Source organism: Phascolarctos cinereus, unplaced genomic scaffold (assembly GCF_003287225.1).
Source record: "Phascolarctos cinereus isolate Bilbo 61053 unplaced genomic scaffold, phaCin_HiC Scaffold_726;HRSCAF=1367, whole genome shotgun sequence".
NCBI lineage: Eukaryota > Metazoa > Chordata > Mammalia > Diprotodontia > Phascolarctidae > Phascolarctos > Phascolarctos cinereus.
The window spans coordinates 352,296,656-352,365,778 of record NW_027556098.1 but is presented as its reverse complement, the minus strand read 5'-3'; the positions used below and the strand labels follow the sequence as shown (position 1 = coordinate 352,365,778).

The 69,123-nt window shown below is 39.4% G+C and overlaps 4 protein-coding genes and 5 pseudogenes across 4 annotated transcripts; 4 read left to right on the top strand and 5 right to left on the bottom strand.

Annotated features, from left to right (window-relative positions):
• Nucleotides 1-13,793: 13,793 nt before the first annotated feature.
• Nucleotides 13,794-14,741, bottom strand: LOC110200566 (olfactory receptor 52H1-like). The gene has a single exon (XM_020975928.1). The coding sequence runs from the start codon at nucleotides 14,739-14,741 to the stop codon at nucleotides 13,794-13,796; it is 948 nt and encodes a 315-aa protein (XP_020831587.1).
• A 5,345-nt stretch (nucleotides 14,742-20,086) lies between these two features.
• On the top strand, nucleotides 20,087-22,012 carry LOC110200554 (UTP--glucose-1-phosphate uridylyltransferase pseudogene; annotated as a pseudogene).
• A 281-nt stretch (nucleotides 22,013-22,293) lies between these two features.
• LOC110200555 (olfactory receptor 52B6-like) lies at nucleotides 22,294-23,241 on the bottom strand. Its single transcript, XM_020975922.1, has one exon. The coding sequence runs from the start codon at nucleotides 23,239-23,241 to the stop codon at nucleotides 22,294-22,296; it is 948 nt and encodes a 315-aa protein (XP_020831581.1).
• A 541-nt stretch (nucleotides 23,242-23,782) lies between these two features.
• On the top strand, nucleotides 23,783-35,874 carry LOC110200556 (tetraspanin-15-like; annotated as a pseudogene).
• Nucleotides 35,875-39,443: 3,569 nt separating this feature from the next.
• LOC110200571 (olfactory receptor 52H1-like) lies at nucleotides 39,444-40,389 on the bottom strand. The gene is given in 2 exon segments (XM_020975932.1): nucleotides 39,444-39,711; nucleotides 39,713-40,389. Coding segments are annotated over 2 exon segments (945 nt in total).
• Nucleotides 40,390-45,730: 5,341 nt separating this feature from the next.
• LOC110200557 (UTP--glucose-1-phosphate uridylyltransferase pseudogene) lies at nucleotides 45,731-47,656 on the top strand (annotated as a pseudogene).
• A 279-nt stretch (nucleotides 47,657-47,935) lies between these two features.
• Nucleotides 47,936-48,882, bottom strand: LOC110200558 (olfactory receptor 52B6-like; annotated as a pseudogene).
• Nucleotides 48,883-51,360: 2,478 nt separating this feature from the next.
• Nucleotides 51,361-61,502, top strand: LOC110200559 (tetraspanin-15-like; annotated as a pseudogene).
• Nucleotides 61,503-65,046: 3,544 nt separating this feature from the next.
• LOC110200514 (olfactory receptor 52H1-like) lies at nucleotides 65,047-66,140 on the bottom strand. The gene has a single exon (XM_020975893.2). It carries the CDS (start codon nucleotides 65,992-65,994, stop codon nucleotides 65,047-65,049), a length of 948 nt encoding a protein of 315 aa, XP_020831552.1. The 5' UTR covers nucleotides 65,995-66,140.
• Nucleotides 66,141-69,123: the final 2,983 nt, after the last annotated feature.

The following is a 69,123-nucleotide window of genomic DNA, read 5'->3' as shown; positions in this document are numbered from 1 at the left end:
GAAGAGTATGCTAAATAAAGTAAGGAGAGTTATTTCTACACACATGAAATATATATATGTATACATACACATTTGTATCTGTAATATATATATATAAATGATATTTAGACATAATTATTTGTACATATGTGTATTGATGTATATAAAATGCCATTCACACAATATATACCTAAATCAGTATACTATAAGCATGTATGTATACAAATAAACTTCATATAAAAAGTGCTATTCACATTCAAATATATACACATAGATATACGTGTATATATTGTGCTATTCGTACACTTTATAGTTTAGAAACTTTAGAAACTTTTCTTAAAGCAACTCTTGAGGTAGATAATACAAAGTGTTATAATCCCACTTTATAGACAAGGGTCTTGGATTCAGAAATATTAAGTAATTGACCTGTAGTGACAAAACTAATTAATTTGAGAACCCAGATCTTGTGACCTGGCCAGCACTCTTTGCATGAAATGGCAGACAATCAGACACTTAAATCCTTAGCAATACTGCCTTGGTGATCCTTGACCTTAGAAGAAGCTGTACATTTTTCAAATGTGTCCTGATCTGTAGAGTACTGAATATTATAGCAAATGGCCTATTGTATAAGAATGGTGTGATTCATTTGAGGATAGACATATCATTGGTATTGGGAGCTACTAATTAGGGACTTCCTCTATCAATGAAGATTAACATCTTCTCTGATATCTGTAGCATTAGAGTTGATTGGGGATGCTTAATGGTTAAGAGACTTTCTCAGGGGCACACAGTATATTTCAGACGTTGACTTGAACCCAAGTCTTTCTGATTTTTAAGTTAGCTCTCTATCCACTATACTATGTTGCCTCTGATTTCTATTCAAGGGGAAATGATAATTGATCAATATAATAGTCATGTCATCAACATGCTGGAAGGGATCCATGTTTCACTGAGGAATCTAGGACATTCCATATCTGAACGGGAGTCCTGTCTAATTCAACCCTAAAAAGTGGTCATGTCATGTCCACTTACAACAACAGGATTGTAGATTTCGAGCTAGAAGAGACCTTAGAAATCATGTAATCCAACCTCCATAGTTTACACATGAGAAAACTACTTCCCAGAGAGGTTGACTTGTTGAAGGTCACACAGGTTGTGGGAGAGCCTTCTGCTGCCAAGCCTGGCCTTCTTCCTAGTATACTGCAAGCAGTGCCTCATTACTTCTAAATGGCAGCCCAAGTTATGTCTGAATAATTCTGTTAGAAAGTTTCCCTTATGTAGAACCAAAATATGCCCCCTTGTAACTTTCTCCCATTGGTGAGAGTTCCTATCTGTGGGGCCAAGTTGAATAATGTGCATGCATCCCTATTGTACTTGCCAACTTTCTGGAGCTTTGAAGACAGTGACCAAATCACTCCTAAATTTTATTTCATCTGGACTACATATCTTTCCTTTCTTGGAGCAGTTTTCATCTAGCCTAGTCTCCATTTCCCACACCATCTAGGTTATCATTTTATGGAGATAATTTGAAAATATGACAACCTTAATGAAGCCAAAAACTAGCACAGAGTACAGTGAGGTGATCACCCTTCTTGCTCCAGACAGTCATATCTATGTATGTAGCCTAAGAAAGCATAAAGCTTTTTAATTTTTGAGTCACATTATTGAATTATCTTGAGTTTATGCCCATTATAAGGCCAAATTCATTTGTGTTTGTTAAATATTATATGACTTGCTATCTAGGCATGAACCACCCCATCTCTCAACCCCTATGCTGTACCTATATAATTAATATTTTTGAAGCCCAGTTTAAAACTTAACACTGATGCATATAAAATTTTTGGCCAATAATTTCAATCTAAAATAAAAAGTAGGGGGAGAATATAAACCATAGGTAAAGATACCGACTGGCCACATATTGACTAAGAAAACCACAAGTTAACCTTACTAATGTTTTATAATATTTTTATTTGTTTTCCTGAATATTTATAAATTAAACACTTGGGACTGTAGTGAGCCACACACAGTCCAGTTTTCTCATTTTTTTGATTAGGAAACTGAGAGGCAGGGAAATCAAATGACTGTTCTAGGTTGCATAAATAGTTTATATGGGTTGGTCCTGGGGTAATTTGTTTCTTTTTTTTAAAAAGTCATTCAAACAAGTGACCTGGAAGATAGATCTAGGAGAGAGAATTTAAAAATCATTAAACTACCTGAAAGCCATGATTAAAAAAAGCCTAAAAAATTATACAGAATGAATATAGTTAATTGAGGATTACAGTTAATTTCTGTTTAACTGGATTGGTTCCTTTCTTCCACAATGCAGTCTTTCCTTAAATAGCTAGAGAGGAAGAAAAAAAAAAAGAAACCACCAAAGTTGATTGGATTTATTTATTGAGAGATTATATTTCTTGAAACTTCAAACTGACTTCACTGTATGAACGTTCTAACCCTCTACAACCTGGAGCTAACTTTTGATCTTATCTCATAGTCCCATATAGCAATAAGAAGGTCCCCTTCTCACCATATATTATATACACTAGCTGAGGTGGACTGCTTACTCTCTTTCCCCCAGATACTCAAAGGATCATAAATCTAGAGCTAGTAGGGACCTCAGAGGCCATTTAGTCCAACTCTCCTCACTTTACAGATGGAGAAACTGAGGCCCCAGGAATTAACTGATTTGGCCAAAGTCAATTAGGTAATAAGCATTGGAGACAGGATTTGAACCCAGGTTTTCTGACTCCAGATCCCACTGGTTAACAATGCCATTCTCATAGCTCTGTAACTTTGCTTTTGATTTTAACTCTGAGTGGAACATTTTCTATCCCTGCCCCTCTTTATCTGTTAAATTGAGACTCATCCTTTAAAATCCAAGCTAAATGATGTCTTCTCCAGGGATCTGTCTCTGGTCCTGGGGTGACATGAGGCTTAATTGAGATAATGGATATAAAACACACTGTAAACTATAAAGCACTATACAAGGGCCAGTTATTATGATTATATCATAGGCATTATTAGCCTTCATTCTCTTAGTCTTCTACTGTATACTACTGCTGAGCTCAAGCAATATTACACAGAGCAATACAGGGGTGCACTGGCAAATGTTGATTACCTGGACTCTTTGGGGAAAAATGTGCACACACTCCCACTTTTCAGTTTAATCTGCATCATTAACATTAATGAACCAATAAATTTACCTCTGCTTTGTACCAACTTCTGAAATGTCAATGTTCACACTGAAAATTTAAGAGGTGACAATTGAAAGGTGATTAGAGCTGGCTCCAGCTCACTTCAGCTCTGATTTTCCCTTTCTGGTTTGAAAAATTATTGAGACTTATTTAAATGGATAAGTATGCCTTCACACTACCCCCCAAAATATGTTTGAGTACTTTGATGACTTAAATACTAGAACCAATTGCATAAATGAATGCTTCTCTGGATAGAAAGCTAATGATACCTTACATCAAATGTTGAATCTAGTTTTATTTAAAAATTTTCTAAGTGATTAGGAGAGAGCATAGTGAAAACTCCAAATTTGTAAATGACATTAATGACTTCCAAGAAACGTACTGGGATAATTTTGAGACTTTGAAATCACTATATAGTATGCTCTAAAGACATTGGGCCAATAGTTTACTGTAGACAGTACATGCAACAAAACCAAGTGGTCTAGGAAGAAAATTGGGAGAAAACACAGAAATTTCAAATTCTGAGGCATCCATACTCCATCCAAAAGAATTTGAGCCTCATTTTATTTCTTTCTGGGAGGTCATATCTTTCACTTATTGTTGAATTATGCAGTAAGAAAAATGAAGGGGCATATTAAAAGCCACAAATGTGCATGTATAAGAAATGATCCAACAAAAGCTTCTGATGCCAGTCGCTAGACCCAGGCCCCATTCCAGTACTTTCTTCAGGACTGAGTCCCTCTTATATACACACAGACACACACTTATGTATATATGTATTTATGTGTGTGTTTATGTATATGTATACATATATCTATATGTGTGTGTGTGTGTGTCTTTGTGTATGTGTATATACATACATACATATACAGATCCTATTCTCCATATCTACTCTCTGATTCTTTCACAACTAGAAGAAGCCCCTATTCATCCAAGGTGGTCTTGTGCACTTCCTTGCCTTCAGGTGGGGTTGTATCATACACCAGTCTGAGACAAGGTAGTTAAATTATATTACTGGACACATAGAACAAAGCCCCCAATTCCACCCCACCCCAATACCCCAGCTGCCAGCACCATCACTATGCTTACCACCTTGGTTTAGCTCACCAAGCTCAGGCTCCAATTTTCTTACTTGTAGGAAGGAAAAATCTGTTTGACAGGGAGCTCAACTGAAGGCTGAATGAATGCCCTTGTAAGATACAAGACAGCACTTTTTATTCTTCCCCTAGGAATCCCAGGAGGGAAAGCTCCAAGCCTGCAAATCCCTGAGTACTCACTTCTGTGGCATCTTCCAGGATATGATGAAAGTCAGCCAGATCAACCCTTTGCCTGCCTGAGAGTAGATATTGTATTCTGTGCAGAGAATGATTATACAGGCTGTGGAGGCCAAGGATTCCTGGGTTCCTGAGGGACTTTGCCTTCACTGGACTCGGCCATAAGAGTGGTCTCAGACTATGAATCCGTGGCTCCTTAGATTAGGAGTATTTCCCTACATCTAGCATGGTGTCTTGAAAGTGGCAAATGTCTGTTGAATGGTATTTCATTTGTGAGTGCCTATACACACACACACACACACACACACACAAACACACACACAGATGGACACATAAGATACATACCACACATTTAATAAGTGTGGTATTGATTTGGAAGAGGAAGGTGGATGAACCAGAACCTTTGAGAAGGCCTGGGAAAATTGGGACTGTGAAACAGTCTTCAGTGGACACCTCTTGTCTCCGTACAAATACCACAAAAGGGGAGTGTCCCCTGAAAGAGAAACAGAACACTAAACATAAATACATTATTCTTGTACTGCTTTCCTCAGCCCACATTCTTCATTTTGCCCACACCCCATTCCAACACCCAGGGTTACCTCCAGTGAAATTCCCTTATCCTATATCTCATGATGTCAGCAAATTATCTGCTCCTTCAATGATGAACACTTTATATGGTGATATTATAATCTCTTCAGATTTGATAATAGACACTGCATAGAGAAGAATCTTAGTACATGCTTTTCCAAGAAAATCCTAGAAAAAGTAGCCTTCCTAAGTTGCCTAACTTGGAGGTGCCACTGAAATGGGCAAAATTTCAGTCTAGGACTTCTGGTAGCCCAGCCAATTTGGGAAATACAGGGGGATGAATAAGGACTTGACCCTGCAATCAAATTATATATGTCACCACCACCCCTTCCCAAAGGTAACCCATGATTGCAGATCAATACTCTGACCACAGTCCAATTGTGCTGAACCAATTTTTGAGTGTTTTGAAATTCCAGTTATCATCCTGTGCTCAAACCTGTACTCAACAGAGATGAGATAAACTCACAAAAACCTTTTTTTTTAGATAAACTTACTGATTTAGTTATTATTCTAAAGTTAAACAGGGAAATTGTGTAGGGTCTATGGTACAATGCTCTATACCCAGCTAAGGTGTAACTCAGTCCCCACCAGTAAAATGTTGATCCTAGCTAACATCTTGGTGGGTGGGTAATTCCATGGAGATAAGCAAGTATGGTAATGGTTCAGGGACAGAGTAAAAATTAGGATAGGGAGGCAATTGCACTAGAATTTTTTCTTCCTCTTGAAATTCTGCCTAAGTGTCCAGTTTATCCCACTCTTGTTCCTTGGGGAAGTCTTAACACTGGATGGACTGTACTACACCCAGGAGAGAGGTAGTAGCTTAGGCAACAGAAGTGGTAAAAATCAAATAGTCCTATGTATGTACACATGCATCTATAAATACACATACATGCATACATACACACATATATAGATAAACACATTTCAGGTGTACATGTATATATACACACAATCAGGTATTCTAACACCAAATTCAGGACAATGCCATACTACCACGCCTTCTTTTCCTGATTACTACTTTCCCCACTATTATTATTATTTTTTAACGGCAGTAAGGTGTTAATCTACTGTGTCTCAGTCAGCTTCTGGGAGACAGGATTTTTATTCCCCAATAGATCAAAAGGCCTATGGATCTGGGAGTGTCTAGGTTCAACAAGAATATTATTAACTGGAAGCAGAGCCAAGATGGTAGACTAAAAGCATTGACTTGCTTGAGTTCTCTCCCAAACCACTCCAAAAACCTGTAAAAGTGACTGTAAACAAATTCTAGAGCAGCAGAACCCACAAAACACAGAGTGAATTAAATTTCCAGCACAAGACAATCTGGATGGTTGATGGGAAAGGTCTGTTGCATAGCTGGGAGAGAAGCACAGTTCAGTGTGGGCTATGCAGGCAAAGATGGGGCCCCAGTTGAACCTGGAACAGGCCTCAGGGGACTGAATCACAGGCAGCTGTGGTGGTTTCCAGGCTTCTCAACCCACAAACAACAAAGACAACTTAGAAGGTCAGTAGGAAAATTCTGTCAGACATGAGTGAGAGAGGAGAATGGCACAGCCCCAGCCCTAGAGCAGCTAGGGTGACAGTGGCTGCTTCAGGAGTTCTCAGCCCAGAGACAGTGGGGGGATCGAGTGGCTGATCAGAGGGGGATTGCAGGGACCTCTTTTCTGGCTCTGAGGGAGGATTCTCTTGGTTTACCCATGCTTGGATCTGGGTTGCAGTTCTGGGTGGCGGTCCTAGGGCAAGGAAGAGTGCTGGCATGGTGGAGCTTGTTGGAGTGGTGGTGCAGAGAGAATCCTCACAGTTCCAAGGCAGAAAAGAGTGCTTGTGATCACTCATACACCACAGCTCATGCCAGAAAAGGAGTAAACAGCTCTCCTTTGAGCACATCAACTTGGAAGAAGTGAAAATTTACAAGTCCCTAGAAGTATCTCTGAAAGCAGCTGCACAAAACCGCTGAAGCTTGGGACAGTACACCCTCCACACTGGAAGCAGAGCCCTACCCTAACAAAGAATTTAAAAGTCAAGTAATTGACTGGCAACATGAATAAGCAGTGGAAAAAACTCAGACTATAGAATCTTACTTTGGTGACAAAGAAGATCAAAACATACAACCAGACGAAGATAACAAAGTCAAAGCTCCTATATCCAAAGCCTCCAAGAAAAATGTAAATTGGTCTCAGACCATGGAAGAGCTCAAAAAGGATTTTGAAAATCGAATAAGAGAAGTAGAGGAAAATTGGGTAGAGAAATGAGAATGATTCAAGAAAATCATGAAAAATGAGTCAATAGCTTGCTAAAGGAGAAACACACACACACACACACACACACACACACACACACACACAAAATACTGAAGAAAATAACACCTTAAAAAATAAACTAACCCAAATGGCAAAAGAGTTCCAAAAGATCAATGAGGAGATGAATGCCTTAAAAAGCAGAACTGGCCAAATGGAATGGGAGGTCCAAAAGCTCATTGAAGAAAATAATTCTTTAAAAATTAAAATGGAGCAAATGGAAGCTAATGACTCTATGAGAAATCAAGAAAGTATAAAACAAAAACAAAAGAATAAAAAAACTAGAAGACAATGTGAAATATCTCTTTGGAAAAACAACTGAAACAATCTGGAAAATACATCCAGGAGATAATTTAAAAATTATTGAACTACCTGAAATCTATGATCAAAAAAAGAGCCTAGACATCATCTTTCAAGAAATTATCAAGGAAAACTTTCCTGATATTCTAGAACCAGAGAGTAAAATAGAAATGGAAAGAATCCACCAATCACCTCCTGAAAGAGATCCCCCAAAGATAAACTCCTAGGAATATTGTAGATAAATTCCAGAGTTCCCAGGTCAAGGAGAAAATATTGCAAGCAGCTAGAAAGAAACAATTCAAGAATTGTGGAAACACAATCAGGATAACACAAGATTTAGCAGCTTCTACATTGAGGGACAAAAGGCTGGGAATATAATATTCCAGAGGACAAAGGAGATAGGATTACAACCAAGAATCACCTACCCAGCAAAACTGAGTATAATCCTTCAGGGGGAAAATAGACATTCAGTGAAATAGAGGACTTTCAAGCATTCTTGATGAAGAGACTAGAGCCGAACAGAAAATTTTACTTTCAAATACAAGACTCAAGAGAAGCATGAAAAGGTAAAAAGGAAATAGAAATCATAAGGAAATCATTAAAGTTGAACTGATTACATTCCTACGTGGAAAGATTGTATTTGTAACTCATGAGACCTTTGTCAGTATTAGGGTAGCTGGAGGGGAAAATTATATGTATGGATAGATAGACATACAGACAGACAGATAGATAGACAGACAGACAGAGGGCACAGGGTAAGTTGAAGATGAAGGGGTGATATCTAAAAAATAAAATTAAGGGGTGAGAGTATTACACTGGGTGAAGGAGAAAGAGAGAGGTAGGATGGGGTAAATATCTCACATAGAACAGGGAAGAAAAAGCTTTTACAGTGGAGGGGATGTGGGGGAAGGTGAGAGGGAATGAGTGAATCTAATTCTTATTGGATTTTGCTTAAGGAGGGAAAAACATACACACTCAACTGCATAAAGAAATCTATCTTATACTACAGGAAAATAGGGAGAAAGGGGATAAGAGAGAGGTGGGATGATAGAGGGGAGGGCAGATTGAAAGAGGGGGTAATCAGAAGCAAACACTTTTGAAGAGTAACAAGGTTAAAAGACAGAATAGAATAAATGGGGGGGTAAGATAGGATGAAGGGGAATATAGTTTTTCACAATATGACTACTATAGAAGTGTTTGCATGACTACACATGTAGAACCTGTATCGAATTGCTTGCCTTCTTAATGAGGGTGTGTGGGGAGGGAGGAAGGGAGAAAATTTGGAACCCAAAGTTTTAAAAACAAATGTTAAAAATTGTTTCCACACACAATTGGGAAATAAGATATACAGGCAATGGGGTATAGAAATCCATCCTGCCCTATAGGAAAATAGAAGGGGAAGCAGATAACAGAAAGGGGGGTGGTGATAGAAGGGAGGGCAGATTAGGGGAAGAGGTATTCAGAATGCATGCCGTCTTGGGGTGGGGGAGGGAAGAGATGGGGAGAAAACTTGTAACTCAAAATCTTGTGGAAGTGAATGTTGAAAACTAAAAATAAATAAATTAAGAACAAAGGATGAGTAACAAAAAAGAAGAAATTTTTAAAAAGGAGTGTCACTGTATCTGTTTTTCAAGAGACAGCTAATATAAAGATAGTGATCACTGTTCATGGATCACCTTTGAAAGTATAGATTGTTGCATGACTCTAAGACATGTCCAAAAGTCTCATGATTAAAAATGCTATCCACATCCAGAGAAAGAACTATGGAATCTGAATGCAGATCGAAGCATACTATTTGCTCTTTTTTCCTTCTGTTTTGTTTTGTTTCTTCTTTCCTGTGGTTCCTCCTATTGGTTCTAATTCTTCTTTACAACACGACTAATATGAAAATATGTTTAATCGGAATGTATATGTAGAACCTATATCAGATTGCATGTTGTCTTGGGGAGGAAAGAGGAGAGGGAGGGAGAGAAAATTTAAAACTTAAAAGCTTATGAAAATGATTGTTGAAAACTAAAATAATATTAATCAAAATCAAAAAATAATTTGGAAATAAACCGAGGTCTTTTTGGAAAAAAAAGAAAGTATAGATTGTTGATAGGTAACTGACTAACAATAAGGCTGATGCTTAAATCAGAAACTGCCCATAATGGAATCTGAAGTGGGATTCATTTTTTTTAAAGATACCTGGTTTTTCAGAATATATTGACTTTAGGATATTGTATAAAAATATGTGAGAGTCCAATAATCAATAGGTCAGAGGAGGCAAGAGAAAGCTACAGCATGAATACTAGATTGTTATGATTACCTCTAGCAAATCTTTATAATATGAGAATAAATTAATGACAGTGATTGATTTCCCTTTTTCCCCAAATGCCAATTTGTCTTTTTGAAAAACTGTAATAGACTATCAAGTGATTAGTACAATGAAAAATATTTTTGGGCCAGGAATTAAGAGAATTAATTATAGTCCTGGCTCTGCTACTAATTTGCTATATTAAAGTCACCAGAATCTAGGGATCTTACCAACTCTAATATGCTGTGATTTCACTATATAGAAACAGACTCTCCCAACCACCTTTCCAGCTTTATTTCAAACCCTCTTTATTTCAAACCCTTTAGGAGTAGGAATGGGGTTAAAGATAGAGATACAAAAGCTGAGAGGAGGGAGTAAGTACGAGAAGGAGGAGGAAGAGAAGAGAGGGACACAGAGACAGAGAGAGAGAGAGAGAGAGAGAGAGAGAGAGAGAGAGAGAGAGAGAGAGAGAAGAAGAAGAAGAAGAAGAAGAAGAAGAAGAAGAAGAAGAAGAAGAAGAAGAAGAAGAGAAGAAGAAGGAGAAGAAGAAGGGGAAGAAGAAGAAGAAGAAGAAGAAGAAGAAGAAGAAGAAGAAGAAGAAAGAAGAAGAAGAAGGAGGAGGAGGAGGAGGAGGAGGAGGAAGAGGAGGAGGAGGAGGAAGAGGAGGAGGAGAAGGAGAAGGAGGAGGAGGAGAAGGAGAAGGAGGAGAAAGAGAAGGAAGAAGAAGAAAAAGAAAAAGGAAGAAGAAGAAAAAGAAAAAGGAGGAGGAAGTGGTATTGGTGGTGGTTACCTGAACCATTCTAAGGACAAGAAGGGAAGGATTGTCTATTTCATCAGCATTTGGAATGAAAGGGTAGACCTCTCAGTAGCTCATTCTTTGGAGGGATAAGAAATGGTTATATGCCTTGGAAGTAATCCATATGGCTTGGGTAGTAGCAACAAAGGTCAGCAGCTAACCAATTCCTGCTCCCTTCTTTCTGTGTTGCCAAGAACCAGAGGATGTTTTTTGCCTGTCTGGATATGTCAGAGCATCTTTGAAATGGTCAGGCCAAACAAAATGAAATTAATTAATTTTTCATTGAAAATGGGATTGTATTTATGATTTCACCAGTGTAGAGTATTCCCTGTAAGGATCTTCCTTATATGAATATGCATAGACCCCTTCTCTACAATTTATAGTCTTACAGAAGCCTGGAGACACTTAGAGGTAAAATGACTTGTCCAGGTTCACACACAGTATGTATCAGAAGTGGGACTTTATATGAGGCTTTAAGGCCAATTCTTTAGCTATGCTGCCTCTAGCTTCTCATGAATACATCTTTAGGCTTGTTTTCCTCCCTTTACACGTCTCTCTCCCCTAGTCCTTGGGAAAGAGGATAAGCTGAGGCTGTAGAAAGAAATATTCAGGATACAATCTCCGAGATGGAAAGGTCTTCAGAGACCATTAAGACCCACTTGTCCCTGCACAGAATGTCTTCCACAACATTTACAAGAGTGGTTATTCAGCCTTCACTTGAAGACCTCCAGTGATAAAGATTCCATCATGTCTGGAGGCAAATGAAGAACTTATTATTGAGTTTCACTTGAGAATGAGGCATATGGTTGGAAGAGTCCAACACAGACACACTCAACCAGCACCACCACCATTTAATTAAGCATTTACTATGTACAAGGTACAGTACAGACAATACAATGAAATAAATGAAATATCCCCTCAAGAAGCTTGCATTCTGCTGGGGGTAGCTGGAGGGTATAACATGTATACACTCAGAAACATATATACATTTAAGTAATAATGCACTGATATTCAAACCTATATATTAAACATATATCTATGTAATAGTAGCGTCCTCTCACATGCAATCACTCATGCATTTACAATAATATGTATAAACACAGACACAGTGTGAGTATTTCCCATTATCAGGAAATGTTTAAGTACAAAATTAATTGCCACCTTCTAGAAACATAGAGAAAATCACTATACTGGGTGGAAGGATAAATTTGATGACCTGTAATAGGTCCTTCTACCTCCCAGAGTCTATGGTTCTATTTTTCATAACGTTAATATTCAAAAAGAAAAACCAGATGACGTGGCCATCTGATAATTCATCTTCTTCCTTGATTCTACAGATCTTCATCAACTCTCCAAGTCAGCCAACCAACAGAATAAGCATTTTCTGGCCTTCATCAGCCTGATGCAACATGCTGTCCTAAGTTGTCTTGAGCTGGAAAACTGTTTCACTCAGTCTTTTGTAGGTTCTGCCACTCTAGGATTTAAAGTCATTATTTAAAGGTATTTGGTGGAGTTTGAAGAAGAGCTCAGACAAGTCCCTGTCCTTACTCTGCCATCTTGGCTTTGCCTCTCAGTCCTGTTTTTCAAAACAATAAGATTGACTGTTTAATTTCTTCTTTGCATGTCTAGTGTGACTAGTTCTACTGGTTGATAGACTTGAACTAGGTACCAAAAGAAAGGAAAAATATGAGAGAGATAAAGAAAAGTCTTAAACTGACATCAGGGACTGTCTTTTGCCATTCTTCATATTCCCATTTAGAATGGTGCCTAGCTCATGGCAGGTGCTTAACATAAGCATGTTTATTGATGATTGGGGGTGGATAGCAGTCCTTGTAGAAACATAACTAGAGGTTTTCATAAAGGAGCAGCCACAAGAGTAGCTGATATTTTTGATTACTTCTTAGGATCAGAGACCTAGAACTGAAAAGAGTCATGGAAGCCTTCTAGCCCAATCGTTGTTTTATAGATACAGATACAGGAAACAGAGGCCCAATTAGTTAAGTGCCTCACTCAGTGTTATACATACAAGTGACAAAGGCAGGATTTGAACCCAAGTCCTTTGACACTAAAACCAAGTTTCACTATTCCACATCCTGGGTATCAGTTCACTGAAAGCTCAACATTAGTCAACAGAATAACATGGCACCTAATACATAACTTATCTTAGTATGTAATAAGTCTGACCCAGGTTTCAGTTAGATACTTAGAAGATTCATAAACCTGTCAAGACATTTAACTTCTCTGGACGTCAGTGTCCTCATCTGTAAAATGAGTGGGCTGGAATCTATGAATCTTGGTCCCTTCCAGCTTTAAACTGTGATCCAGTTATGAACCAAAGATGCCATAGCTCATGAAGGGAAATGCAATTTTCATATACAAATGGGATTAACAAATGCTTCTTTTATTTTGGAGGTACTGCGCTATTTGTGGACCTGAATCTCAACTTTTTGGCATTTGCAGTGACAGAATTAGTAGGGGCCTCAAGTCAGAGACTCTTGGATGAAGTCTGGGTGAAGAAAACTCCAACTGGAAAGTGTCTAGAGTCCTATTTCAGCAACTGGGTTCTTGATCTCTGAAACTAAAGAACAACTGACTATAGCCTCACATTTCATTAAAATAAATTTGAAATCACCAGATAGGTAATATTGTGCCTGGGCTGTCATTGACTTTTTTGCTCTAGCTGCTGATTTATCCCCAAATCACCTGTTTGGAAAACACTTATTTCTAAATGGTACTGAAAAGAGACAGGCTATCCTAATTACTTCTTTTGATTTCAGCAAGGCAGAAGTTCAGAAAACACACTGCTCAAGCACAAATGGGGTCTCTCTCTCTCCAGGTTACAAGTAATCTTGACCTTCTTCTTGAAAATAAATCATCTCTGCTGCTTTCCTGGTTATTTTTTCCTATCTCTTTTCTGTTCATTCCTTCTACCAGGGTTAGAATCTTGAATTTTATTGAAATAGGAAACAACTTGTGTTTCTCTCTTCCTCTTTATATGGAAAATGTCAAAAACTATTTTTTTTTTAAGGATTCCCCTCAGCTCTTCCCAATTCCCCTTGTAATAGTAAGATGTCACTTTGTCTTCTTTGGAGAGAATAGGAGGAGAATCTTATCATGAATTTGCTTGGTCTTCACTCCATAGACAATGGGGTTGAGAGTTGGAGGAATGGAGACATAACAGTTTGCAAACAGGATGAGGAAATGACGTGGAACATTGTGTCCAAAACGATGGACAAGGATGGAGAAGAAGAGTGGAATATAGAACATGAGGATGACACAGATGTGAGAGCCACAGGTTCCAAGAGCCTTCTGGCGGGCACCATGAGAAGGAAGGCGGAACACAGCATTCAGTATAATTGTGTAAGAGACAGTGATAAAGACAAGGTCAGAGAGCACAATCATAACAGGCACAGCAAAACCATACCAGATGTTGATGGAGATGTCAGCACAGGAGAGTCGGGCCACACCTATGTGTTCACAGTATGTGTGGGGGATGGTGTGTGTCCGGCAGAAGGGCAGTCGCTTTAGCAAGAAAACAACTGGAAAGATAACACAGAAGCTCCTGATGATGATTCCCACCATAATCTTAATGATGACCTGCTTGGTCAAGATGGTGGTATATCTCAGTGGGGAGCATATGGCCACATAGCGGTCATATGCCATGGCCAGTAGTATGGCAGAATCCATAGCAGAGCTGAAATGGAGGAAGAACATCTGGGTGAGGCAGCCTGAGAAGGTGATTTTCTTGTCACCAAACCACAAGTTACTGAGCAGTTTGGGCACTGTGGTAGATGACAGAATCAGGTCAGTTTGGGCCAGCATGGAAAGGAAAAGGAACATGGGCTCATGAAGGCTGCGCTCCATGGCAATCAGGTATAGCAGGACACAGTTACTTGCAATGGCCACGAGGTAGATAGCACAGAAAGGAATCGCAATCCAGATGTGGAACTTCTCAAGCCCTGGGATCCCCACTAGAGTAAAGGAGCTGGGGTTGTAGCTGCTTAGGTTGAATGCGGCCATCAGGACTCCTGAACAGGTGATTCTTGGGCCCTGGAGAGAAGCCAAATGCCATAATTAACTGCCAGAGGTAATGGTGACACTGAGGAATGTGCAAGTGTTAAATTTTCTGTATATTTGGAGGGCTCTTCCATAGTGCAAAGAATTCTGCAGGGTGTGGTACACTGAAGAACAGGTCATTGTTAACCTAGGCACTTTGCAGGAGAATAGACAGAGGGCATTTTGTGTCCCAGTAGAGGAAAAGTGTGCTAAATAGAGTAAGGGGAGTCATTTCTACACACATACATATATATATATATACATATATATATATATGTATATATACATATTTATATACAATATGTCTAAAATGATATTCAAAGACATAAACACATGTAAATATATGTGTATATGATGTATATAAAGTACTATTCACTCAATATACATATCTAAATCAGTAGCTTACATGAATGTATGTATACAAGCAAAATGCATATAAAAAGTGCTATTCACAAAGAAGTATATATACACAGAGTTATATGTGTGTATATAATGTGCTATTCATAGTTTACAGTTTAGAAACTTCTTTTCTTAAAGCAACTCTGTGGTATACGTAATATAAAGTGTTATAGTTCCAGTTTATAGATGAGGGCTTTAGATTTGGAGAAATTAAGTAACTGGCTTATAATGACAAAATTAAGAAATTTGAGAACCCAGGTCTTGTGACCTGGCCAGCACTCTTTGCATGAACTGGTAGACAATCACACACTTACATTCTTAGCAGTATTGCCTAGGGTGATTCATCTAATTCATCTAATTCATCTATTAAAAGTGATCACATAATGTACCCTTATAAAGATAGGATTATTTATTTTGAGCTAGAAAGAACCTTAGAAGTCATGTAATCCAACCTCCTCAGGTTACAAATGAGAAAACTGGCTCCCAGAGAGGTTGACTTGTTCAAGGTCACACAGGTTATGGCAGAGCCCTCTGCTGCAAAGCCTGGCCTTCTTTCTTGCATACCGTGAGAGGCTCTTCATTATTTCTAAATGGCAGCCCATTTCATATCTGAATAACTCTGTTAATTTCTCTTATGTAGAACCAAAATATGCCTTCGTGCAACTTTCTCCCATTGGTGTGAGTTCCTATCTGTGGGGCCAAGTTGAATAAACTGCATATATCCCTATACTACTTGCCAGCTTTGTGGAGCTTTGAAGATATGACCAGATCACCCCTAAATTTGATTTCATCTGGACTATATAGCTTTCTTTCCTTGAATCAGTTTTCTTCTAGCCGGATCTCTATTTTCCACATCATCCAGGTTCTCATTTTATCCTACTGCTGAGCTCAAGTGACATTACATGGAACCAATAAACAGTGTGCTGGCAAATGTTGAATAAGTGAACTCTCTGGGAAAAAAATGTACACACACTCTCACTTTCATTTTAATCTGCATTATAAACATTTTCATAAGTGTAATCAGTGAACCAATAAGTTAAACTCTGCTTTGTACCAACTTCTGAAGTGTCAATGTTCATGCTGAAAATATGACAACCTGAACTGAAGCCAAAAACTAGTACAGAGTACAGTGAGGCAATCCCCTCTCTTGTCCCAGATAGTATTGTATCTATGTGGGTAGCCTAAGAAAATTTAAAGCTTTTTAATTTATAAGTCACATAATTGAATCATCTTGAGCTTATGCCCATTAAAAAGCCAAATTCACTTGTGTTTGTTAAATTTTATATCACTTATTATCTGTGCATGAACCAGTTCAACTGCTACTGCCCATTCTGGACTTATAAAGTTAATTTTCCTGAAGCCTACTTCAAATCTTGACCCTGTTGCATATAAAATTTTGCCAGTGATTTCAACTGTAAATAAAAATGGGCAAAGTTTGGAACCATAGGAAAAGATACCTGCTGGCCACATACTGAGTTAGGAAACCACATGTAATGTTATCAATGCTTTATAACATTTTTATTTATTTTGCTAAATATTTCTCAGTTACACACTTTGGAGTGTTTTGGGCCTCATACATTCCAGTTTCCTCATTTTTCTGATTAGCAAACTGAGGGCCAGGGAAACCAAATGGCTCCTCTAGGTTACACAAATAATCTACATGAGTTGGTTTGGGGTGATTTGTTTCTCAAAGAACAATCATTTAAACAAGTGACCAGGAAAATAGATCCAGGAGAGATAATTTAAGAATTATTGGACTAGTGGAAAGCCATGATAAAAAACAGCCTAAAAATGTTATACAGAATGAATATAGTTAATTGAGGATTACACTTAATTTCTGTTTAACTGGATTGAGTGAAGTTTCTTCCTCTCACAATGGAGTTTCTCCTTGAATGCCCAGAGAGAAAGAGAAAAAAAACATCAAAGTCGATTGGATTTATTTCTTTAGAGATTATCTTCTTGAATCTTCAAACTGACTTCACTGTATGAGTATGCCAACCCTCTACAACCTGGAGCTAACTTTTGATCTTCTCTCATATTCCCATATAGCAAGATGAAGGTCCCCTTCTCACCATATGTTATATACACTACCTGAGGTGGACTGCTTACTCCCTTTCTCCTACACACTCAGAGGATCACAAATCTAGAGCTAGTAGGGACCTCAGAGGCCATTTAGTCCAACTCTCCTCACTTTACAGATGGAGAAACTGAGGCCCCAGGAATTAATTGATTTGGCCAAAGTCAATTAGGTAATAAGCATTGGAGACAGGATTTGAACCCAGGTTTTCTGACTCCAGATCCCACTGGTTAACAATGCCATTCTCATAGCTCTGTAACTTTGCTTTTGATTTTAACTCTGAGTGGAACATTTTGTATCCCTGCCTCTTTACCTATTAAATTGAGATTAATCCTTTAAAGTCCAAGCTCAATGATGTCTTCTCCAGGGATCTGTCTCTAATTCTGGTGTCATGCGAGTCTTAAAAGAGATAATGGCTATGAAACACATTGTAACTTTAAAGTGTTATATAAGCGCCAGTTATTATGGTTATGATTATAGGAATTAGTAGCTTCCATTCCCTTAGCCTTCTATTGTATGCTACTGCTGAACTCAAGCGATACTACATGGAGCAACAGAAGGGTGTGCTGGCTAATACGGATTAACTGGACTCTCTGAGGAAAAATGTGCACATACTCCCACTTTTCGGTTTAATTTGCATTATAAACATTTTCCAAAGGGTAATCAATGAACTACCTTCCAAAGGGTCAATGTTCACACTGAAAATTTAAGAGCTGACAATTAAAAGGTGGTTAGAGCTGCCTCCAACTCATTTCTGCTCTGATTTTCCCTATCTAGTTTGAAAAATTTTTGAGACTTATTTAAATGGACAAGTATGCATTCACATTCCCCTTGAAAGTATGCTTGAGTATTATGATGACAAATTTTAGAATCAATTGCATAAATGAATGCTTCTCCATATAGAAAGTTAACAATCCCTTACATCAAGTGCTGAACGTAATTTTATTTACTTTTATTTTCTAAATGTTTAGGAGGGAGTGCAGTGAAAACTCCAAATTCGTAGATGACATTAATGACTTCCAACTAACATACTGGGATAAAGTTTCAGAGACTTTGAAATCACTTCATAATATACTGTACAGACACTGGGCCAATGGCCTGCTATAGCCAGGACATCCAAGAAAAGTATGATTGTTCTAGGAAGAAAATTGGGAGAAAACACAGAATTTTCAAATTTTGAGTAGCAGACACCCCATTGAAAACTTGAGCCTCACTTTATTTCTCTCAAGGACCTCACATATTTCACTTACTTTTGAGTTATGCAGTAAGAAAAATGAAGGGACTTATTAAAAGCCACAAATGTACATGTGTAAGAAATGATCAAAGGCTTCTGATGCCAGTGCATAGACCCAGGCCCCATTCCAGCACTTCCTTCAGCACTGAGTCCCTCTTATATACACACAGAAACATACATAAACACACACATACATCTCTATGTGTGTTTGTGTATACGTGTATATACGTATGTATGCACATATACATACATCACATTCTGCACATCTGCTCTCTGCTTCTTTCATGGCTAGAAGAAGCCCCTATTTATCCAAGGTGGTCTTGTGCCCTTCCTTGCCTCCGGGTGGGGTTGTAGCCTATGCAAGTCTTCAGCAAGGTAGTTTAATAATATTTCTGGACACACAGAAGAAATCCCCCCCACCCCACCCCCCAGGTCCCCAGCCACCACCACCATCACTATGCTTACCACCTTAGGTTAGCTCAACAAGCTCGGGCTCCAATTTTCCTACTTGTAGGAAGGAAAAATCTGTTCGCTGACAGGGAACCCAGGTGGAGGCTGAATGAATGCCCTTGTAAGAAATAAGGCAGAACTTTTCTATTCTTCTCCTTGGAATCCCAGGAGGGACAGCTCCAAGCCTGCAAATCCCTGAGTACTCACTTCTGTGCCATCCTACAGGATATGATGAAATCAGCCAGTTTAACCCTTTGCCTGCCTGAGAACAGATTCTTTATTCTGTGTAGAGAATGATTCTAGATGCTACAGAGGCCAAGGATTTCTGGGCTCCTGAGGGACTCTGCCTTCAGTGGACTGGACCATGAGAGTGGTCTCAGACTATAAATCTGTGGCTCCTGAGATTAGGAGTATCATCTCAGGTCAAAAGCATTCGTGGCTTCTCCTCTTCTACAATATAGAATACATTTGGCATTCATGACCCTCCAGAATCTGTGTTTTCAGGCTTATTTCATATTCTCTCCCTTCACACGCTCCATATTCCAATAATAAATAATTGTCTGATCTTCATGTGACTTCTTTTACCTCTAGGCATTTACCTGGGCCATGTCTAGTTACTATTAAGTATAAGATTCTGGGATTCAGATATGTGTTTTGTCCCCCTCTATTCTGTGTGTTTTTTTTTAAACTACAATACTTACTAAATACATATTAGATTGCTTTGATTTACATCCCCCAAGACAGGGACTGATGAGGAAGGAGATATACTCACAGGAAAGTTTTTTTAGCCAAAATTACTCAGTTATTGTTCTAATCCTTCTGATTTTCCTCCTGGCAAGAATTAAAGTGCACTTGGAAAAGGGACTAGAGCTGTCTACACAAAATGACATATAGGTAATTAAATTCCAGATATCGAATAAATAAAGTATTCATAGATAAAACTGAATATTTGCATCTCACACACTAGAATTTTAAAGGCAAAGTAAAGTATAAAGGCACTGTACCAGAGGTTTTTGTATGGATGGGTAGGCTTAAAAGGGCTAGGTTGAAGAAGCTGTTATATTCCTTTCAATAAGTCCAAGGTGACAGCATTCAGGAACCACTTGAAGAGTACTAGGGAGGAGGTTTGGTAAGCTGGTAGAATGGAAGATGTTATTGATATGTCTGGAAAGCAGACAGTGTGAGGACAGAGGTGATGAAATGGAGTATCTACTGGTAGATACACAGAAACAGGTAAGGTAAGGTGATTAGGTAAAGATGGGGACATAGATATGTTTAGGGATAAATTTTAGTATGAGAATGTAGATAGGAATAGGGATCAGTATTGATTTGGGAATGGGTTAGAGTTGGAGATGATAGTGTGGATGAGAATAGGGATTGTTAAGGTGATGGGTTTTGGATAGAAATGATGAATATTGGTATGAGGTAGGGAGAGGACTGGAGGTGGGGAAAGGAATAAAGATAAGGACAAAGTTAGGAAAGTGATATGATTGGAATAGGGATAAGGATATGGATATGGCTTACTATGGCCTGGATGCTAGGATAGGATTGAGTTGAATGGAGATAAAGCTGGAGATTAGGAAAGCGTTGGAGTTGGGGATAGATATGGAATGTCTTACTTTGTGAAGGAGATAATCACAGGTATAGATATTGGAACAGGGTCAAGAAAAGAGTAGGGATGAAGCAGTCTTGAATTTGGGCACAGGAAGAGGACTGGATAGAGAAGACAATTTGCCTGGATTAGGAGTCAAGATTTGTGGTGTTAAACTCAAATGGAAAAGGATCCCTGAACCCACACATTTACTTAGAAAACCACAAATTACCTTCCAGTGGAAGTCCCAAGGGCTGGCAGGATGGATTTGCTGTTGGCAGATACTAGGGAAGTTTCGAGTACAGGTAGGTCCAGACAATCTTACCAAAGCAATGTTTCAAGGTGGGATTTCCCGGTTCCAAGAGGTCATCTGACTAAAGCTGGAATTACCAGTGAAGAAGAAACTAGAGAAAATATTTTCAATCGGACCATAAAAGGAATCTCAGCATATTAAAAAAGACCTTGACTCATTTCAGAAGTTATTCCATAGATTCTAACATAAAAGGGACTTTCAGTGTATTGGGGGAAAATGCAGAAGGTTCCAAAGGATTCAATTTAACCTCATGAGAAGATAAAAGTCAGAGCCTTACTTGATGATATATCTTCTTTCCTGGATAAGTAGGTATTGGTTAAAATGAATGGTGGCTTGGGAACTAGCAGGAGTTATAAAGGCCAGAAAAGTCTGATTGGTATGCAGAATGAAAACTCCATTTTGGATCTTACAGTTCATCAAACTGAGCACTTGAAGAAAATTTACAATACAGATGTTCCTCTTGTTTTTATGAACTCCTTTAACACTGATGAAGATACCAAAAATACTTCAGAAGTACAGTTTTGCCATGTGAAGATCTACACTTTTAATCAAAGCAGGTAGCAAAAGATGTGTCTCACTCAGGGGAAAATACACAAGCTTGATGTCCTCCAGGTCATGGTGATATTTTCACCAGATTCTACAATTCTGGTTTGCTTGATACTGTTATAGCAGAGGGAAAGGAGTACATTTTCATGTTCAACATAGATAATTTGAGTGCCATAGTGGATGTATTTTCAACCATCTTATGAATCTACCCAATACATAATGTTGCATATTTGTCATGGAAGTCAAAAATAAGACAAGAACAGATGTAAAGGGTGGTACCCTCAAACAATATGAAGACAAACTAAGATTGGCTGAAATCACTCCAATGCCAAAAGCCCAAGTGAATGAATTCAAGTCTGTATCAAACTTCAAAATATTGTGGATCTCACTAGCAGCAGTCAAGAGAGCGTTGAAGAAGAACTCCATTGATGTGGAAATCATTAATCCAAAGACTCTGGATGGAGACCAAAAAGTTATTTGTTTGGAGACTGTGGTGGGAGCTGCTATTAAAAGTTTTGAAAATTCTCTTGGCATTGATATTATTTGAAGGTGTTTGCTCCCTGTTAAAACTACATTCAGTCTTCTACTTGTGATGTCAAAACTCTATAGGCTTAACAACGAATGAAAAGCAAGTTTCCTACTGTGCCCTCGGTTAAATTAGGAAGTTCTTTTATGGAGGCAATATTTTTAAAAATAAATATCACTTTAATTCTCTGAGTGAAACTGCACATTAAAAAAAATGCACAAATTAACATAATTTATGTTGTAGTATTATTTATTTTTTAAATATTTCACAATTATATTTTTATCTAGGCCAGGTCTTATTTGCAGGCACCTTAGTTCCAGAGGTTACAAATTTGATAACGCTGTTGAAGATAACTCTAGGTTTGTGGGCTTCTATCTTGGTCACTTCCCCAAATGTAAAAACATCTGGACAGTCCCTTCCCAAATCTGTTTGGTTCTTACACCATAAATCACAGGGTTCAGCATGGGTGGAATAACAACATAGAGGTTGGCTAGGAGGATATGGACATAATGGGGAATATTTTTCCTACCAAAGCGGTAGGCAAAGACAGAAAAAAGAGCAGGCATATAAAAGAGCAGTATAACAGAAATATGAGAGCCACACGTTCCCAGTGCTTTGCGCTGAGCTTCATGTGATGGAAGATGGAAGACGGTGCGTAGGATGAGTACATAGGAGATGGTGATAAGAATGATATCTAGACCTGTAGAGAGCAAGGCAGCTGCCAAACCATACCAGACATTGACAGAGATATCAGCACAGGACAGCCGGGCAATGCCCATGTGCTCACAGAATGTATGTGAAATTATATTAGTCCGGCAATAAGGTAACCTTTTGAGGAGGAAGACAGATGGGAATATAATGCAGAAGCTGCGTGTAAGTGTGGCCCCAGCTATCTTTCTGATGATGCTGGGAGTAAGGATATTGTTATAGTGTAAAGGTGAGCAGATGGCCACATAGCGGTCAAATGCCATGGCCAGCAGGATAGCTGAGTCAGCCACAAATAGAAAGTGGATACAGAACATTTGGGTGAGACATGCATCAAAGGAGATGGCTTGGGTTCCCAACCAGAAGATGTTCAGAGCTTTGGGCATTGTGGAAGTGGACAGCAAGACATCAGCACTGGCCAGCATGGACAGGAACAGGTACATGGGTTCATGAAGGCTCCTGTGGTAGATGATTACACTGATCAGGATGGTATTCCCTGCCAACGCAGCCACGTACATGATGCAGAAGGGAATAGAAAGCCAAATGTGCAGGTGCTCCAAACCTGGGATTCCAGTGAGAAAGCAACCAGCAAGGCGGGTATCAGAGCTATTCAGAGGAAGCATTGTGACTTTTACAGCTTTGGAGGTGAGACCTTATTATTTTATAGATGTTTCCCTGCACGAGAGAAGAAAACTAGGAAATTAGTTATAGGCTTTGGTAAAAGCTCTAAAATCTCCAGATAGTGCCAAACTCTGATGATAACTATATACAGCTACAACATGTATGAATATCATCTTTGGCCATAAACCAAGGACCAGTCTTTAGGTGCTTTGCACATGATGATGGGATTTGCAAACAGTATTAGTCTCTGCACATGTTATGAGGGGGTGGGGCACAGCAAAAGTGTTGTGATCAGCTTTGCTGAGTACATAGATAGAAGGGCAGGAGTGTCACTGTAGCTGTTTTTGAAGAGATTGTGAATATAAAGCCAGTGATCAATGTTCATTGGAAGACCTTTGAAACTACAGGTTATTGATAGACAACTGCCTGACAATAATTATGGTATTTAAATCAGAAGCTCCCTATAAGGAAATCTTAATAAGTCTCATTTTTTAAGGACACCTGGTTTCTGAAAATGTCTTGACTTTAAGCTTCGGTATAAAGATGCCCAAGAACCCGATAATCCACAGGTCAGATGGGGTAGGAAAAAATAAACTATAGAATGAATACTAGATTGTTATGGTTACCTGTACCAATCTTCATAATATAAGAGCATAAATTAATGACAGTGACTGATTTCCCTTTTTCCCAAATACTTATTTGTCTTTTCAAAGAACTCTACTGGAGTATCAAGTTGTGAGTACAATGGAAACATTCACGAACCAGGAATCAAGAGAATTGAATTTTAGTCCTGGGTCTGCTACTAATTTGCTGTATGAAAGTCACCAGAATCTAAGGATCTTATCAACTCCAAGCTGCCATGATTTCACTATACAGAAACTGATTTCACTCTCCCAGTAATTTTTCCAGCTTAATTTCTCATTATTTCCTTTCATGCACATGACATTTTACTTAAACTAGACTGCTGATTGAGGCAGCTGGAATGGAAAGGAGGGATAGAAATGGGGATAGAGGGATAGAAAAACTGAAGAGGGGAGGGAGAGCAAGGAGGAGAGACAGAAAGAGCAAAAGACAGAGACAGAGACAGAGACAGAAAGAGGAAGAAGGAAGGGAAGAAGGAGGAAGAGGAGTTGGTGGGGGTGATTCCCTAAGCCCTTCTAAGGACAAAGAGGGAAGTATTGTCTGTTGAACCAAGACCTGAACTGAAGGACTGAGCCTCTCAGCACCTCATTCTTAGGAGGGCTAAGAAGTAGCCATATCCCTTGGAAGAAGCCCATATTGCTTGGGTAGTAAGAACAATGGTCAGCAGCTGACCAATTCTCTATTTCCTTATTTCTATGTTGCCAAGAACCAGAGGGTGTTCTTTGCAGAGTGAACAGTTGAGTGAACTTTCAGTGAAAAAAAAGTTCAAGTTCAAAATATTGAAAAAATGACCTCAAGATTGTGCAGAGTGAGCATTTGCGTGAACTTTCAGGAAAGACAAGTGAAGGTTCTATGCTTAACAACACTTAACCTTACTTCTTCCCAAGAGCTTATTTGAGGTTTTAGATGCATACTAAAAAACATTCTGAATACATATGTTGAAAATAGGCACGTAGATGTAGATGATACTCTAGCTTCATTAAATGAGAAAAGACACATACCCAGTGTTCCCTTTCTTTAAATGTGGGGCTCAAATGCTACTCCTCACTTTTTCCAATATAGTTATACCATGATGTCTATTCCCCTGCCCTCCATCTATAATACTATTTATTCCCTATCTATGAATATACCTCAAGGTGAAGTTCTTTGCCTTCTGGATATAAAAGAGTCTCTTTGAAGTGGTCAGGCAAAAGAAAACGAAATAAATTAATTTTTCATTGAAAATGGGTTTGGATTTTTGATTTCACCAGTACAGCGCATTCCCTATAAGGAACTTCCTATGTGAATACATATAGACCCCTTCTCTGCAACTTAGAGTCATAAAGAAGCCTGGAGGCACTTAGAGTTAAATGACTTGTCCAGGTTCACACACAGTATATGTCAGAAATGGGACTTTATCTCAGGATTCAATGCCAGCTCTTTAGCTATGCCACCTCTAGTTTCTCATGAATACATCTTTAGCTTTGTTCTCCTCCCCTTATATTTCTCTCTCCTCCAGCCTCTGGGAAAGAGGATAAGCTGAGGCTGCAGAGAGAAAGATTCAAGATAGAATACAATCAGAGAACCTCCTAGATGGAAAGGTCTTCAGAGATCATTAAGGCCAACTTGTACATGCACAGAATGTCTTCTACAACATTTCTAAGAGTGGTAATTCAGTCTTCACTTAAAGACCTCCAGTGATAATGATCCCATCACATCTGGAGGCAAATGAAGAACTTATTATTGAGTTTTACTTGAGAATGAGGGATATGGCTGGGAGAGTCTAATACAGATACACTCAACCAGCACCACCACCATTTAATTAAGCATTTACTATGTATGAGGCACAGTACAGACGATACAATGAAAGTAATGAAACATTCCCTCAAGAGCTTGCTTTCTGCTGGGAGCACGGAGTGCTAGGGGCATATAACATGTGTATACTCAGAAACATATACACACTTAAGTAATAGTGCACTGATATGCATTACTTATATATTAAACATGCAAGTATATAATACTAGCATCCTCTCACGTGCAACCACTGATTAAATTACAATAATATGCAAAACACAGACATGTATTTCCCATTATTGGAAGTGTTTAATTCAATCTTGATGGCCACCTTACAGAAATATAGAGGAAAAATACTATACAGGTTAGAAGGATAAATTTGATGACCCTTAATGGTCCTTCTACCTCCCAGAGTCTATGGTTCTATTTTTCATAATTTTAACATACAAAATGAAAAACCAGATGACATGGCCATCTGATAAGTCATATTTTTCCTTGATTCTGCAGACTTTCATCAACTTTCCATGTCAGCCAACCATGTCAGCATCCATTTTCGGGACTTCATCACTGTAGTGCAACAGACCTTTCCTACCATTCTTTTAAATTGTCTTGGGCTGGAAAATTGTTTTGCCCAGTCTTTTGTGGGTTTGTTGAGAGTCATTATTTAAAGGTATTTGGTGGGGTTTGGGGCAGCTCAGACAAGTCCCTGTAGTTATTCCATTATCTTGGCACTGCCTCCCATTCCTATTTTTCAAAGCAATAGGATTGACTTTATTTTTTGTCTTTGCATGTCTAGTGCCTGACACATAGTTGACATTTAACACTGTATTAACTATATTGACCTGATGGTTGATCGGGTTCACAGAGGAATGAAAACAGAGGAAATGAAAAGAACTTTCAAGTTCTGAATCCAATAGAGAACAAGAAATATTTACTACAATTTTATGCAACTTTTCTTGGCTACCCTTGAAACCCTACCCAGCCTGGATTACAAGTCAGGTACTTGTAGGCTGTCCCTCCCAACTTCCTTTTTTTAAAACATGCCTATGCTCTCTGATGCCATGAGTCTTTGACTAGGTAAATATAACTATTCCATTGATGTTCTCAGATCAAGGAGCAATGCTGAAGTCACAGAGCTGAGATGAGCTGCTTTGCAGTAAACTCCTCCTGTCTGAATTCAAATAGAACCTCCCTCCTGTTCCCCTGCTTCTCAATTTCTTATGATCCAATAGTATTTTTCAATACTCACTCAGAGTATTGGATGATGGCTCATCCAGACCTCTTCTATTTAGTACTAAAATCTCTGGTTGCCCTTATTCAAGAAATCCAATCCGTGCAAGCTTTCATCATCCTTCTTCTCTGTTTCAGAATGTTTCTAGCTCTAACTCTTCCCCCTTCCCTCCTATCTCAGAGAAGAGTTTCCTTTGCCTATACTGACAAAACAAAATGTCACCACCATCTTCCCCCCACAGACACTGGATTCCCATTCCTACCCAGATTCCTATCCATTAGCATTCCTCCAGATTCTACCAGGACTTTACACCTATACTTAAAGCCACAACCTTCACATACCAGAGGAGACATAATCTCTTTTTCTCCATATTCTTCTTACCTCCTTGGCCCACAAACACACACCAGCCTTGAAAGATCATTTACTTGACCACAATGACATTTATATAACACTTACTTTACATAGATTATTTCATTTTTCCCATAAAAAATTGTAATATTGTTACTGTAATTGTTATCCTCATTGTCCAGACAAGGAAACTGAGATTCAGAGAGATGGAATAATTTGCTTACATTTGAAATCAGATTTGACTTCAGGTAGATTGACTGATTTCTTACTCTTATTCTAGCACTCTATCCATGATGACACATTGCTTCCTCTCTTACTAATACCACTACATACTCCTAGTCACCTCAGCTTGAAATCATAGTCATCTTTTACTCTTTCCTCTCCCTTGCCATAACCAATCATTTATCTTGTACAAATAATCTGTATCTTTCCTTTCCCACAGGAACAACACTTCTATGCCTATTCAAATCCTACCCATTGTCCAAGGTTGAGTTATGTCTTATTCCCTCTAAGAAGCTTTCTTTGCTGATCCCTCCTCCTACTTAATGTGCAGGTGTTCTCTGCTGTGAATTGTAAATACACTTAATTGTTACCCTGTAGTGTTCATTAATTGTGTCATGTCTGTACATCCAGGAAGAAATGTCTTAAGGTCAAAGTGGGGACTAACACTGTAATTGTTTCCTCCACAACATCTGATAGAGTGCTGGGCCTGGAGTCAGGAAGACTCATCCTGAGTTCAAATCTGACCTTAGACACTTACTAGCTGTGTCACCCTGGGTAAGTCACTTTACCCTGTTTGCCTAAGTTCCCTCATATGTAAAATGTGCTGGAGTCATACCACTCCAGTATCTATGCAGAGTAAACCCCAAATGGGCTCATTAAGAGTCAGACACAAGTGAAATGACTGAACGACTCAGTAGCTTTTTATTGAATGAATGAACTGTGCATTCTCTCTTTCTCTTTCTCACATAGCACACACACACACACACACACACACACACACACAGAAACACACCCAGATACACAATAATATAATAATACACTTGCATACATATGTAGATGCACATATTTAAACATATGCTTCCATACATATGTGAAAGTAAGAATTACACAATAACAGAGCGAGGCGAGCCATTATTCTGGGATCTTCCTCATTAATTTCTCATGATTCTTTGGTATGCTCTCCTTTCCTTCTTCTCTCAATGTTACAATCCCATTCCCTTTCATTTCCCCTCAACCTTCCCTTCCCTATTACAGTCAGCTGAATGTCTCATCTCAGTGAAACATCTTATTTTTTACTTATATCACAAGTCCTAGATTGGAATCTTTTCTCTGCCTTTTACAAAATGTGTGACCCTGGCCAAGTTACTGACCTCTCTCGCCCTCAATTTTCTCATCTATTAAAGGAAGGATTTATATTATATGTTCTATAAGGTCCCTTCCAGCTCTAAATCCTAAGATCTTGTATTCACCACGTCATATGCTGTATGTCCTCTTCTTCATAGAAACCACACTGTATCTATGACACGCTCTCTGTCAAACCTTTCCTCCCAAACCACATACCTCTCTTCCTTAATTAAAAGTGATCCAAGTGTTCTTCCTTCAGGTAGTTTTTCTAGATTCTGTTGCTTCTTTCAAGGTCGATCCTAACTGTCCATTAAGCATTTGGTTGTCTGCATCCTAAGTTACTAGGTCAGGTTCCTGGCCTTAAAATATGATATATTGCTACATCTTTTCTTCCCCAGGGACAAGATCCCAGATTCCTCCTCCCTCTGATACTTTCACTTTCCCCACCCCTCAGTGCTCAGCACAGCGTGCTATCTCTAATCCACATGCTACCTGGGCTTTGATAGACTGTGTCAGGCCCAAAGACACATGGACAGATAGTACATTTTCCTCCAAGAGAAGGATGGCCCTCCCTGAAGATCTCACACCTACCATGCCCTTTTCTCCATAATTCATTTTTTTTTTAATGATCCTCAGAGGACTTCAAAACTGTTCTTGAGTACTCAGGATTAACCTTTGCCCCTGCCCTTTCCACTTTTCCCTTTGAGATCCTCTTCCAGGACACTGCTCGGACTATATATTTCTCTTATTCTCCATTCATTCTTCCTCTACTCTCACCTCTCTCATAGTTGTCATCAAACATCCTTCCCTTTCTCTCTGTATTTTTTTACTCTCTCTCCTACTTGTTGATATCCTGGAACTATGTAGCAAAAGAAAGAAGAAGTATGAGAGGGATAGAAAAAAAATCTTACACTGACATCAGGGACTGTGTTTTGCACTTCTTCATATCCCCAGTACTTAGAATGGTGCCTAGCTTATGGTAGGTGCTTAATAAAAGCTTTTTTTGTTGTTGACTGATTTTTCGGGTGGATGGCAGTTCTTGTAATAAAAAAAAAAAAACCAGAAGTTTTCATAAAGGAGCAGCTGTAAGAGTAGCTGATATTTTTGATAAGTTCACAGGATCTCAGACCTAGAGCTGAAAAAGGCCTTGGAAGCCTTCTAGTCCAACCATCATTTCACAGATGAGGAAACTGAGGCCCAATAAGGTTAAGTGCCTCACTCAATGTCATACACATAAGAAGTGACAAAGGCAGGATTTCAACCCAAGTTCTTTTGTTGTTGCAGGCCTTGAGTATCACTTTACTGATCAAAAATAGAATGCTATGTCATTTCCCCTCTCAACTAAATGACTTTTCACTGCCTATCTCCCATGCCTGCAATGCTCTTCTTCATTAACTTCAGCTTCTGGTCTTCTTGATTTTAGGGAGCACTAAGTGAGACATAAGGCTTGGGCTGCCCACATCAAGCATAGCCGAGCACATAATCAGATACTGCTATTTGTTCAATTGTACATTCTTTCTATGTGGTCACAAGACATGACAAAGGAATCTTGTCCTAAATGACTGGTAACTTTCTTAGTCCTCTGTTCTCATGTATATTTTACATTGCATCCTGCTTGAGTATAGAGGAAGCCAATGAGACTGACCACTTCCGTATCTCACCCAAACATCCATCTGTTCTACATTTCATAATTTTCTTAATACATGGACTCATTTCTGATGAAATCAAGGTTTTGGAAATTCTCTTCCTTCTCCTTTGTACCTCCTGTGTTTCTTCAAGTCTTAGCTAAAGCCCACCTTCTACAATGAACCTTTTCCCTATTACCCTTACTTCTACTGCCTTCTCTCTAAGACTATCTCTAAATTATCCTGAATATCTATTGATTATACATATAATTTGCATGTCACCTGCCCCATTATACTGTCAATTCCTTCAGAACAGTGACTGTCTCTTGCCTTTCTTTGTATCCCCAATGCTTAACATAGTGTCTGGCATGTAGTAGGCACTTAATAAATGCTTATCAACTGACTGATAGTGTAAACATATACATAAATATATATGTATATGTGTATATATATTAAGACATATGCACCCCAGAAACACTTACATGTACATTTTTAGACGGGATTATTCAAACATACATGTATGTACATATGTATATGTCTCTATATGTATTGTGTCATCTGCTTTGCTTAATAAATATTTTACCATTCATTCATTCGTTATTTGCTTTTACCATCCACTGATTTTTACCATCCTTTTACCATCCATGATGTTCTTTCATGGATGGTAATACATATTACCATGCATACATACAAATTAATACATCAAAAGATCCATAATTTTACTGGTATGTGTAGTCCTTCCACTGATGCAGACTTCAGGCCCCCTCTGGTGTTGAGCTATAAATTTTTGGGAAGACTGCTCCTCAAACTATCAAAAATGCAATGTCCATTTTGGGGATCATTCTTATAGACTTTTCCACATGGTAGGAATTTCCAGCACTTGTACTCCACTGGAATATACTTAAAGAACCCTGGGGTCACCTATATACCTTCTTGAAGAATAAAATCTACATCCTTAGCTTCATCTTCAAGGCCTTCTATAAACCAAATGGGGCGTTGCTGGATGGCAATGGTGCCTATATAACAGAATCATTGCCATCATGGAATCTTAGAGTTAGAAAGTACCTGAAAAGGCATCATTCAGAAGGAGGACTGATATTCTGTGATTGTTCTGACAAAAACAGAGGAAATGAGTGCTGAAATAGAAATGATAAGGAACCTTGGAAACAAGTGACAATTTCATCCTCTTAGAGTTTGTGCAGCAGGGGCTCTGAGAGTAGTTTTAAAAGAATTAGAGGAAAGGAGGGAGTGAAAGGGAGAAAGGGAGATAAAGCAGTTTTGAAGACAGTAGAGGATAGTTGGATTCAGAGAATCTGGGTTCGAATGTGTACTTTGTTACCCTGTGACTTTGGGCAGACCTACTCAATTCTCTGGATATTTATTTATAAAATGAGGCCATTGGACAAGATATTTAAGTCCTTGTGCAGCTCTCAATAGCATAATCTTGGTAATAACAAGACCTAAAATTCAATAGTGGAAAAATTAGCCTATGGGCATGGGAAGCTCAAATGCCAATTATTTTAATGAAAGGAAATATAAAAGAAGTTGTCTAATGCAACTGCTATGGATGTACAGGGAGCTATCATAAACTTACCTAAATTTTTAAAAGCAATGCAAAGAGGGAAACAAAGACACTTAAGTAAGGGAAATTACAAAAGAGAGGACACAGTGTCGTGAAAGCTAAAGCTCATAATCTAAGACAGCTGATGCATGCTGAGGACAAGAGAAACAGCCCTTAGCAGGAGGCAGGAGATAGATTAAAGGTGGCAGAGAAACACTGCTTGGTTTGAATCAGACTGTGATGATGGACAGGAAGGAGGAAGCAGAACTAATCAACTCTTATTTCTCTTGTTTTCTGTAACAGGAAAAAAGATATATGTACTGGAAAAAGCAGAAGAGAAATACTTAACATGTAGTTAAAACCCAGATTAGAAAGGACAGGGGAAAAGAGCACCTAACTGTCCTCAATAAGTTCAAGGCTTTAGACCCAGATTAAGTAAATCCCAGAATACTGATAGAGCTGACAGTTGTGATAACTGGACCCCTGAAATATTGTGGAAAATGGAAGAGATGTCACAGAGGGAAAGATGGTAAAATAATGTCCCAATTAAAAAAAAAAAGGAAGAGGGAAAATTCCATGAAGTGTAGGCCAGCACACTTGACCAGAATTCCTGTTCAAGCACAGGTTGGACAAGTTAATCTATAAAGCTTCTTCCATCTTTGAGAGCCTATAATATAGTGCAGTGCCAAACTCAGAAGTTATCCTATTTAGAGGCATCTAGGTAGTAGAGCAAATTGAGAAGTGAGCCTGGAATCTGGAAGACCTGAGTTCAAATCCTGCCTTACACACTTATTAGCTATATGACCCTAGCAAGTCATTTCAACTCTGTTTACCTTGGTTTCCTCATCTGTAAAATGGGGATAATAATGGCACCTATTTCTCAGGATTGTTTTGAGGATCAAATGACATAATTGTAAAGTGCTTACCACAATGTCTGGCACATAATAAACTCTATATAAATGTTAGCTATTGTTATTATAATCCTGTTTACAACACCATTGACAGGTCACAATTTAGTCTGCTTGAATCTTTATTGAAGTAGACCTTCCTATTACAGGACAAATAGTTCAGTTTTTTTGTTTGTTTGTTTTGTTTTGTTTTGCTTTTCCTTTCATCAAAAGTAATTTTGCTGCTTTGGGTTTTCCATGCCTTGCTCCTAGTTCTGATCTCTAGGGCCAAGGAGACTGAGCATAAATCTTCCACACAATAGCCTTTCAAATACTTGAAAATATCACCCCCCTCTATACACATACATACCACTTCTTCTCTTCTCAAAACTAAATATCTACTAATTAATTAAATAATAGTCTTTGAACTTTGAATCCCTTCATTATGTTGGTTCCCAGATTCTCTTGATAGGGGAACTTCCAGAAATACCTTTAAAAGAGCATCTTTACAATGATGTGGTACCCTGAATACAACACAGTATTCCACATGGGAGCCTCACCTTGTCAGGATATGGGGATACTATGATCTTCTTCATACTGGACATTTCTACCTCTTGTCATACTCCCTAAAGTTGCATTAGTTGTGTTCTTTACTTCTTTACTGATTACACTGAACTAACAATTTACTAATACCTCCATATTTTTTTCTGTGATGATTAAATTCATATAGTCATATACCCTTACTACCATACTTGGGAAGTTGATCTTTAAGGCATGGCTGTATATGTGTATGAATGTATATATGAATGTGCATATGCATATATTTATGTGCATGTTATATTAGTCTGGTTCTGGGGCTCCAGAAATAGAAACACAATCACATGTGCCTTTCCTCTAATGGGGTTTATTAATAGCTTATAAGCAATACGACACATATACACATACATAGACATATATATATATATACACACACATATATATATACACATATATATATATACATATATATACGCACACACACATATATATTCAGGTAAAAGGTAACAGCAAACTCATACTTGCTGACAGGCATATTTATGGATACATGAAAGCCAGACACTCAGCTCAGGGATGAGGAATGCCTTTCCAGAACTTTGCTGGTTCATCTTCTTTCTGTTATATAACATATTCCAAAAAAAACCCAAAAACCTGGAGAAGTTGTTATGATAGGAGTTACAACCTCTTAAACACAGAACTATTTGGGCAAGTCAAATACTTGGTGATTCCAATAATTATTTATTCTGCATCATGGCATTCCTCTGTGGACCTAGGGCGTTCTGCCCTTCGCCATGTTCTCTTCTTCAAATTCAGGCCATCTTCACCCTCCTTCCAACCCAGAGAATGACACTCACCTGTCTTTGTGGGGCTAAGCACAGATGGGGAGTCAGCTAGTAATACAGCCAAGTAACATAGAGAGAACATAAGTTGGATGCACACTGAAAGGTGCAGATGGACACATAACTGGGAGAAAGAAATGTAAGGCAGAAAGAGATAGACTCACAACCAGATAGAAAGACATGCCCATTTATCTCTTCCTATGGAATCCCTTTGGGAGCAGGGCACTCAGAGTCAGCAAGGCTTCTGGGTCCCCAGGGCCCAGGACCAGCCTTAAGGATGAAACCAAATTATTGTAAACCCCAAACTACCTAGGGAGGCTGAGGATACCTGTACATTGTTTTCCTGAATGTAGTCCAAGACAACAATAACTTTCTTGCATTCCACATTTCTGTTACATACTACTAGTCAAACTGCTCGTATTCATCATACAATCCATTGAAATGCGTATTAAAAAAAAAAAACCGGTCGGCTGGGTGGGGAGGGGGGCAGGAAGACGGCCCGCGGAGACCTGAGCAGGTGCGCTGCCGCTTCTCCTACCTGTGCCTCAAGTTCTGGCTCATCCTCTACTCCTCGTTCTTGTGGGTCTAAGTTTCCTCATCTATAAAACGAGAGACTTGGACTGGATAAGCCATAAGGAGGTTCCTTCCAGCTATAAATCTAAGGCTCCAGAGATGAAGGATTCAGGAAGGGGAGGTGGCCGGGAATATAATACAAAGATAATCACGAGTTTATAGGAGCCTTAATCCTCTCTGTGGGGATCTACGCAGAAGCAGGGCGCCAAAATACAAGACCCTCGAAAGTGCCCTCTTCGCGCCCGCCATCCTAGTCATCCTCCTCAGGGTCACCACGTTCATCGTCTCCTTCGCGGGGCTCTTGGCTTCCCTCCGGGATAACTTCTCTCTCCTCCAAGCGTTCATGCACATCCTGGGGATCTGCGTCATCCTCCAGCTCATAGGGGCGTGGTGGCCTTATGTTCAGAAACCAGAAGATCGAGTTTCTGAATGACAGCATCCGAAGAGGAATCAAGAATTACTATGACGACTTGGACTGCAAGAACATCATGGACTTTGTCCAGGAGCGGTTTACGCGCTGCGGTGGGGAAGACTACAAGGACTGGACCAGGAACCAATACCAGACTGCAAGGCGCCCGGACCCTTAGCGTGTGGCCTACCTTCTACCTGCTGCTTCTGACGTCATCGACACCATGTGTGATTACAAAACCATCGGCCCAGAGCGCCTGCGCGCGCTGGACCTCATCTACATCCGCGGCTGCGCGGTTAACCATATCATCATGGCTGCCGTCCTGCTGGGTGTGCTACTCAGGCTTGTCTACATCACGAGGGTGGAAGACATCATATCAAGCACTCGGTCACCGATGGCCTCCTCAGGGGGAGAAGTCAGACTTGGAGTTTTCAGGAGGAGGCTGCTGCATGTGTTATCCCGGGGAGGGGCTCTCAGGGCCTGTGACAGGCTCTTCCACCAGACCACCCAGGAGGAGGGGGAGGGGCAGGGGAGTGGTGACCACCAGGGCGGAACTAGGCCGTCCCTCCTTCCACACACGATGCCAGGGCAGGCCTCTGCCCCTGCTTCCAGCTCCCTCAGACCAACTGGGCCCTGTCCAGACTGGGAGTGTGGTAGTGGCAGAGTCCAGGGGGAACCCACAAGCCCAGGCTCCTCTTTCCCAGGCTTCTCTGAGATTTGAAGGGATTTCAGGTTCCCAACTCAACCCTCCCCCTCCCCTAGGGCCAGAGGCAGAGAGTAGGAGGCTGTGTGGCCTGAGCCCCTGTCCTGTTGGCTCACCCTGGGTCTCATCTGATGCTGATGAGCCGTGGGATAGTGACTAAATTGTAGAGGCAGATCTGGGGGCCTCAGAGCCCTGGGACCTCCCATTCCACAGGCATAGCCCTGGGTGGGGCAGTCTCCTTCCCCCAGTTTCTATATCTGTCACCCTACGATCCATCTGAGTATTGACTCAGCTGCTGTTCCAGGCCCACTTCATGAGGTCTCATGTCCTATTTCTTCATCCCAGCTGGGAAGCTCAGGGGCCAAAAAAGAGAAAGGAAAAAAGAAAAATAGAAGATTTCTTAGTTAAGCCTGAGATGCTGTGTGTGGGAATGAGCAAGCTTAGCTTGGCCCTGAACTGGTGCATCAGGGGCTTGTCCCATGGCACTGAAATTAAATTGTGGCTATTTTTGTATTGATTTATAAAAGAGTGGGAGAGGGGTATGGATGAGTGTGTTGATGTGTGTACCTTCCTGCCTGGTCCTAACCAGAGTCTTGTGGAGTAATGAATGTCCCCCAACTGATCACTTGTAATATAACTTCATGATTCTGTCCATTTTCTAGGCTGGTCTGTGTCCAGTGCCTTGAGCCCCCATTGGTAGGCTGCTGCTTGGTGACTCCGTTTATATGTGATTTTTTTAACTGCAGAGTTTTATAAAGAAATAACAGGCCCTTTTGATTAATCTGAGTCACAAAAAAAAACCCCAACTACTTCTTATTTAAACAATTATCCAACCAATGTTTTCTCACTTTGAACTTGTGAAGTTGGTTCTTTTGAAGCAAAGGATAAAAATGTACATTTGTTCTAATTAAACATGATCATGTTAAATTTCGCACAAGGGAATAATCTGTCAAGATATATGAATCTTTAATGTTCTCAATTTTATAGCACTGTCAAACTTGAACATCTCAAACCTTTTCCCAAGTTACTAACAAAAAATGCTGAAGCAAGGCAGGGTCAAGCACAGATCCGTAGGGATTCCCTTTGAAGTTGCTATTGAACCAATTACTACTTTTTTGGATTTGACCATTCAAATGAGGGAAAGGTGTCATTTTTAAGAAATGTAATGAATTTATTCAAGTTTACAAGAATAAGAGCCACTCTCCATTTGATAGTCAAAGTATGTTTAATAGGCAAATTTCAGAGGAAGAAATTCAAGCTACCAATAGCCAAATTAATAATGCTTTAAATCACTGATAATTAGATACAAATTAAAACAATTCTGATTCTACCTCACACTACTCAGATTGGCAAAGTTGGCAAAAAACAAAATGACAAATGATGGAGGAGAGTGGGAACACAGGTATTTTAATGCACTATTGGTGAAGCTGTGATCCACAGTTCCAGAAGAGTCGTGATGAAATAGGCAACCCACCTACTGACAGATGATGAACTCAGAATACAGATTGAGAAAGAATTCATTTCGACATGGCCAATATGGGTATTTTTTTGCTTGGATAGGGATTGTTTGTTTTGCGTTTGCTTTCTTAGTAGTAAAATAGATTTAGAAAGAAAAAGGGTAGATCTTCATTGGAAAAAAAATAGATTAAAAGCCCCTTTTTGTTGTCCTTTGTATTTCTTGTTCACACTCATTTTGAACTTTACTATACTTTATAACATTTTCTTTCAGAACCATACATGCTTTTGTACTCATTTTGGGTTCCCTGTCCTTACTCATATCATCTGTAGGTGATCTGTGTTTCATACAAGTTGGCTGGTGACTTCCCTGTATGTCCACACTAATGGTCTCTTCAAAGTGAGTTTGGTTTTTTTTCCTTATCAGAATTCGGTAATGGATCAAGCATGAATTTTTTTTCTTTAAGGCAATTGGGGTTAAGTGACTTGCCCAGAGTCACACAGCTAGTAAGTGTCAAGTGTTTGGTCTGAGGCCTGATTTGAACTCAGGTTCTCCTGACTTCAGGGCTGGTGCTCTATCCACTTTGCCACCTAGCTTCCCCCCATGAATTTGTTTCTTTCAAGTCTCAGGTAAAATTTCATATCCTATAATAAGTTTTTCCTGTTCTCCCTCAATACTAGTGCTTTCCCTCCATTGATTATCTCAATTTATGTTTAACAGTCATTTGCATGTGCTCACTACTACCCCTGCCCCATTTACTATGAGACTCTTGAGGGGAGGGGCTCTCTTTTGCCTCTCTTTGAATCCCTAGAATTTAGCACAGCACCTAGTACATAATAGGCACCTAATAAATTGCTGTTGAGTAGCAATACAGAATGAAAATACTTTTTAGTCATGCGCTGGTGAATTGGGATGTCATCCATTCATATTCACTACCTTTGGAACTCTTTGGGGCTGGTTTTTATAAGGTCCTTCTGGCTGCTTCTGGACAGGCACAGTGGCTAATTATACTAGTTTGATTAAGAAGTAATTTAATAATATGGATAGAGAATAATAATAATAGTTACTCTCTATATGTATATATACATATATACATACATATATATATACACACACACACACACACACACACACACACACATATATCACTTTAAGGTTTCAAAAGCTTTTTATATCTGTTAACTCATCGGATCCTCCTAACAATTCTATGAGGTGAATGCTATTATGCCTACTTCAAAGATGAGGAAACTGAGGCAGGAAGAGGTTAACTGATTTGCCCAAGGTCACACAACCAGTATCTGAACTCAGGTTTTCCTAAGTCCAAATCCCATTCTCTTTTCACTGTACCACCTAGATGCCTCACTGGAGATATACCTCTGGAGAGAAGACCCAGGTTTAGATCAGATACTTAATAGATGTGTAGCCCTGTCAAGATATTTAACTTCTCTGAACTTTAGTGTCCTCATTTGTCAAATAAGTGGGCTGGAATCTATGAATCTTGGTCCCTTCCAGCTTTAAACTGTGATCCAGTTATGAACCAAAGATGCCATAGCTCATGAAGGGAAATGCAATTTTCATATACAAATGGGATTAACAAATGCTTCTTTTATTTTGGAAGTACTGCGCTATTTGTGGACCTGAATCACAAGTTTTTGGCATTTGCAGTGACAGAATTAGTAGGGGCCTCAAGTCAGAGACTCTTGGATGAAGTCTGGGTGAAGAAAACTCCAACTGGAAAGTGTCTAGAGTCCTATTTCAGCAACTGGGTTCTTGATCTCTGAAACTAAAGAACAACTGACTATAGCCTCACATTTCATTAAAATAAATTTGAAATCACCAGATAGGTAATATTGTGCCTGGGCTGTCATTGACTTTTTTGCTCTAGCTGCTGATTTATCCCCAAATCACCTGTTTGGAAAACACTTATTTCTAAATGGTACTGAAAAGAGACAGGCTATCCTAATTACTTCTTTTGATTTCAGCAAGCAGAAGTTCAGAAAACACACTGCTCAAGCACAAATGGGGTCTCTCTCTCTCCAGGTTACAAGTAATCTTGACCTTCTTCTTGAAAATAAATCATCTCTGCTGCTTTCCTGGTTATTTTTTCCTATCTCTTTCTGTTCATTCCTTCTACCAGGGTTAGAATCTTGAATTTTATTGAAATAGGAAACAACTTGTGTTTCTCTCTTCCTCTTTATATGGAAAATGTCAAAAAATTTTTTTTTTAAGGATTCCCCTCAGCTCTTCCCAATTCCCCTTGTAATAGTAAGATGTCACTTTGTCTTCTTTGGAGAGAATAGGAGGAGAATCTTATCATGAATTTGCTTGGTCTTCACTCCATAGACAATGGGGTTGAGAGTTGGAGGAATGGAGACATAACAGTTTGCAAACAGGATGAGGAAATGACGTGGAACATTGTGTCCAAAACGATGGACAAGGATGGAGAAGAAGAGTGGAATATAGAACATGAGGATGACACAGATGTGAGAGCCACAGGTTCCAAGAGCCTTCTGGCGGGCACCATGAGAAGGAAGGCGGAACAGCATTCAGTATAATTGTGTAAGAGACAGTGATAAAGACAAGGTCAGAGAGCACAATCATAACAGGCACAGCAAAACCATACCAGATGTTGATGGAGATGTCAGCACAGGAGAGTCGGGCCACACCTATGTGTTCACAGTATGTGTGGGGGATGGTGTGTGTCCGGCAGAAGGGCAGTCGCTTTAGCAAGAAAACAACTGGAAAGATAACACAGAAGCTCCTGATGATGATTCCCACCATAATCTTAATGATGACCTGCTTGGTCAAGATGGTGGTATATCTCAGTGGGGAGCATATGGCCACATAGCGGTCATATGCCATGGCCAGTAGTATGGCAGAATCCATAGCAGAGCTGAAATGGAGGAAGAACATCTGGGTGAGGCAGCCTGAGAAGGTGATTTTCTTGTCACCAAACCACAAGTTACTGAGCAGTTTGGGCACTGTGGTAGATGACAGAATCAGGTCAGTTTGGGCCAGCATGGAAAGGAAAAGGAACATGGGCTCATGAAGGCTGCGCTCCATGGCAATCAGGTATAGCAGGACACAGTTACTTGCAATGGCCACGAGGTAGATAGCACAGAAAGGAATCGCAATCCAGATGTGGAACTTCTCAAGCCCTGGGATCCCCACTAGAGTAAAGGAGCTGGGGTTGTAGCTGCTTAGGTTGAATGCGGCCATCAGGACTCCTGAACAGGTGATTCTTGGGCCCTGGAGAGAAGCCAAATGCCATAATTAACTGCCAGAGGTAATGGTGACACTGAGGAATGTGCAAGTGTTAAATTTTCTGTATATTTGGAGGGCTCTTCCATAGTGCAAAGAATTCTGCAGGGTGTGGTACACTGAAGAACAGGTCATTGTTAACCTAGGCACTTTGCAGGAGAATAGACAGAGGGCATTTTGTGTCCCAGTAGAGGAAAAGTGTGCTAAATAGAGTAAGGGGAGTCATTTCTACACACATACATATATATATATATACATATATATATATATGTATATATACATATTTATATACAATATGTCTAAAATGATATTCAAAGACATAAACACATGTAAATATATGTGTATATGATGTATATAAAGTACTATTCACTCAATATACATATCTAAATCAGTAGCTTACATGAATGTATGTATACAAGCAAAATGCATATAAAAAGTGCTATTCACAAAGAAGTATATATACACAGAGTTATATGTGTGTATATAATGTGCTATTCATAGTTTACAGTTTAGAAACTTCTTTTCTTAAAGCAACTCTGTGGTATACGTAATATAAAGTGTTATAGTTCCAGTTTATAGATGAGGGCTTTAGATTTGGAGAAATTAAGTAACTGGCTTATAATGACAAAATTAAGAAATTTGAGAACCCAGGTCTTGTGACCTGGCCAGCACTCTTTGCATGAACTGGTAGACAATCACACACTTACATTCTTAGCAGTATTGCCTAGGGTGATTCATCTAATTCATCTAATTCATCTATTAAAAGTGATCACATAATGTACCCTTATAAAGATAGGATTATTTATTTTGAGCTAGAAAGAACCTTAGAAGTCATGTAATCCAACCTCCTCAGGTTACAAATGAGAAAACTGGCTCCCAGAGAGGTTGACTTGTTCAAGGTCACACAGGTTATGGCAGAGCCCTCTGCTGCAAAGCCTGGCCTTCTTTCTTGCATACCGTGAGAGGCTCTTCATTATTTCTAAATGGCAGCCCATTTCATATCTGAATAACTCTGTTAATTTCTCTTATGTAGAACCAAAATATGCCTTCGTGCAACTTTCTCCCATTGGTGTGAGTTCCTATCTGTGGGGCCAAGTTGAATAAACTGCATATATCCCTATACTACTTGCCAGCTTTGTGGAGCTTTGAAGATATGACCAGATCACCCCTAAATTTGATTTCATCTGGACTATATAGCTTTCTTTCCTTGAATCAGTTTTCTTCTAGCCGGATCTCTATTTTCCACATCATCCAGGTTCTCATTTTATCCTACTGCTGAGCTCAAGTGACATTACATGGAACCAATAAACAGTGTGCTGGCAAATGTTGAATAAGTGAACTCTCTGGGAAAAAAATGTACACACACTCTCACTTTCATTTTAATCTGCATTATAAACATTTTCATAAGTGTAATCAGTGAACCAATAAGTTAAACTCTGCTTTGTACCAACTTCTGAAGTGTCAATGTTCATGCTGAAAATATGACAACCTGAACTGAAGCCAAAAACTAGTACAGAGTACAGTGAGGCAATCCCCTCTCTTGTCCCAGATAGTATTGTATCTATGTGGGTAGCCTAAGAAAATTTAAAGCTTTTTAATTTATAAGTCACATAATTGAATCATCTTGAGCTTATGCCCATTAAAAAGCCAAATTCACTTGTGTTTGTTAAATTTTATATCACTTATTATCTGTGCATGAACCAGTTCAACTGCTACTGCCCATTCTGGACTTATAAAGTTAATTTTCCTGAAGCCTACTTCAAATCTTGACCCTGTTGCATATAAAATTTTGCCAGTGATTTCAACTGTAAATAAAAATGGGCAAAGTTTGGAACCATAGGAAAAGATACCTGCTGGCCACATACTGAGTTAGGAAACCACATGTAATGTTATCAATGCTTTATAACATTTTTATTTATTTTGCTAAATATTTCTCAGTTACACACTTTGGAGTGTTTTGGGCCTCATACATTCCAGTTTCCTCATTTTTCTGATTAGCAAACTGAGGGCCAGGGAAACCAAATGGCTCCTCTAGGTTACACAAATAATCTACATGAGTTGGTTTGGGGTGATTTGTTTCTCAAAGAACAATCATTTAAACAAGTGACCAGGAAAATAGATCCAGGAGAGATAATTTAAGAATTATTGGACTAGTGGAAAGCCATGATAAAAAACAGCCTAAAAATGTTATACAGAATGAATATAGTTAATTGAGGATTACACTTAATTTCTGTTTAACTGGATTGAGTGAAGTTTCTTCCTCTCACAATGGAGTTTCTCCTTGAATGCCCAGAGAGAAAGAGAAAAAAAACATCAAAGTCGATTGGATTTATTTCTTTAGAGATTATCTTCTTGAATCTTCAAACTGACTTCACTGTATGAGTATGCCAACCCTCTACAACCTGGAGCTAACTTTTGATCTTCTCTCATATTCCCATATAGCAAGATGAAGGTCCCCTTCTCACCATATGTTATATACACTACCTGAGGTGGACTGCTTACTCCCTTTCTCCTACACACTCAGAGGATCACAAATCTAGAGCTAGTAGGGACCTCAGAGGCCATTTAGTCCAACTCTCCTCACTTTACAGATGGAGAAACTGAGGCCCCAGGAATTAATTGATTTGGCCAAAGTCAATTAGGTAATAAGCATTGGAGACAGGATTTGAACCCAGGTTTTCTGACTCCAGATCCCACTGGTTAACAATGCCATTCTCATAGCTCTGTAACTTTGCTTTTGATTTTAACTCTGAGTGGAACATTTTGTATCCCTGCCTCTTTACCTATTAAATTGAGATTAATCCTTTAAAGTCCAAGCTCAATGATGTCTTCTCCAGGGATCTGTCTCTAATTCTGGTGTCATGCGAGTCTTAAAAGAGATAATGGCTATGAAACACATTGTAACTTTAAAGTGTTATATAAGCGCCAGTTATTATGGTTATGATTATAGGAATTAGTAGCTTCCATTCCCTTAGCCTTCTATTGTATGCTACTGCTGAACTCAAGCGATACTACATGGAGCAACAGAAGGGTGTGCTGGCTAATACGGATTAACTGGACTCTCTGAGGAAAAATGTGCACATACTCCCACTTTTCGGTTTAATTTGCATTATAAACATTTTCCAAAGGGTAATCAATGAACTACCTTCCAAAGGGTCAATGTTCACACTGAAAATTTAAGAGCTGACAATTAAAAGGTGGTTAGAGCTGCCTCCAACTCATTTCTGCTCTGATTTTCCCTATCTAGTTTGAAAAATTTTTGAGACTTATTTAAATGGACAAGTATGCATTCACATTCCCCTTGAAAGTATGCTTGAGTATTATGATGACAAATTTTAGAATCAATTGCATAAATGAATGCTTCTCCATATAGAAAGTTAACAATCCCTTACATCAAGTGCTGAACGTAATTTTATTTACTTTTATTTTCTAAATGTTTAGGAGGGAGTGCAGTGAAAACTCCAAATTCGTAGATGACATTAATGACTTCCAACTAACATACTGGGATAAAGTTTCAGAGACTTTGAAATCACTTCATAATATACTGTACAGACACTGGGCCAATGGCCTGCTATAGCCAGGACATCCAAGAAAAGTATGATTGTTCTAGGAAGAAAATTGGGAGAAAACACAGAATTTTCAAATTTTGAGTAGCAGACACCCCATTGAAAACTTGAGCCTCACTTTATTTCTCTCAAGGACCTCACATATTTCACTTACTTTTGAGTTATGCAGTAAGAAAAATGAAGGGACTTATTAAAAGCCACAAATGTACATGTGTAAGAAATGATCAAAGGCTTCTGATGCCAGTGCATAGACCCAGGCCCCATTCCAGCACTTCCTTCAGCACTGAGTCCCTCTTATATACACACAGAAACATACATAAACACACACATACATCTCTATGTGTGTTTGTGTATACGTGTATATACGTATGTATGCACATATACATACATCACATTCTGCACATCTGCTCTCTGCTTCTTTCATGGCTAGAAGAAGCCCCTATTTATCCAAGGTGGTCTTGTGCCCTTCCTTGCCTCCGGGTGGGGTTGTAGCCTATGCAAGTCTTCAGCAAGGTAGTTTAATAATATTTCTGGACACACAGAAGAAATCCCCCCACCCCACCCCCCAGGTCCCCAGCCACCACCACCATCACTATGCTTACCACCTTAGGTTAGCTCAACAAGCTCGGGCTCCAATTTTCCTACTTGTAGGAAGGAAAAATCTGTTCGCTGACAGGGAACCCAGGTGGAGGCTGAATGAATGCCCTTGTAAGAAATAAGGCAGAACTTTTCTATTCTTCTCCTTGGAATCCCAGGAGGGACAGCTCCAAGCCTGCAAATCCCTGAGTACTCACTTCTGTGCCATCCTACAGGATATGATGAAATCAGCCAGTTTAACCCTTTGCCTGCCTGAGAACAGATTCTTTATTCTGTGTAGAGAATGATTCTAGATGCTACAGAGGCCAAGGATTTCTGGGCTCCTGAGGGACTCTGCCTTCAGTGGACTGGACCATGAGAGTGGTCTCAGACTATAAATCTGTGGCTCCTGAGATTAGGAGTATCATCTCAGGTCAAAAGCATTCGTGGCTTCTCCTCTTCTACAATATAGAATACATTTGGCATTCATGACCCTCCAGAATCTGTGTTTTCAGGCTTATTTCATATTCTCTCCCTTCACACGCTCCATATTCCAATAAATAATTGTCTGATCTTCATGTGACTTCTTTTACCTCTAGGCATTTACCTGGGCCATGTCTAGTTACTATTAAGTATAAGATTCTGGGATTCAGATATGTGTTTTGTCCCCCTCTATTCTGTGTGTTTTTTTTTAAACTACAATACTTACTAAATACATATTAGATTGCTTTGATTTACATCCCCCAAGACAGGGACTGATGAGGAAGGAGATATACTCACAGGAAAGTTTTTTTAGCCAAAATTACTCAGTTATTGTTCTAATCCTTCTGATTTTCCTCCTGGCAAGAATTAAAGTGCACTTGGAAAAGGGACTAGAGCTGTCTACACAAAATGACATATAGGTAATTAAATTCCAGATATCGAATAAATAAAGTATTCATAGATAAAACTGAATATTTGCATCTCACACACTAGAATTTTAAAGGCAAAGTAAAGTATAAAGGCACTGTACCAGAGGTTTTTGTATGGATGGGTAGGCTTAAAAGGGCTAGGTTGAAGAAGCTGTTATATTCCTTTCAATAAGTCCAAGGTGACAGCATTCAGGAACCACTTGAAGAGTACTAGGGAGGAGGTTTGGTAAGCTGGTAGAATGGAAGATGTTATTGATATGTCTGGAAAGCAGACAGTGTGAGGACAGAGGTGATGAAATGGAGTATCTACTGGTAGATACACAGAAACAGGTAAGGTAAGGTGATTAGGTAAAGATGGGGACATAGATATGTTTAGGGATAAATTTTAGTATGAGAATGTAGATAGGAATAGGGATCAGTATTGATTTGGGAATGGGTTAGAGTTGGAGATGATAGTGTGGATGAGAATAGGGATTGTTAAGGTGATGGGTTTTGGATAGAAATGATGAATATTGGTATGAGGTAGGGAGAGGACTGGAGGTGGGGAAAGGAATAAAGATAAGGACAAAGTTAGGAAAGTGATATGATTGGAATAGGGATAAGGATATGGATATGGCTTACTATGGCCTGGATGCTAGGATAGGATTGAGTTGAATGGAGATAAAGCTGGAGATTAGGAAAGCGTTGGAGTTGGGGATAGATATGGAATGTCTTACTTTGTGAAGGAGATAATCACAGGTATAGATATTGGAACAGGGTCAAGAAAAGAGTAGGGATGAAGCAGTCTTGAATTTGGGCACAGGAAGAGGACTGGATAGAGAAGACAATTTGCCTGGATTAGGAGTCAAGATTTGTGGTGTTAAACTCAAATGGAAAAGGATCCCTGAACCCACACATTTACTTAGAAAACCACAAATTACCTTCCAGTGGAAGTCCCAAGGGCTGGCAGGATGGATTTGCTGTTGGCAGATACTAGGGAAGTTTCGAGTACAGGTAGGTCCAGACAATCTTACCAAAGCAATGTTTCAAGGTGGGATTTCCCGGTTCCAAGAGGTCATCTGACTAAAGCTGGAATTACCAGTGAAGAAGAAACTAGAGAAAATATTTTCAATCGGACCATAAAAGGAATCTCAGCATATTAAAAAAGACCTTGACTCATTTCAGAAGTTATTCCATAGATTCTAACATAAAAGGGACTTTCAGTGTATTGGGGGAAAATGCAGAAGGTTCCAAAGGATTCAATTTAACCTCATGAGAAGATAAAAGTCAGAGCCTTACTTGATGATATATCTTCTTTCCTGGATAAGTAGGTATTGGTTAAAATGAATGGTGGCTTGGGAACTAGCAGGAGTTATAAAGGCCAGAAAAGTCTGATTGGTATGCAGAATGAAAACTCCATTTTGGATCTTACAGTTCATCAAACTGAGCACTTGAAGAAAATTTACAATACAGATGTTCCTCTTGTTTTTATGAACTCCTTTAACACTGATGAAGATACCAAAAATACTTCAGAAGTACAGTTTTGCCATGTGAAGATCTACACTTTTAATCAAAGCAGGTAGCAAAAGATGTGTCTCACTCAGGGGAAAATACACAAGCTTGATGTCCTCCAGGTCATGGTGATATTTTCACCAGATTCTACAATTCTGGTTTGCTTGATACTGTTATAGCAGAGGGAAAGGAGTACATTTTCATGTTCAACATAGATAATTTGAGTGCCATAGTGGATGTATTTTCAACCATCTTATGAATCTACCCAATACATAATGTTGCATATTTGTCATGGAAGTCAAAAATAAGACAAGAACAGATGTAAAGGGTGGTACCCTCAAACAATATGAAGACAAACTAAGATTGGCTGAAATCACTCCAATGCCAAAAGCCCAAGTGAATGAATTCAAGTCTGTATCAAACTTCAAAATATTGTGGATCTCACTAGCAGCAGTCAAGAGAGCGTTGAAGAAGAACTCCATTGATGTGGAAATCATTAATCCAAAGACTCTGGATGGAGACCAAAAAGTTATTTGTTTGGAGACTGTGGTGGGAGCTGCTATTAAAAGTTTTGAAAATTCTCTTGGCATTGATATTATTTGAAGGTGTTTGCTCCCTGTTAAAACTACATTCAGTCTTCTACTTGTGATGTCAAAACTCTATAGGCTTAACAACGAATGAAAAGCAAGTTTCCTACTGTGCCCTCGGTTAAATTAGGAAGTTCTTTTATGGAGGCAATATTTTTAAAAATAAATATCACTTTAATTCTCTGAGTGAAACTGCACATTAAAAAAAATGCACAAATTAACATAATTTATGTTGTAGTATTATTTATTTTTTAAATATTTCACAATTATATTTTTATCTAGGCCAGGTCTTATTTGCAGGCACCTTAGTTCCAGAGTTACAAATTTGATAACGCTGTTGAAGATAACTCTAGGTTTGTGGCTTCTATCTTGGTCACTTCCCCAAATGTAAAAACATCTGGACAGTCCCTTCCCAAATCTGTTTGGTTCTTACACCATAAATCACAGGGTTCAGCATGGGTGGAATAACAACATAGAGGTTGGCTAGGAGGATATGGACATAATGGGGAATATTTTTCCTACCAAAGCGGTAGGCAAAGACAGAAAAAAGAGCAGGCATATAAAAGAGCAGTATAACAGAAATATGAGAGCCACACGTTCCCAGTGCTTTGCGCTGAGCTTCATGTGATGGAAGATGGAAGACGGTGCGTAGGATGAGTACATAGGAGATGGTGATAAGAATGATATCTAGACCTGTAGAGAGCAAGGCAGCTGCCAAACCATACCAGACATTGACAGAGATATCAGCACAGGACAGCCGGGCAATGCCCATGTGCTCACAGAATGTATGTGAAATTATATTAGTCCGGCAATAAGGTAACCTTTTGAGGAGGAAGACAGATGGGAATATAATGCAGAAGCTGCGTGTAAGTGTGGCCCCAGCTATCTTTCTGATGATGCTGGGAGTAAGGATATTGTTATAGTGTAAAGGTGAGCAGATGGCCACATAGCGGTCAAATGCCATGGCCAGCAGGATAGCTGAGTCAGCCACAAATAGAAAGTGGATACAGAACATTTGGGTGAGACATGCATCAAAGGAGATGGCTTGGGTTCCCAACCAGAAGATGTTCAGAGCTTTGGGCATTGTGGAAGTGGACAGCAAGACATCAGCACTGGCCAGCATGGACAGGAACAGGTACATGGGTTCATGAAGGCTCCTGTGGTAGATGATTACACTGATCAGGATGGTATTCCCTGCCAACGCAGCCACGTACATGATGCAGAAGGAATAGAAAGCCAAATGTGCAGGTGCTCCAAACCTGGGATTCCAGTGAGAAAGCAACCAGCAAGGCGGGTATCAGAGCTATTCAGAGGAAGCATTGTGACTTTTACAGCTTTGGAGGTGAGACCTTATTATTTTATAGATGTTTCCCTGCACGAGAGAAGAAAACTAGGAAATTAGTTATAGGCTTTGGTAAAAGCTCTAAAATCTCCAGATAGTGCCAAACTCTGATGATAACTATATACAGCTACAACATGTATGAATATCATCTTTGGCCATAAACCAAGGACCAGTCTTTAGGTGCTTTGCACATGATGATGGGATTTGCAAACAGTATTAGTCTCTGCACATGTTATGAGGGGTGGGGCACAGCAAAAGTGTTGTGATCAGCTTTGCTGAGTACATAGATAGAAGGGCAGGAGTGTCACTGTAGCTGTTTTTGAAGAGATTGTGAATATAAAGCCAGTGATCAATGTTCATTGGAAGACCTTTGAAACTACAGGTTATTGATAGACAACTGCCTGACAATAATTATGGTATTTAAATCAGAAGCTCCCTATAAGGAAATCTTAATAAGTCTCATTTTTTAAGGACACCTGGTTTCTGAAAATGTCTTGACTTTAAGCTTCGGTATAAAGATGCCCAAGAACCCGATAATCCACAGGTCAGATGGGTAGGAAAAAATAAACTATAGAATGAATACTAGATTGTTATGGTTACCTGTACCAATCTTCATAATATAAGAGCATAAATTAATGACAGTGACTGATTTCCCTTTTTCCCAAATACTTATTTGTCTTTTCAAAGAACTCTACTGGAGTATCAAGTTGTGAGTACAATGGAAACATTCACGAACCAGGAATCAAGAGAATTGAATTTTAGTCCTGGGTCTGCTACTAATTTGCTGTATGAAAGTCACCAGAATCTAAGGATCTTATCAACTCCAAGCTGCCATGATTTCACTATACAGAAACTGATTTCACTCTCCCAGTAATTTTTCCAGCTTAATTTCTCATTATTTCCTTTCATGCACATGACATTTTACTTAAACTAGACTGCTGATTGAGGCAGCTGGAATGGAAAGGAGGGATAGAAATGGGGATAGAGGGATAGAAAAACTGAAGAGGGGAGGGAGAGCAAGGAGGAGAGACAGAAAGAGCAAAAGACAGAGACAGAGACAGAGACAGAAAGAGGAAGAAGGAAGGGAAGAAGGAGGAAGAGGAGTTGGTGGGGTGATTCCCTAAGCCCTTCTAAGGACAAAGAGGAAGTATTGTCTGTTGAACCAAGACCTGAACTGAAGGACTGAGCCTCTCAGCACCTCATTCTTAGGAGGGCTAAGAAGTAGCCATATCCCTTGGAAGAAGCCCATATTGCTTGGGTAGTAAGAACAATGGTCAGCAGCTGACCAATTCTCTATTTCCTTATTTCTATGTTGCCAAGAACCAGAGGGTGTTCTTTGCAGAGTGAACAGTTGAGTGAACTTTCAGTGAAAAAAAAGTTCAAGTTCAAAATATTGAAAAAATGACCTCAAGATTGTGCAGAGTGAGCATTTGCGTGAACTTTCAGGAAAGACAAGTGAAGGTTCTATGCTTAACAACACTTAACCTTACTTCTTCCCAAGAGCTTATTTGAGGTTTTAGATGCATACTAAAAAACATTCTGAATACATATGTTGAAAATAGGCACGTAGATGTAGATGATACTCTAGCTTCATTAAATGAGAAAAGACACATACCCAGTGTTCCCTTTCTTTAAATGTGGGGCTCAAATGCTACTCCTCACTTTTTCCAATATAGTTATACCATGATGTCTATTCCCCTGCCCTCCATCTATAATACTATTTATTCCCTATCTATGAATATACCTCAAGGTGAAGTTCTTTGCCTTCTGGATATAAAAGAGTCTCTTTGAAGTGGTCAGGCAAAAGAAAACGAAATAAATTAATTTTTCATTGAAAATGGGTTTGGATTTTTGATTTCACCAGTACAGCGCATTCCCTATAAGGAACTTCCTATGTGAATACATATAGACCCCTTCTCTGCAACTTAGAGTCATAAAGAAGCCTGGAGGCACTTAGAGTTAAATGACTTGTCCAGGTTCACACACAGTATATGTCAGAAATGGGACTTTATCTCAGGATTCAATGCCAGCTCTTTAGCTATGCCACCTCTAGTTTCTCATGAATACATCTTTAGCTTTGTTCTCCTCCCCTTATATTTCTCTCTCCTCCAGCCTCTGGGAAAGAGGATAAGCTGAGGCTGCAGAGAGAAAGATTCAAGATAGAATACAATCAGAGAACCTCCTAGATGGAAAGGTCTTCAGAGATCATTAAGGCCAACTTGTACATGCACAGAATGTCTTCTACAACATTTCTAAGAGTGGTAATTCAGTCTTCACTTAAAGACCTCCAGTGATAATGATCCCATCACATCTGGAGGCAAATGAAGAACTTATTATTGAGTTTTACTTGAGAATGAGGGATATGGCTGGGAGAGTCTAATACAGATACACTCAACCAGCACCACCACCATTTAATTAAGCATTTACTATGTATGAGGCACAGTACAGACGATACAATGAAAGTAATGAAACATTCCCTCAAGAGCTTGCTTTCTGCTGGGAGCACGGAGTGCTAGGGGCATATAACATGTGTATACTCAGAAACATATACACACTTAAGTAATAGTGCACTGATATGCATTACTTATATATTAAACATGCAAGTATATAATACTAGCATCCTCTCACGTGCAACCACTGATTAAATTACAATAATATGCAAAACACAGACATGTATTTCCCATTATTGGAAGTGTTTAATTCAATCTTGATGGCCACCTTACAGAAATATAGAGGAAAAATACTATACAGGTTAGAAGGATAAATTTGATGACCCTTAATGGTCCTTCTACCTCCCAGAGTCTATGGTTCTATTTTTCATAATTTTAACATACAAAATGAAAAACCAGATGACATGGCCATCTGATAAGTCATATTTTTCCTTGATTCTGCAGACTTTCATCAACTTTCCATGTCAGCCAACCATGTCAGCATCCATTTTCGGGACTTCATCACTGTAGTGCAACAGACCTTTCCTACCATTCTTTTAAATTGTCTTGGGCTGGAAAATTGTTTTGCCCAGTCTTTTGTGGGTTTGTTGAGAGTCATTATTTAAAGGTATTTGGTGGGGTTTGGGGGCAGCTCAGACAAGTCCCTGTAGTTATTCCATTATCTTGGCACTGCCTCCCATTCCTATTTTTCAAAGCAATAGGATTGACTTTATTTTTTGTCTTTGCATGTCTAGTGCCTGACACATAGTTGACATTTAACACTGTATTAACTATATTGACCTGATGGTTGATCGGGTTCACAGAGGAATGAAAACAGAGGAAATGAAAAGAACTTTCAAGTTCTGAATCCAATAGAGAACAAGAAATATTTACTACAATTTTATGCAACTTTTCTTGGCTACCCTTGAAACCCTACCCAGCCTGGATTACAAGTCAGGTACTTGTAGGCTGTCCCTCCCAACTTCCTTTTTTTAAAACATGCCTATGCTCTCTGATGCCATGAGTCTTTGACTAGGTAAATATAACTATTCCATTGATGTTCTCAGATCAAGGAGCAATGCTGAAGTCACAGAGCTGAGATGAGCTGCTTTGCAGTAAACTCCTCCTGTCTGAATTCAAATAGAACCTCCCTCCTGTTCCCCTGCTTCTCAATTTCTTATGATCCAATAGTATTTTTCAATACTCACTCAGAGTATTGGATGATGGCTCATCCAGACCTCTTCTATTTAGTACTAAAATCTCTGGTTGCCCTTATTCAAGAAATCCAATCCGTGCAAGCTTTCATCATCCTTCTTCTCTGTTTCAGAATGTTTCTAGCTCTAACTCTTCCCCCTTCCCTCCTATCTCAGAGAAGAGTTTCCTTTGCCTATACTGACAAAACAAAATGTCACCACCATCTTCCCCCACAGACACTGGATTCCCATTCCTACCCAGATTCCTATCCATTAGCATTCCTCCAGATTCTACCAGGACTTTACACCTATACTTAAAGCCACAACCTTCACATACCAGAGGAGACATAATCTCTTTTTCTCCATATTCTTCTTACCTCCTTGGCCCACAAACACACACCAGCCTTGAAAGATCATTTACTTGACCACAATGACATTTATAACACTTACTTTACATAGATTATTTCATTTTTCCCATAAAAAATTGTAATATTGTTACTGTAATTGTTATCCTCATTGTCCAGACAAGGAAACTGAGATTCAGAGAGATGGAATAATTTGCTTACATTTGAAATCAGATTTGACTTCAGGTAGATTGACTGATTTCTTACTCTTATTCTAGCACTCTATCCATGATGACACATTGCTTCCTCTCTTACTAATACCACTACATACTCCTAGTCACCTCAGCTTGAAATCATAGTCATCTTTTACTCTTTCCTCTCCCTTGCCATAACCAATCATTTATCTTGTACAAATAATCTGTATCTTTCCTTTCCCACAGGAACAACACTTCTATGCCTATTCAAATCCTACCCATTGTCCAAGGTTGAGTTATGTCTTATTCCCTCTAAGAAGCTTTCTTTGCTGATCCCTCCTCCTACTTAATGTGCAGGTGTTCTCTGCTGTGAATTGTAAATACACTTAATTGTTACCCTGTAGTGTTCATTAATTGTGTCATGTCTGTACATCCAGGAAGAAATGTCTTAAGGTCAAAGTGGGGACTAACACTGTAATTGTTTCCTCCACAACATCTGATAGAGTGCTGGGCCTGGAGTCAGGAAGACTCATCCTGAGTTCAAATCTGACCTTAGACACTTACTAGCTGTGTCACCCTGGGTAAGTCACTTTACCCTGTTTGCCTAAGTTCCCTCATATGTAAAATGTGCTGGAGTCATACCACTCCAGTATCTATGCAGAGTAAACCCCAAATGGGCTCATTAAGAGTCAGACACAAGTGAAATGACTGAACGACTCAGTAGCTTTTTATTGAATGAATGAACTGTGCATTCTCTCTTTCTCTTTCTCACATAGCACACACACACACACACACACACACACACACACACAGAAACACACCCAGATACACAATAATATAATAATACACTTGCATACATATGTAGATGCACATATTTAAACATATGCTTCCATACATATGTGAAAGTAAGAATTACACAATAACAGAGCGAGGCGAGCCATTATTCTGGGATCTTCCTCATTAATTTCTCATGATTCTTTGGTATGCTCTCCTTTCCTTCTTCTCTCAATGTTACAATCCCATTCCCTTTCATTTCCCCTCAACCTTCCCTTCCCTATTACAGTCAGCTGAATGTCTCATCTCAGTGAAACATCTTATTTTTTACTTATATCACAAGTCCTAGATTGGAATCTTTTCTCTGCCTTTTACAAAATGTGTGACCCTGGCCAAGTTACTGACCTCTCTCGCCCTCAATTTTCTCATCTATTAAAGGAAGGATTTATATTATATGTTCTATAAGGTCCCTTCCAGCTCTAAATCCTAAGATCTTGTATTCACCACGTCATATGCTGTATGTCCTCTTCTTCATAGAAACCACACTGTATCTATGACACGCTCTCTGTCAAACCTTTCCTCCCAAACCACATACCTCTCTTCCTTAATTAAAAGTGATCCAAGTGTTCTTCCTTCAGGTAGTTTTTCTAGATTCTGTTGCTTCTTTCAAGGTCGATCCTAACTGTCCATTAAGCATTTGGTTGTCTGCATCCTAAGTTACTAGGTCAGGTTCCTGGCCTTAAAATATGATATATTGCTACATCTTTTCTTCCCCAGGGACAAGATCCCAGATTCCTCCTCCCTCTGATACTTTCACTTTCCCCACCCCTCAGTGCTCAGCACAGCGTGCTATCTCTAATCCACATGCTACCTGGGCTTTGATAGACTGTGTCAGGCCCAAAGACACATGGACAGATAGTACATTTTCCTCCAAGAGAAGGATGGCCCTCCCTGAAGATCTCACACCTACCATGCCCTTTTCTCCATAATTCATTTTTTTTTAATGATCCTCAGAGGACTTCAAAACTGTTCTTGAGTACTCAGGATTAACCTTTGCCCTGCCCTTTCCACTTTTCCCTTTGAGATCCTCTTCCAGGACACTGCTCGGACTATATATTTCTCTTATTCTCCATTCATTCTTCCTCTACTCTCACCTCTCTCATAGTTGTCATCAAACATCCTTCCCTTTCTCTCTGTTTTTTTTACTCTCTCTCCTACTTGTTGATATCCTGGAACTATGTAGCAAAAGAAAGAAGAAGTATGAGAGGGATAGAAAAAAAATCTTACACTGACATCAGGGACTGTGTTTTGCACTTCTTCATATCCCCAGTACTTAGAATGGTGCCTAGCTTATGGTAGGTGCTTAATAAAAGCTTTTTTTGTTGTTGACTGATTTTTCGGGTGGATGGCAGTTCTTGTAATAAAAAAAAAAAAACCAGAAGTTTTCATAAAGGAGCAGCTGTAAGAGTAGCTGATATTTTTGATAAGTTCACAGGATCTCAGACCTAGAGCTGAAAAAGGCCTTGGAAGCCTTCTAGTCCAACCATCATTTCACAGATGAGGAAACTGAGGCCCAATAAGGTTAAGTGCCTCACTCAATGTCATACACATAAGAAGTGACAAAGGCAGGATTTCAACCCAAGTTCTTTTGTTGTTGCAGGCCTTGAGTATCACTTTACTGATCAAAAATAGAATGCTATGTCATTTCCCCTCTCAACTAAATGACTTTTCACTGCCTATCTCCCATGCCTGCAATGCTCTTCTTCATTAACTTCAGCTTCTGGTCTTCTTGATTTTAGGGAGCACTAAGTGAGACATAAGGCTTGGGCTGCCCACATCAAGCATAGCCGAGCACATAATCAGATACTGCTATTTGTTCAATTGTACATTCTTTCTATGTGGTCACAAGACATGACAAAGGAATCTTGTCCTAAATGACTGGTAACTTTCTTAGTCCTCTGTTCTCATGTATATTTTACATTGCATCCTGCTTGAGTATAGAGGAAGCCAATGAGACTGACCACTTCCGTATCTCACCCAAACATCCATCTGTTCTACATTTCATAATTTTCTTAATACATGGACTCATTTCTGATGAAATCAAGGTTTTGGAAATTCTCTTCCTTCTCCTTTGTACCTCCTGTGTTTCTTCAAGTCTTAGCTAAAGCCCACCTTCTACAATGAACCTTTTCCCTATTACCCTTACTTCTACTGCCTTCTCTCTAAGACTATCTCTAAATTATCCTGAATATCTATTGATTATACATATAATTTGCATGTCACCTGCCCATTATACTGTCAATTCCTTCAGAACAGTGACTGTCTCTTGCCTTTCTTTGTATCCCCAATGCTTAACATAGTGTCTGGCATGTAGTAGGCACTTAATAAATGCTTATCAACTGACTGATAGTGTAAACATATACATAAATATATATGTATATGTGTATATATATTAAGACATATGCACCCCAGAAACACTTACATGTACATTTTTAGACGGGATTATTCAAACATACATGTATGTACATATGTATATGTCTCTATATGTATTGTGTCATCTGCTTTGCTTAATAAATATTTTACCATTCATTCATTCGTTATTTGCTTTTACCATCCACTGATTTTTACCATCCTTTTACCATCCATGATGTTCTTTCATGGATGGTAATACATATTACCATGCATACATACAAATTAATACATCAAAAGATCCATAATTTTACTGGTATGTGTAGTCCTTCCACTGATGCAGACTTCAGGCCCCCTCTGGTGTTGAGCTATAAATTTTTGGGAAGACTGCTCCTCAAACTATCAAAAATGCAATGTCCATTTTGGGGATCATTCTTATAGACTTTTCCACATGGTAGGAATTTCCAGCACTTGTACTCCACTGGAATATACTTAAAGAACCCTGGGGTCACCTATATACCTTCTTGAAGAATAAAATCTACATCCTTAGCTTCATCTTCAAGGCCTTCTATAAACCAAATGGGGCGTTGCTGGATGGCAATGGTGCCTATATAACAGAATCATTGCCATCATGGAATCTTAGAGTTAGAAAGTACCTGAAAAGGCATCATTCAGAAGGAGGACTGATATTCTGTGATTGTTCTGACAAAAACAGAGGAAATGAGTGCTGAAATAGAAATGATAAGGAACCTTGGAAACAAGTGACAATTTCATCCTCTTAGAGTTTGTGCAGCAGGGGCTCTGAGAGTAGTTTTAAAAGAATTAGAGGAAAGGAGGGAGTGAAAGGGAGAAAGGGAGATAAAGCAGTTTTGAAGACAGTAGAGGATAGTTGGATTCAGAGAATCTGGGTTCGAATGTGTACTTTGTTACCCTGTGACTTTGGGCAGACCTACTCAATTCTCTGGATATTTATTTATAAAATGAGGCCATTGGACAAGATATTTAAGTCCTTGTGCAGCTCTCAATAGCATAATCTTGGTAATAACAAGACCTAAAATTCAATAGTGGAAAAATTAGCCTATGGCATGGGAAGCTCAAATGCCAATTATTTTAATGAAAGGAAATATAAAAGAAGTTGTCTAATGCAACTGCTATGGATGTACAGGGAGCTATCATAAACTTACCTAAATTTTTAAAAGCAATGCAAAGAGGGAAACAAAGACACTTAAGTAAGGGAAATTACAAAAGAGAGGACACAGTGTCGTGAAAGCTAAAGCTCATAATCTAAGACAGCTGATGCATGCTGAGGACAAGAGAAACAGCCCTTAGCAGGAGGCAGGAGATAGATTAAAGGTGGCAGAGAAACACTGCTTGGTTTGAATCAGACTGTGATGATGGACAGGAAGGAGGAAGCAGAACTAATCAACTCTTATTTCTCTTGTTTTCTGTAACAGGAAAAAAGATATATGTACTGGAAAAAGCAGAAGAGAAATACTTAACATGTAGTTAAACCCAGATTAGAAAGGACAGGGGAAAAGAGCACCTAACTGTCCTCAATAAGTTCAAGGCTTTAGACCCAGATTAAGTAAATCCCAGAATACTGATAGAGCTGACAGTTGTGATAACTGGACCCCTGAAATATTGTGGAAAATGGAAGAGATGTCACAGAGGGAAAGATGGTAAAATAATGTCCCAATTAAAAAAAAAAAGGAAGAGGGAAAATTCCATGAAGTGTAGGCCAGCACACTTGACCAGAATTCCTGTTCAAGCACAGGTTGGACAAGTTAATCTATAAAGCTTCTTCCATCTTTGAGAGCCTATAATATAGTGCAGTGCCAAACTCAGAAGTTATCCTATTTAGAGGCATCTAGGTAGTAGAGCAAATTGAGAAGTGAGCCTGGAATCTGGAAGACCTGAGTTCAAATCCTGCCTTACACACTTATTAGCTATATGACCCTAGCAAGTCATTTCAACTCTGTTTACCTTGGTTTCCTCATCTGTAAAATGGGGATAATAATGGCACCTATTTCTCAGGATTGTTTTGAGGATCAAATGACATAATTGTAAAGTGCTTACCACAATGTCTGGCACATAATAAACTCTATATAAATGTTAGCTATTGTTATATAATCCTGTTTACAACACCATTGACAGGTCACAATTTAGTCTGCTTGAATCTTTATTGAAGTAGACCTTCCTATTACAGGACAAATAGTTCAGTTTTTTTGTTTGTTTGTTTTGTTTTGTTTGCTTTTCCTTTCATCAAAAGTAATTTTGCTGCTTTGGGTTTTCCATGCCTTGCTCCTAGTTCTGATCTCTAGGGCCAAGGAGACTGAGCATAAATCTTCCACACAATAGCCTTTCAAATACTTGAAAATATCACCCCCCTCTATACACATACATACCACTTCTTCTCTTCTCAAAACTAAATATCTACTAATTAATTAAATAATAGTCTTTGAACTTTGAATCCCTTCATTATGTTGGTTCCCAGATTCTCTTGATAGGGGAACTTCCAGAAATACCTTTAAAAGAGCATCTTTACAATGATGTGGTACCCTGAATACAACACAGTATTCCACATGGGAGCCTCACCTTGTCAGGATATGGGGATACTATGATCTTCTTCATACTGGACATTTCTACCTCTTGTCATACTCCCTAAAGTTGCATTAGTTGTGTTCTTTACTTCTTTACTGATTACACTGAACTAACAATTTACTAATACCTCCATATTTTTTCTGTGATGATTAAATTCATATAGTCATATACCCTTACTACCATACTTGGGAAGTTGATCTTTAAGGCATGGCTGTATATGTGTATGAATGTATATATGAATGTGCATATGCATATATTTATGTGCATGTTATATTAGTCTGGTTCTGGGGCTCCAGAAATAGAAACACAATCACATGTGCCTTTCCTCTAATGGGGTTTATTAATAGCTTATAAGCAATACGACACATATACACATACATAGACATATATATATATATACACACACATATATATATACACATATATATATATACATATATATACGCACACACACATATATATTCAGGTAAAAGGTAACAGCAAACTCATACTTGCTGACAGGCATATTTATGGATACATGAAAGCCAGACACTCAGCTCAGGGATGAGGAATGCCTTTCCAGAACTTTGCTGGTTCATCTTCTTTCTGTTATATAACATATTCCAAAAAAAACCCAAAAACCTGGAGAAGTTGTTATGATAGGAGTTACAACCTCTTAAACACAGAACTATTTGGGCAAGTCAAATACTTGGTGATTCCAATAATTATTTATTCTGCATCATGGCATTCCTCTGTGGACCTAGGGCGTTCTGCCCTTCGCCATGTTCTCTTCTTCAAATTCAGGCCATCTTCACCCTCCTTCCAACCCAGAGAATGACACTCACCTGTCTTTGTGGGGCTAAGCACAGATGGGGAGTCAGCTAGTAATACAGCCAAGTAACATAGAGAGAACATAAGTTGGATGCACACTGAAAGGTGCAGATGGACACATAACTGGGAGAAAGAAATGTAAGGCAGAAAGAGATAGACTCACAACCAGATAGAAAGACATGCCCATTTATCTCTTCCTATGGAATCCCTTTGGGAGCAGGGCACTCAGAGTCAGCAAGGCTTCTGGGTCCCCAGGGCCCAGGACCAGCCTTAAGGATGAAACCAAATTATTGTAAACCCCAAACTACCTAGGGAGGCTGAGGATACCTGTACATTGTTTTCCTGAATGTAGTCCAAGACAACAATAACTTTCTTGCATTCCACATTTCTGTTACATACTACTAGTCAAACTGCTCGTATTCATCATACAATCCATTGAAATGCGTATTAAAAAAAAAAAACCGGTCGGCTGGGTGGGGAGGGGGGCAGGAAGACGGCCCGCGGAGACCTGAGCAGGTGCGCTGCCGCTTCTCCTACCTGTGCCTCAAGTTCTGGCTCATCCTCTACTCCTCGTTCTTGTGGGTCTAAGTTTCCTCATCTATAAAACGAGAGACTTGGACTGGATAAGCCATAAGGAGGTTCCTTCCAGCTATAAATCTAAGGCTCCAGAGATGAAGGATTCAGGAAGGGGAGGTGGCCGGGAATATAATACAAAGATAATCACGAGTTTATAGGAGCCTTAATCCTCTCTGTGGGGATCTACGCAGAAGCAGGGCGCCAAAATACAAGACCCTCGAAAGTGCCCTCTTCGCGCCCGCCATCCTAGTCATCCTCCTCAGGGTCACCACGTTCATCGTCTCCTTCGCGGGGCTCTTGGCTTCCCTCCGGGATAACTTCTCTCTCCTCCAAGCGTTCATGCACATCCTGGGGATCTGCGTCATCCTCCAGCTCATAGGGGCGTGGTGGCCTTATGTTCAGAAACCAGAAGATCGAGTTTCTGAATGACAGCATCCGAAGAGGAATCAAGAATTACTATGACGACTTGGACTGCAAGAACATCATGGACTTTGTCCAGGAGCGGTTTACGCGCTGCGGTGGGGAAGACTACAAGGACTGGACCAGGAACCAATACCAGACTGCAAGGCGCCCGGACCCTTAGCGTGTGGCCTACCTTCTACCTGCTGCTTCTGACGTCATCGACACCATGTGTGATTACAAAACCATCGGCCCAGAGCGCCTGCGCGCGCTGGACCTCATCTACATCCGCGGCTGCGCGGTTAACCATATCATCATGGCTGCCGTCCTGCTGGGTGTGCTACTCAGGCTTGTCTACATCACGAGGGTGGAAGACATCATATCAAGCACTCGGTCACCGATGGCCTCCTCAGGGGGAGAAGTCAGACTTGGAGTTTTCAGGAGGAGGCTGCTGCATGTGTTATCCCGGGGAGGGGCTCTCAGGGCCTGTGACAGGCTCTTCCACCAGACCACCCAGGAGGAGGGGGAGGGGCAGGGGAGTGGTGACCACCAGGGCGGAACTAGGCCGTCCCTCCTTCCACACACGATGCCAGGGCAGGCCTCTGCCCCTGCTTCCAGCTCCCTCAGACCAACTGGGCCCTGTCCAGACTGGGAGTGTGGTAGTGGCAGAGTCCAGGGGGAACCCACAAGCCCAGGCTCCTCTTTCCCAGGCTTCTCTGAGATTTGAAGGGATTTCAGGTTCCCAACTCAACCCTCCCCCTCCCCTAGGGCCAGAGGCAGAGAGTAGGAGGCTGTGTGGCCTGAGCCCCTGTCCTGTTGGCTCACCCTGGGTCTCATCTGATGCTGATGAGCCGTGGGATAGTGACTAAATTGTAGAGGCAGATCTGGGGGCCTCAGAGCCCTGGGACCTCCCATTCCACAGGCATAGCCCTGGGGTGGGGCAGTCTCCTTCCCCCAGTTTCTATATCTGTCACCCTACGATCCATCTGAGTATTGACTCAGCTGCTGTTCCAGGCCCACTTCATGAGGTCTCATGTCCTATTTCTTCATCCCAGCTGGGAAGCTCAGGGGCCAAAAAGAGAAAGGAAAAAAGAAAAATAGAAGATTTCTTAGTTAAGCCTGAGATGCTGTGTGTGGGAATGAGCAAGCTTAGCTTGGCCCTGAACTGGTGCATCAGGGGCTTGTCCCATGGCACTGAAATTAAATTGTGGCTATTTTTGTATTGATTTATAAAAGAGTGGGAGAGGGGTATGGATGAGTGTGTTGATGTGTGTACCTTCCTGCCTGGTCCTAACCAGAGTCTTGTGGAGTAATGAATGTCCCCCAACTGATCACTTGTAATATAACTTCATGATTCTGTCCATTTTCTAGGCTGGTCTGTGTCCAGTGCCTTGAGCCCCCATTGGTAGGCTGCTGCTTGGTGACTCCGTTTATATGTGATTTTTTTAACTGCAGAGTTTTATAAAGAAATAACAGGCCCTTTTGATTAATCTGAGTCACAAAAAAAAACCCCAACTACTTCTTATTTAAACAATTATCCAACCAATGTTTTCTCACTTTGAACTTGTGAAGTTGGTTCTTTTGAAGCAAAGGATAAAAATGTACATTTGTTCTAATTAAACATGATCATGTTAAATTTCGCACAAGGGAATAATCTGTCAAGATATATGAATCTTTAATGTTCTCAATTTTATAGCACTGTCAAACTTGAACATCTCAAACCTTTTCCCAAGTTACTAACAAAAAATGCTGAAGCAAGGCAGGGTCAAGCACAGATCCGTAGGGATTCCCTTTGAAGTTGCTATTGAACCAATTACTACTTTTTTGGATTTGACCATTCAAATGAGGGAAAGGTGTCATTTTTAAGAAATGTAATGAATTTATTCAAGTTTACAAGAATAAGAGCCACTCTCCATTTGATAGTCAAAGTATGTTTAATAGGCAAATTTCAGAGGAAGAAATTCAAGCTACCAATAGCCAAATTAATAATGCTTTAAATCACTGATAATTAGATACAAATTAAAACAATTCTGATTCTACCTCACACTACTCAGATTGGCAAAGTTGGCAAAAAACAAAATGACAAATGATGGAGGAGAGTGGGAACACAGGTATTTTAATGCACTATTGGTGAAGCTGTGATCCACAGTTCCAGAAGAGTCGTGATGAAATAGGCAACCCACCTACTGACAGATGATGAACTCAGAATACAGATTGAGAAAGAATTCATTTCGACATGGCCAATATGGGTATTTGTTTTGCTTGGATAGGGATTGTTTGTTTTGCGTTTGCTTTCTTAGTAGTAAAATAGATTTAGAAAGAAAAAGGGTAGATCTTCATTGGAAAAAAAATAGATTAAAAGCCCCTTTTTGTTGTCCTTTGTATTTCTTGTTCACACTCATTTTGAACTTTACTATACTTTATAACATTTTCTTTCAGAACCATACATGCTTTTGTACTCATTTTGGGTTCCCTGTCCTTACTCATATCATCTGTAGGTGATCTGTGTTTCATACAAGTTGGCTGGTGACTTCCCTGTATGTCCACACTAATGGTCTCTTCAAAGTGAGTTTGGTTTTTTTTCCTTATCAGAATTCGGTAATGGATCAAGCATGAATTTTTTTTCTTTAAGGCAATTGGGGTTAAGTGACTTGCCCAGAGTCACACAGCTAGTAAGTGTCAAGTGTTTGGTCTGAGGCCTGATTTGAACTCAGGTTCTCCTGACTTCAGGGCTGGTGCTCTATCCACTTTGCCACCTAGCTTCCCCCCATGAATTTGTTTCTTTCAAGTCTCAGGTAAAATTTCATATCCTATAATAAGTTTTTCCTGTTCTCCCTCAATACTAGTGCTTTCCCTCCATTGATTATCTCAATTTATGTTTAACAGTCATTTGCATGTGCTCACTACTACCCCTGCCCCATTTACTATGAGACTCTTGAGGGGAGGGGCTCTCTTTTGCCTCTCTTTGAATCCCTAGAATTTAGCACAGCACCTAGTACATAATAGGCACCTAATAAATTGCTGTTGAGTAGCAATACAGAATGAAAATACTTTTTAGTCATGCGCTGGTGAATTGGGATGTCATCCATTCATATTCACTACCTTTGGAACTCTTTGGGGCTGGTTTTTATAAGGTCCTTCTGGCTGCTTCTGGACAGGCACAGTGGCTAATTATACTAGTTTGATTAAGAAGTAATTTAATAATATGGATAGAGAATAATAATAATAGTTACTCTCTATATGTATATATACATATATACATACATATATATACACACACACACACACACACACACACACACACATATATCACTTTAAGGTTTCAAAAGCTTTTTATATCTGTTAACTCATCGGATCCTCCTAACAATTCTATGAGGTGAATGCTATTATGCCTACTTCAAAGATGAGGAAACTGAGGCAGGAAGAGGTTAACTGATTTGCCCAAGGTCACACAACCAGTATCTGAACTCAGGTTTTCCTAAGTCCAAATCCCATTCTCTTTTCACTGTACCACCTAGATGCCTCACTGGAGATATACCTCTGGAGAGAAGACCCAGGTTTAGATCAGATACTTAATAGATGTGTAGCCCTGTCAAGATATTTAACTTCTCTGAACTTTAGTGTCCTCATTTGTCAAATAAGTGGGTTGGAATCTATGAAGCTTGGTCCCTTCCAGGTCTAAACTATGATCCAGTTATGGTCCAAAGATGCCATAGCCCACGAAGGGAAATGTAATTTTCATACATAAATGGGACTACCAAATACTTCTTTTATTTTTGAGCTACTGCTCTATTTGTGGACATGAATCTCAGTTTTTGGGATCTGCAGTGGCAGAACTAGCAGGGGCCTCAAGGCAGAGACTCTTGGATGAAGTCTGGGTGAACAAAATTCTAACTGGAAATTGTCTAGAGTCCTATTTTAGCATGTGGGCTCTTACACTCTTAAACTAAAGACTGACTATAGCCTCAACTTTAATTCAAATAAATTTGGCTTCAGATATGAGACAGTCTGGACTGTCTTTCACTTTTCTGCTCTGGCTGCTGATTGGACCCCAAATAACCTGTTTGGAAAACACTTATTTCTAAAAGATACAGAAAAGAGACAAGCTAACCTAATCATTTCTTTTTTCATTTCAGCAAGCCACACATTCACAATACACACTATGCAAGGACAAATAGAGTCTCTCCTGTTCACAAGTAGTCTTGAACTTCTTGAGAATAAATCATCATTCCTTATTTCTGTGTAATTTTTTTTCCTATCTCTATTCTGCTCATTTCTTATACTGGGGTTAGACTCCTGAATTTTATAGAGATAGAAATTAACTATCTTCTTTTTATAGAAAATGTCACAAAATGAATTTTATTTTCAGGATTCCCCTCAGCCTTTCCCAGTTCCCCTTGCAATAGTCAGATGTCACCGTATCCCTTCTGGAGAAAAGAGGAGGAGAATCTTATCACGAATTTGCTTGGTCTTCACTCCATAGACAATGGGGTTGAGAGCTGGAGGAATGGCAACATAAAAATTGGCAAATAGGATGAGGACATGACGTGGAACATTGTATCCAAAACGATGGGCAAGAATGGAGAAGAAGGCTGGAGTATAAAACATGAGGATGACACAGATGTGAGACCCACAGGTTCCAAGAGCCTTTTGGCGGGCACCAGGAGAAGAAAGGCGGAATACAGCATTCAATATAATGGTGTAAGAGATAGCAATAAGGACAAGGTCAGACACTACAGTCATGAGGGGCACAGCAAAACCATACCAGATGTTGATGGAGATGTCAGCACAGGAGAGTCGGGACACACCTATGTGTTCACAGTATGTATGAGGGATGATGTGTGTCCGGCAGAAGGGCAGTCGCTTTAGCAAGAAAACAACTGGAAAGATGACACAGAAGCTCCTGATGATGATTCCCGCCATAATCTTAATGATGACCTGGTTGGTCAAGATGGTGGTATATCTCAGTGGGGAGCATATGGCCACATAGCGGTCATATGCCATGGCCAGTAGTATGGCAGAATCCATAGCAGAGCTGAAATGGAGGAAGAACATCTGGGTGAGGCAGCCTGAGAAGGTGATTTTCTTGTCACCAAACCAGAGGTTACTGAGCAGTTTGGGCACTATGGTAGATGACAGAATCAGGTCAGTTTGGGCCAGCATGGAGAGGAAAAGGAACATGGGTTCATGGAGGCTGCGCTCCACGGCAATCAGGTATAGCAGGACACAGTTACCAGCAATGGCCATAAGGTAGATAACACAGAAAGGAATCGCGATCCAGATGTGGAACTTCTCAAGCCCTGGGATCCCCACTAGAGTAAAGGAGCTGGGGTTGTAGCTGCTTAGGTTGAATGTGGCCATCAGGACTCCTGAACAGGTGATTCTTGGGCCCTGGAGAGAAGCCAAATGCCATAATTAACTGCCAGAGTTGATGGTGGCACTAAGGAATGCGCCAATGTCATTTTCTGTGTGCTTGGAGGGCTCTTCCATAGTGCCAAGAATTCTGCAGGGTGGTATACCGAAGAACTAACAGCTCAGTGTTAACCTGGGCACTTTGCAGGAGGAATAGTATAGACAGAGGACATTTTGTGTCCCAACAAGGGAAGAGTGCTAAATTGAATAAGGGGAGTCATTCCCACATGCATACAAATATGTACATATACATACATATTTGTATATTATATAATGATATTCACAGACTAAATTATATATATATATATCTATACATACATCATATATAACGTATATAAATGCTATTCACACAATATGCATACCTTGATAAAATGAATATAAGAATGCTATTCACCTAAAAGTTTAGGTACACACAGATATATGTGTATAAAATGTGCTATTCATACACATTATAATTTAGAAATTTCTTTAATTAAAGCAACTCTGTGAGGCAGGTAATACAAAGTGTTATAATCCATTTTATATGTAAGGGACTTGGATTCAGAGAGATTAAGTAATTGGCCTGTCGTGACAAAACCAACAAATTTGAGAAAGCAGGTCTTGTGACCTGGTCAGCACTCTTTGCCCAAAATGGCAGATGATCAAACACTTAACATCCTTAGCAGTACTACCTAGGGTGATCTTTAACCTTAGCATAAGCTATAAATTCTTGTAATGTATCCTGATGGGTAGAGTACTGAATATTACAGCAAACAGCCTATTATCTTAGAATAGTATGATTTATTTGAGGATAGAAACATAAGTGGTATTGGGAACTGCTGGTTACAGACTTCTCCTATCAATGAATGTTAATATCTTCTCTGATATTCTCTTGAATGGTCAGAGAAGAAGAAAACATCAAAATTGATTAGATTTATTGATTCAGACATTATGTTTCTTGAAACTTCAAACTGACTTCATCATATGAATATGCTAACCCTCTACAACCTGGAGGTAACTTTTGATCTTATCTCATACTCCCATATAACAATATGAGGGCCTCCTTCTCTCTATATAGTATATGCACTAGCTGGGGTGTACTACTTACTCTCTTTCCCCCACACACTCAAAGGGTCATAAATCTAGAGCTGGATGGCTCAGAGGCCATCTAGTCCAACTCTCCCCACTTTACAGATGGAGAAATTGAGGCCCCAGGAATTAACTGATTTAGCCAAAGTCCCTTAGATAATAAGCACTGGAGATAGGATTTGAACCCAGGTCTTCTGACTCCACATCCCCATGGTTAACAATGCCATTCTTATACCTCTGTAACTTTGCTTTTAACTCTGAGCAGAACATTTTCTATCCCTGCCTCTTTATCTATTGAATTGAGACTCATCCTTTAAAGTCCAAGCTAAATGATATCTTCTTCAGGAATCTATCTCTAATACTGGCGTGATGTGAGGCTTAAAAGAGATACTGGATATAAAACACATTGTAACCTTAAAGTGTTATGTAAGCGCCAGTTATTATGATTATGATTATAGGCACTGGTAGCCTCCATTCCTTTAGCCTTCAATTGTATACTACTGCTGAGCTCAAACAATACTACATGGAGCGATACACACCTCTGTCCCTCTTTATACGATAAAATGAGACTCATCCTTTAAAGTCCAATCCAAATGATGTCCTCTTCAGGAATCTTTCTCTGGTCCTGGGGTGACATGAGGCTTAATTGAGATAATGGATATAAAAGACATTGTAAACCATAAAGCACTATACAAGTACCAGTTATTATGAAAATATCACAGGCATTATTAGCCTTAATTCCCTTAGCTTTCTACTGTATACTACTGTTGAGCTCAAGCAGTATTACCTGGAGCAATACAAGGGTGTGCTAGCAAATATTGATAAACTGGACTCTCTGGGGAAAAAAAGTGCACACACTCCCACTTTTCAGTTTAATCTGCATTATAAACATTTTGAGAAGGATAATGAATGAACAAATAAATTAAGCACTACTTTGTACCAACTTCTGAAGTGTCAATGTTCACAATGAAAATTTCAGTTGACTCTTGAAACGTGATTGGAGCTGGCTCCAGCTCACTTCTGCTCTGATTTTCCCTTCTGGTTTGAAAAATTATTGAGACTTATTTAAATGGATAAGTATGCATTCACATTCGCCTTGAAAGTATGCTTGAGTATTATGATAACAAATATTAGAACCAACTGCATAAATGAATGCTTCTCTAGATAGAAAGTTAACAATCCTTTACATGAAGTGCCGAACCTAATTTTATTTAAATTTATTTTCTAAGTGTTTAGCAGAGAGTGTAGTAAAAACTCCAGATTTGCAGATGACTTTCATGACTGCCAGCCAACTTACTCAGAAAAGTTTTAGAGGCATTGAAATCACTATATAGTATACCCTAAAGACACTGGGCCAATAGTTTGCTGTAGACAGTACATTCAGCAAAAGTATAATTGGTCTAGGAAGAAAATCGGGAGAAAACACAGAATGTTTCTATTCTGAGGAGCACACACCCCATTCAAAAGAATTTGAGCCTACTTTTTTTTTTCTTGCAATTGGGGTTAAGTGACTTGCCCAGGGTCACAGAGCTAGTAAGTGTCTGAGGCCAGATTTGAACTCAGGTCCTCCTGACTTCAGGGCCAGAGCTTACTGCACCACCTAGCTGCCCCGAGCCTACATTTTTTACTCTCTGCAAGCTCCTATGTTTCACTTACTGTTGAGTTATGCAGTAAGAAAAATGAAGAGGCATTATTGAAAGCCACAAATGTGCATGGGCAAGAAATGATCAAAAAAAGGCTTGTGATGCTAACACCTAGACCCAGGCCCCACTGCAATATTTTCCTTGGCACTGAGTCCCTCTTATATATAAACAGGCACATATTCATACACACATATGTATTTATGTGTGTGTATATATATTATATACTTAAATACATATTTTGTGTGTATGTGTATACACACACCTACACACATCACATTCTACATATCTGCTCCCTGCTTGTTTCACAATACAAGAACCCCCTATTTATCCAAAGTGGTCTTGTGCACTTCCTTGTCTCCGAGTGGGG

Excerpts from the sequence above, each read along its gene's own strand:
- LOC110200566 (XM_020975928.1), bottom strand. The coding sequence starts at position 14,741 with ATGGCCGCATTCAACCTAAGCAGCTACAACCCCAGCTCCTTTACTCTA.
- LOC110200555 (XM_020975922.1), bottom strand. The coding sequence starts at position 23,241 with ATGCTTCCTCTGAATAGCTCTGATACCCGCCTTGCTGGTTGCTTTCTC.
- LOC110200514 (XM_020975893.2), bottom strand. The coding sequence starts at position 65,994 with ATGGCCACATTCAACCTAAGCAGCTACAACCCCAGCTCCTTTACTCTA.